The sequence below is a fragment of the Arachis hypogaea genome, chromosome 11, assembly GCF_003086295.3.
Source record: "Arachis hypogaea cultivar Tifrunner chromosome 11, arahy.Tifrunner.gnm2.J5K5, whole genome shotgun sequence".
NCBI lineage: Eukaryota > Viridiplantae > Streptophyta > Magnoliopsida > Fabales > Fabaceae > Arachis > Arachis hypogaea.
In genome coordinates, this window is record NC_092046.1 from 54,901,189 (window position 1) to 54,973,277 (window position 72,089).

The 72,089-nt window shown below is 39.5% G+C and overlaps 1 protein-coding gene, 1 long non-coding RNA gene and 1 other non-coding gene across 3 annotated transcripts; 1 reads left to right on the forward strand and 2 right to left on the reverse strand.

Moving 5' to 3' along the window:
• Positions 1 to 12,086: 12,086 nt before the first annotated feature.
• LOC112724916 (small nucleolar RNA R71) lies at positions 12,087 to 12,194 on the forward strand. The gene has a single exon (XR_003164055.1). It is a non-coding gene; the product is annotated as a small nucleolar RNA R71 (small nucleolar RNA).
• A 14,100-nt stretch (positions 12,195 to 26,294) lies between these two features.
• LOC140176119 (uncharacterized) lies at positions 26,295 to 32,540 on the reverse strand. The gene is made up of 4 exons (XM_072206001.1): positions 32,310 to 32,540; positions 32,087 to 32,130; positions 27,187 to 29,745; positions 26,295 to 27,096 (listed from the first exon to the last, which is right to left on the reverse strand). Exons 1-4 carry the CDS (start codon positions 32,538 to 32,540, stop codon positions 26,295 to 26,297), a joined length of 3,636 nt encoding a protein of 1,211 aa, XP_072062102.1.
• Positions 32,541 to 41,697: 9,157 nt separating this feature from the next.
• Positions 41,698 to 42,403, reverse strand: LOC140176532 (uncharacterized). The gene is made up of 3 exons (XR_011868145.1): positions 42,329 to 42,403; positions 42,194 to 42,248; positions 41,698 to 42,105 (listed from the first exon to the last, which is right to left on the reverse strand). It is a non-coding gene; the product is annotated as an uncharacterized lncRNA (long non-coding RNA).
• Positions 42,404 to 72,089: the final 29,686 nt, after the last annotated feature.

The window sequence follows — 72,089 nt, forward strand, 5'->3', positions numbered from 1 at the left end:
TGACACCTCAGGATTTGTAGACCCCACAGGATCCCCACCAACCTCAACTCACTCTCTCTCTTCTTCACACCTTTTCATAATACTCTTCCCCAAATACCCTTCACCAATTACCTCAATACCTCTTCCCCAAAAATACCTCACCTATCAAATCCTACCCTCTTCTCCATAAACCCTTCACCAATCCACATCCATCCATCATAAACCCCACCTACCTCACCATTCAAATTCAAACCACTTTCCCTCCCAAACCCACCCATACATGGCTGAAACTTACCCTCTCCCCACTCCTATATAAACCCATCTTCACCCTTTCATTTTTACACATCTTAAACACTACTTCTCCCCCTTGGCCAAAACACTAACCCCCTTCCATCTCCTCTATTTCTTCTTCCTCTACTCTCTTCCTTCTTCTTTTGCTAGAGGACGAGCAAACCTTCTAAGTTTGGTATGGTAAAAGCGTTGCTTTTTATTTTTCCATAACCATTTATGGCACCAAAGGCCGGAGAAACCTCTAGAAAGAGGAAAGGGAAGGCAAAAGCTTCCACCTCCGAGTCATGGGAGATGGAGAGATTCATCTCAAAGGTCCATCAAGACCACTTCTATGAAGTTGTGGCCAAGACTCCTCATTGAAGAGGACAAGCCCATCACTAAGAAAAGGATAGAGCAAACAAGATATCCCACTCATGGACAAGAGCATGAGGAAATTCCTCATCATGAAATCCTTGAGATGCCTCAAGGGATGCATTTTCCTTCACAAAACTATTGGGAGCAAATTAACACCTCCCTAGGAGAATTAAGTTCCAATATGGGACAACTAAGGGTGGAGCACCAAGAGCATTCTATCCTCCTCCATGAAATTAGAGAAGACCAAAGAACCATGAGAGAGGAGCAACAAAGGCAAGGAAGAGACATTGAGGAGTTCAAGCACTCCATAAGATCTTCAAGAGGAAGAACAAGCCGCCATCATTAAGGTGGATCCGTTCTTTAATTTCCTTGTTCTTTATTTTCTGTTTTTTGAAAATTATGCCTTATGTCTATTTATGTTTGTGTCTTTATTACATGATAACTAGTGTCTAAGTGTCTATGCCTTAAAGCTATGAAAATGAATCCATCACCTTTCTTAAAATGGAAAATGTTTTTAATTGAAAAAGAAAAAGAAGTACATGAGTTTCGAATTTTAAAACAGTTTAATTATTTTGATGTGGTGGCAATAATTCTTGTCTTCTGAATGAATGCTTGAACAGTGCATATTTTTGAATTTGTTGTTTATGAATGTTAAAATTGTTGGCTCTTGAAAGAATGATGGAAAAAGGAGAAATGTTATTTGATGATCTGAAAAATCATAAAATTGATTCTTGAAGCAAGAAAAAGTAGTGAAAAGCTTGCAGAAAAAAAAATATATATATGCAAAAAAAAAGAAGAAAAAGAAAAAGCAAGCAGAAAAAGCCAATAACCCTTTAAACCAAAAGGCAAGGGTAAAATAAAAAGGATCCAAGGCTTTGAGCATCAGTGGATAGGAGGGCCCAGATGAATAAAATCCTGGCCTAAGCGGCTAAACCAAGCTGTCCCTAACTATGTGCTTGTGGCGTGAAGGTGCCAAGTGAAAACTTGAGACTGAGCGGTTAAAGTCGTGGTCCAAAAGCAAAAAAGAGTGTGCTTAAGAGCTCTGGACACCTCTAATTGGGGACTCTAGCAAAGCTGAGTCACATTCTGAAAAGGTTCACCCAGTTATGTGTATGTGGCATTTATGTATCCGGTGGTAATACTGGAAAACAAAATGCTTTGGGTCACGGCCAAGACTCATAAAGTAGCTGTGTTCAAGAATCAACATACTTAACTAGGAGAATCAATAACACTATCTAAATTCTGAGTTCCTATAGATGCCAATCATTCTGAACTTCAAAGGATAAAGTGAGACGCCAAAACTGTTCAGAAGCAAAAAGCTAAAAGCTCCGCTCATCTAGTTAATACTGATCTTCATAGATGTTTTTGGAATTCATTGTACATTCTATTCTTTTTATCCTATATTATTTTCAGTTGCTTGGAGACAAGCAACAATTTAAGTTTGGTGTTGTGATGAGCGGATAATTTAAACGCTTTTTGGCATTGTTTTTAGTATGTTTTAGTTAGTTTTTATTATGTTTTTATTAGTTTTTATTTAAAAATCACATTTCTGGACTTTACTATGAGTTTGTGTGTTTTTCTATGATTTCAGATATTTTCTGGCTGAAATTGAGGGACCTGAGCAAAAATCTGATTCAGAGGCTGAAAAAGGACTGCAGATGTTGTTGGATTCTGACCTCCCTGCACTCAAAGTGGATTTTCTGGAGCTACAGAAGCCCAATTGGCATGCTCTCAATTGCTTTGGAAAGTAGACATCCTTGGCTTTCCATAAATATATAATAGTCCATACTTTGCCCAAGATTTAATGGCCCAAACTGGCGTTCAAAGTCAGCACAAAAATTCTGGCGTCAAAACGCCAGAACTGGCATAAAAGCTGGAGTTAAACGCCCAAATTGGCACAAAAGCTGGCGTTTAACTCCAAGAAAAATCTCTACACATGAAAGCTTCAATGCTCAGCCCAAGCACACACTAAGTGAGCCCGGAAGAAGATTTCTGCATTAATTACCTATTTCTGTAAACCCTAGGCTACTTGTTCTCTATAAATAGGACCTTTTACTATTGTATTTTTATCTTTGATTAGTCATATACTTTTGATAGACCTTTTCACGCTTTTGGGAGGCTGGCCTCACGGCCATGCCTAGACCTTGTTCTTATGTATTTTCAATGGTGGAGTTTCTACACACCATAGATTAAGGTGTGGAGCTCTGCTGTTCTTCATGAATTAATACAAGTACTATTATTTTTCTATTCAACTCAAGTCTATTTCTTCTCCAAGATATTCATTCGCACCCAAGAACATGATGAATGTGATGATTATGTGACACTCATCACCATTCTAACCTATGAATGCGTGACTGACAACCACTTCCGTTCTACATGCAAACAAGCTTGAATGTGTATCTCTTGGGTTTCAAATCTAAGATTAGAACCTTCGTGGTATAGGCTAGAATTATTGGCGGCCATTCCTGAGATCCAGACAATCTAAACCTTGTCTGTAGTATTCTGAGTAGGATCTGGGAAGGGATGACTGTGACGAGCTTCAAACTCGCGATTGTTGGGCGTGTGATAGACGCAAAAGGATCAATGCATCCTATTCCAACATGATTGAGAACCGACAGATGATTAGCTGTGCGGTGACAGCGTGCGTAGAACATTTTCACTGAGAGGACGGGAAGTAGCCATTGACAACAGTGATGCCCAACATAAAGCTTGCCATGGAAGGGAGTATGAATGATTGAAGAAGGCTATGGGAAAGCAGAGGTTCAGGAGGAACAAAGCATCTTCATACGCTTATCTGAAATTCTCACCAATGAATTACATAAGTATCTCTATCTTTATCTTATTTTATGTTTTATTCATCTTTTAATTATCAATCCTCCATAACCATTTGAATCCGCCTGACTGAGATTTACAAGATGACCATAGCTTGCTTTAAGCCGACAATCTCCGTGGGATCGACCCTTACTCACGTAAGGTATTACTTGGACGACCCAGTGCACTTGCTGGTTAGTTGTGCGGAATTGTGACAAAGTGTGATTCACGTTTGAGAGCTCCAAGTCTTTGGCGCCATTGTTAATGATCACAATTTCGTGCACCAGAGGATGACAAGGTTGGTGTTCCGAGGGTTACCTGAAATTGTAGGCCGATCTTGGACGAGATCTTTTGTGCTGGTCGGCGCTGACGTGTCTGCTGGTCGGCCATGGTAATTAATTCAATGGCCTTGGACTCTCCTTTTGGATTCTCTTCTGTATTGCTTGGGAGAGTACTAGGAGGGATTTCAGTGATCCTTTTACTTAGCTGGCCCACTTGTGCTTCCAAATTTCTAATGGAAGACCTTGTTTCATTCATGAAACTTACAGTGGCCTTGGATAGATCAGAGACTAAGTTTGCCAAATTATAGGTATTTTGTTCAGAGTTCTCTGTCTGTTGCTTAGTGGATGATGGAAAAGGTTTACTATTGTTAAACCTGTTTCTTCCACCATTATTAAAGCCTTGTTGAGGCTTTTGATCCTTCCATGAGAAATTTGGATGATTTCTCCATGATGGATTATAGGTGTTTCCATAAGGTTCACCTAAGTAATTCACCTCTGCTATTGCAGGGTTTTTAAGATCATAAGCTTCTTCTTCATAAGAAGCCTCTTGAGTACTGTTGGATGCAGCTTGCATTCCATTCAGACTCTGAGAAATCATATTGACTTGCTGAGTCAATATTTTGTTCTGAGCCAATATGGCATTCAGATTATCAATTTCAAGAACTCCCTTCTTCATAGGCGTCCCATTACTCACAGGATTCCTCTCAGAAGTGTACATAAACTGGTTATTAGCAACCATGTAAATGAGTTCTTGAGCTTCTGCAGGCGTTTTCTTTAGGTGAATGGATCCACCTGCAAAAGTATCCAATGACATCTTTGATAGCTCAGATAAACCATCATAGAATATATCCAGGATGGTCCATTCTGAAAGCATGTCAGAAGGACACTTTTTGGTCAGCTGCTTGTATCTTTCCCAAGCTTTATAGAGGGATTCACCTTCTTTCTGTCTGAAGGTTTGAACATCAGCTCTAAGCTTGCTCAGCTTTTGAGGAGGAAAGAACTTGGCTAAGAAATCCGTGACCAGCTTATCCCAAGAGTTCAGGCTGTCTTTGGGTTGAGAGTCCAACCATATTCTAGCTCTGTCTCTTACAGCAAAAGGGAAAAGCATGAGTCTGTAGACATCAGAATCTACTCCATTAGTCTTAACAGTATCACAGATCTGCAAGAATTCAGTTAAGAACTGAAAAAGATCTTCAGATGGAAGTCCATGAAACTTGCAGTTCTGCTGCATCAGAGAAACTAGCTGAGGTTTCAGCTCAAAATTGTTTGCTCCAATGGTAGGAATGGAGATGCTTCTTCCATGTAAATTGGAATTAGGTGCAGTAAAGTTACCAAGCATTCTCCTTGCCTTATTGTTGTTGGGTTTGGCTGCCATCTCCTTTACTTGTTCGAAATTTTCAATAAGGTTGTCTCTGGATTGTTGTAATTTAGCTTCTCTTAGCTTTCTCTTCAGAGTCCTTTTAGGTTCTGGATCAACTTCAACAAGAATGCCTTTTTCTTTGTCCCTGCTCATAAGAAAGAGAAGAGAAAAAGAAAAGAAGAGAAATCCTCTATGTCACAGTAAAGAGGTTCCTTATTGTTAGTAGAAGAAGAAAAGGAATAGGGGTGAAGATGAGGAGATGTTAGTAGATGAATAAATAAATAGAAGGAGATGAGAGAAAGGGAGAATTATCGAAAATAATTTTTGAAAAGGAGTTAGTGATTTTCGAAAATAGTTTTTGAAAAAGGTTAGTAGTTTTTTTCGAAAATTAAAATAAAAAATTAAAATAATTAGTAAATTAAAAAGAAATTTTGAAAAAGAGGGGAGATATTTTCGAAAATTAGAGAGAGAGAGCTAGTTAGCTAGTTTTGAAAAAGGTAAGAAACAAACAAAAAGTTAGTTAGTTAGTTGAAACAAATTTTGAAAAGATAAGAAGTTAGGAAGTTAGAAAAGATATTTTGAAATCAAATTTTTGAAAAAGATAAGATAAGAAGATATTTTTTAAATTAGTTTTTGAAAAAGATTTGATTTTTAAAATCACAATTAATGACTTGATTCACAAGAAATCACAAGATATGATTCTAGAACTTAAAGTTTGAATCTTTCTTAACAAGTAAGTAACAAACTTGAAATTTTTGAATCAAAACATTAATTGATGATGTTATTTTCGAAAATATGATGTAAAATTAAGAAAAATATTTTTGAAATTTTTGAAAATAACTAAAAAAATTGAAAAAAGATTTGATTTTTGAAAAAGATTTTGAAAAAGATAAGATTTTTTTTTTAAATTGAAAATTTGATTTGACTCATAAAAACAACTAGATTTTAAAAATTTTGAAAAAGTCAAATCTAATTTTCGAAATTTTAAGAGAGAAAAAGGGAAAGATATTTTTTTTATTTTTGAATTTTTATGATGAGAGAGAAAAACAAGAAAAATGATGCAATGCATGAAAGTTATGGATCAAAATAATGAATGCATGCAAGAATGCTATGAATGTCAAGATGAACACCAAGAACACTATGAAGATCATGATGAACATCAAGAACATATTTTTGAAAATTTTTTTATGCAAAGAAAACATGCAGGACACCAAACTTAGAAATCTTTAATGCTTAGGCACTAAGAATCCAAGAATGCATATGAAAAACACCATACAACACAAAACAAGAAAACATCAAGATCAAACAAGAAGACTTACCAAGAACAACTTGAAGATCATGAAGAACACATGCATGAATGCAATTTTCGAAAAATGCAATATGAATATGCAATTGACACCAAACTTATAACATGACTCATGACTCAAACAAGAAACATGAAAATATTTTTTGATTTTTTTTATGATTTTATGATTTTTTTTTTTGTATTTTCTTTAAATTTTTTTCGAAAATTATTTGAAAAATAAAAATAAGGATTCCAAAAATTTTTAATATGAATTCCAGGAATCTAGCATTCTTAGTCTAAAGCTCCAATCTGAGGGTTAGGCATGGCTTAATAGCCAGCCAAGCTTTAGCATATAACATCAGAGAATATACTGCTCATTACTTTTCAAAGTAACTTGCCTCTATGCTGATGGTTTGGAAGCCTCAGTCCAAAACAATTTAGACATGGCTTTATAGCTAGTCAAGCTTCAACATGCTTCATGAAACACTAGAATTCATTCTTAAAAATTTTGAAGAAAAATATATTTTGAGTGCAGGGAGGTCAGAATCCAATAGCATCAGCAGTCCTTCTTCAACCTCTGAATCTGATTTTTGCTCAAGTCCCTCAATTTCAGCCAGAAAATACCTGAAATCACAGAAAAACACACAAACTCATAGTAAAGTCCAAAAATGTGAATTTAACATAAAAACTAATGAAAACATCCCTAAAAGTAACTAGATCCTACTGAAAACATACTAAAAACAATGCCAAAAAGCATATAAATTATCCGCTCATCACAACACCAAACTTAAATTGTTGCTTGTCCTCAAGCAACTGAAAATCAAATAGGATAAAAAGAAGAGAATATACTATAAATTCCAAACTATCAATGAAACATAGCTCCAATCAAATGAGCGGGACTTATAGCTTTTTGCCTTTTGAATAGTTTTGGCATCTCACTTTATCCATTGAGGTTCAGAATGATTGGCATCTATGGGAACTCAGAGTTCAGATAGTGTTATTGATTCTCCTAGTTCAGTATGATAATTCTTGAATACAGCTATTTTATGAGTCTTGGCCGTGGCCCTAAGCACTTTGTTTTCCAGTATTACCACCGGATACATAAATGCCACAGACACATAATTGGGTGAACCTTTTCAGATTGTGACTCAGCTTTGCTAAAGTCCCCAATTAGAGGTGTCCAGGGTTCTTAAGCACACTCTTTTTTTGCTTTGGACCTTGACTTTAACCGCTCAGTCTCAAGTTTTTACTTGACACCTTCACGCCACAAGCACATGGTTAGGGACAACTTGGTTTAGCCGCTTAGACTAGGATTTTATTCCTTTAGGCCCTCCTATCCACTGATGCTCAAAGCCTTGGGATCCTTTTTATTACCCTTGCCTTTTGGTTTTAAGGGTTATTGGCTTTTTGCTCTTGCCTCTTGGTTTTAAGAGCTTTTGGCTTTTTCTGCTTGCTTTTTCTCTTTCTTTCTATTTTTTTTTCGCTCTTTTTTTTTTCTGCAAGCTTTGTTCTTTGCTGCTTTTTCTTGCTTCAAGAATCATTTTTATGATTTTTTAGATTTTCAAATAACATGTCTCCTAGTCATCATTCTTTCAAGAGCCAACATATTTAACATTCTTAAACAACAACTTCAAAAGACATATGCACTGTTCAGGCATTCATTCAGAAAACAAGAAGCATTGTCACCACATCAATATAATTAAACTAAGTTCAAGGATAAATTCGAAACTCATGTACTTCTTGTTCTTTTGAATTAAAATATTTTTCATTTAAGAGAGGTGATGGATTCATAGGACATTCATAACTTTAAGACAAAGTTACTAAATACTAATGATCATGTAATGAAGACACAAACATAGATAAGCACATAACATAGAAAACGAAAAAAAAAACAGAAGAAATAAGAACAAGGAATCAATCTACCTTAGTGATGGTGGCGTTTCCTTCTTAAGGAACCAATGATGTCCTTGAGCTCTTCTATGTCTCTTCCTTGTCTTTGTTGCTCCTCCCTCATTTCTTTTTGATCTTCTCTTATTTCATGAAGGATGATGGAGTGCTCTTGATGTTCCACCCTTAGTTGTCCCATGTTGGAACTTAATTCTCCTAGGGAGGTGTTGATTTGCTCCCAAAAATTCTGTGGAGGAAAATGCATTTGAGGCATCTCTGGGATCTCATGGTGATGAGCTTCATGCGCCTCTTGAGCTCCATGAATGGTTTCTCTTGCTTGCTCCATCTTTTTCTTAGTGATGGGCTTCTCTTCCTCACTGTGAATGTCTCCTTCTATGAAAGCTCCAGCTGAGTAACATAGATGGCAGATAAGATGAGGAAAAGCTAGCCTTGCCCCAGGAGAGGGCTTTTCGGCTATTTTGTAGAGTTCAAGGGAGATGACTTCATGAACCTCTACTTCTTCTCCAATCATGATACTATGGATCATGATGGCCCGATCCACAGTAACTTCAGATCGGTTGCTAGTGGGGATGATGGAGCGTTGGATGAACTCCAACCATCCTCTAGCCACAGGCTTGAGGTCCAATCTTCTTAGTTGAACCGGCTTGCCTTTGGAGTCAATCTTCCATTGAGCTCCTTCCACACATATGTCCATAAGGACTTGGTCCAACCTTTGATTAAAGTTGACCCTTCTAGTGTAGGGGCGTTCATCTCCTTGCATCATAGGCAAGTTAAACGCCAACCTCACATTTTCCGAACTAAAATCTAAGTATTTCCCCCGAACCATTGTAATATAGTTCTTTGGATCCGGGTTCTTACTTTGATCATGGTTCTTGGTGATCCATGCATTAGCATAGAACTCTTGAACCATGAAGATGCCGACTTGTTGGATGGGGTTTGTTAGAACTTCCCAACCTCTTCTTTGGATTTCATGTCGGATCTCCAGATACTCATTTCTCTTGAGTTTGAAAGGGACCTCGGGGATCACCTTCTTCTTGGCCACAACATCATAGAAGTGGTCTTGATGAGCTTTGGAGATGAACCTTTCCATCTCCCATGACTCGGAGGTGGAAGCTTTTGTCTTCCTATTCCCTTTTCTAGAGGATTCTCCGGTCTTAGGTGCCATCAATGGTAATGGAAAAACAAAAAGCTTATGCTTTTACCACACCAAAATTAGAATTTTGCTCGCCCTCGAGCAAGAAAAGAAAGAATTAGATGAAGAAGAAGAAGAAGATGAAAATATGGAGAAAAGGGGGGGAGGTGTGTTTCGGCCAAGAAGGGAAAGAGAGGGTTGTGTTATGTGAAAATGAGGAAGAATGGAAGGCTTTATATAGGGAAGGGAGGGGGGTAGGTTCGGCCATTTAGGGTGGGTTTGGGTGGGAAATTGATTTTGAATTTTGAAGGTAGGTGGAGTTTATGACTTAGGTTTATGGGGAAGAGTGGATGGATGTGAGTGGTGAAGAGGTGATGGGGAAGAGAGATTGAGGTGATTGGTGAAGGATTTTGGGGAAGAGTGTTTATGGGATTGTGTGAAAGAGGGGTGAGAAGAAGTGAGTGGAGGTAGGTGGGGATCCTGTGGGGTCCACAGATCCTAAGATGATCCTGTGGGGTCCACAGATCCTGAGGTGTTCAAGGATTTACAACCTTGCACTAAATTAGTCATGTAAAATGCCCTTGCACACAACTCTGGGCGTTCAGCGCCAGGTTGGTGCCCATTTTGGGCGTTCAACGCCCATTTGTTGCCCATTTCTGGCGTTGAACGCCAGAACCATGCTTGTTCTGGGCGTTCAACGCCAGCTCCTCTCCAGGGTGCAATTCTGGCGTTCAGCGCCCAGATGCTGCCCATTTTGGGCGTTCAGCGCCCAGATACTGCCCATTTTGGGCGTTCAGCGCCAGAACCATGCTCTGTTCTGGCGTTGAACGCCAGACAAGTGCTTCCTCCAGGGTGTGATTTTTCTTCCATTGTTTTTTATTCTGTTTATAAATTTTTCATTTATTTTGTGACTCCACATGATCATGAACCTAAGAAAACATGAAAAAAAAAATTAGATAAATAAACATTGGGTTGCCTCCCAACAAGCGCTTCTTTAATGTCAATAGCTTGACAGTGGGCTCTCATGGAGCCTCACAGATGTGCAGAGCTTTGTTGAGACCTCCCAACACCAAACTTAGAGTTTGGATATGGGGGTTTGACACCAAACTTAGAGTTTGACTGTGGGGGCTTTGGTTGACTCTGCTTTGAGAGAAGCTTTTTCTGCTTCCTCTCCATGGATGCAGAGAGAGATCCTTGAGTTGTAAACACAAGGTTGTCCTTATTTAATTGAAGGATCAATTCTCCTCTGTCCACATCAATCACAGCTCTTGCTGTGGCTAGGAAAGGTCTTCCTAGGATGATGGATTCATCTTCTTCCTTTCCAGTATCCAGGACTATAAAATCAGCAGGGATGTAAAGGCCTTCAACCTTTACTAACACGTCCTCTACTTGTCCATAAGCCTATTTTCTTGAATTGTCTGCCATCTCTAATGAGATTTTAGCAGCTTTCACCCCATAGATTCCCAGTTTCTCTATTACAGAGAGGGGCATGAGGTTTATTCCTGAACCAAGGTCACACAGAGCCTTAAAGATCATGGTGCCTATGGTACAAGGTATTATGAACTTTCCAGGATCCTGTCTCTTCAGAGGCAATGTCAGTTGATCCAGATCGCTTAGTTCATTAGTGAACAAGGGAGGTTCATCTTCCCAAGTTTTAATACCAAATAATTTGGCATTTAGCTTCATGATTGCACCAAGGAACTTGGCAGCTTGCTCTTCAGTAACATCCTCATTCTCTTCAGAAGAGGAATACTCATCAGAGCTCATGAATGGCATAAGGAGGTTCAATGGAATCTCTATGGTCTCTAGATGAGTCTCAGATTCCATAGGTTCCTCAGAGGGAAGCTCCTTGTTGATCACTGGACGTCCCAGGAGGTCTTCCTCCTTGGGATTCATGTCCTTCTCCTCTCTTGTGGGTTCGGCCATGGTAATTAATTCAATGGCCTTGCACTCTCCTTTTGGATTCTCTTCTGTATTGCTTGGGAGAGTATAAGGAGGGATTTCAGTGATCCTTTTACTTAGCTGGCCTACTTGTGCTTCCAAATTTCTAATGGAAGACCTTGTTTCATTCATGAAACTTACAGTGGCCTTGGACAGATCAGAGACTAAGTTTGCCAAATTAGAGGTATTTTGTTCAGAGTTCTCTGTCTGTTGCTGAGTGGATGATGGAAAAGGTTTACTATTGTTAAACCTATTTCTTCCACCATTATTAAAGCCTTGTTGAGGCTTTTGATCCTTCCATGAGAAATTTGGATGATTTCTCCATGATGGATTATAGGTGTTTCCATAAGGTTCACCTAAGTAATTCACCTCTGCTATTGTAGGGTTTTTAGGATCATAAGCTTCTTCTTCATAAGAAGCCTCTTGAGTACTGTTGGATGCAGTTTGCATTCCATTCAGACTCTGAGAAATCATATTGACTTGCTGAGTTAATATTTTGTTCTGAGCCAATATGGCATTCAGAGTATCAATTTCAAGAACTCCCTTCTTCATAGGCGTCCCATTACTCATAGGATTCCTCTCAGAAGTGTACATAAACTGGTTATTAGCAACCATGTCAATGAGTTCTTGAGCTTCTGCAGGCATTTTCTTTAGGTGAATGGATCCACCTGCAGAAGTATCCAATGACATATTTGATAGCTCAGATAAACCATCATAGAATATATCCAGGATGGTCCATTCTGAAAGCATGTCAGAAGGACACTTTTTGGTCAGCTGCTTGTATCTTTCCCAAGCTTCATAGAGGGATTCACCTTCTTTCTGTCTGAAGGTTTGAACATCAGCTCTAAGCTTGCTCAGCTTTTGAGGAGGAAAGAACTTGGCTAAGAAAGCCATGACCAGCTTATCCCAAGAGTTCAGGCTGTCTTTGGGTTGAGAGTCCAACCATATTCTAGCTCTGTCTCTTACAGCAAAAGGGAAAAGCATGAGCCTGTAGACTTCAGGATCTACTCCATTAGTCTTAACAGTATCACAGATCTGCAAGAATTTAGTTAAGAACTGAAAAATATCTTCAGATGGAAGTCCATGAAACTTGCAGTTCTGCTGCATCAGAGAAACTAGCTGAGGTTTCAGCTCAAAATTGTTTGCTCCAATGGTAGGAATGGAGATGCTTCTTCCATGTAAATTGGAATTAGGTGCAGTAAAGTCACCAAGCATTCTCCTTGCATTATTGTTGTTGGGTTTGGCTGCCATCTCCTTTACTTGTTCGAAATTTTCAATAAGGTTGTCTCTGGATTCTTGTAATTTAGCTTCTCTTAGTTTTCTCTTCAGAGTCCTTTCAGGTTCTGGATCAGCTTCAACAAGAATGCCTTTTTCTTTATCCCTGCTCATAAGAAAGAGAAGAGAAAAAGAAAAGAAGAGGAATCCTCTATGTCACAGTAAAGAGGTTCCTTATTGTTAGTAGAAGAAGAAAAGGAATAGGGGTGAAGATGAGGAGATGTTAGTAGATGAATAAATAAATAGAAGGAAATGAGAGAAAGGGAGAATTTTCGAAAATAATTTTTGAAAAGGAGTTAGTGATTTTCGAAAATAGTTTTTGAAAAAGGTTAGTAGTTTTTTTCGAAAATTAAAATCAAAAATTAAAATAATTAGTAAATTAAAAAGAAATTTTGAAAAAGAGGGGAGATATTTTCGAAAATTAGAGAGAGAGAGAGAGTTAGTTAGGTAGTTTTGAAAAAGGTAAGAAACAAACAAAAAGTTAGTTAGTTAGTTGAAACAAATTTTGAAAAGATAAGAAGTTAGGAAGTTAGAAAAGATATTTTGAAATCAAATTTTTGAAAAAGATAAGATAAGAAGATATTTTTTAAATTAGTTTTTGAAAAAGATTTGATTTTTAAAATCACAATTAATGACTTGATTCACAAGAAATCACAAGATATGATTCTAGAACTTAAAGTTTGAATCTTTCTTAACAAGTAAGTAACAAACTTGAAATTTTTGAATCAAAACATTAATTGATGATGTTATTTTCGAAAATATGATGTAAAATTAAGAAAAATATTTTTGAAATTTTTGAAAATAACTAAAAAAATTGAAAAAAGATTTGATTTTTGAAAAAGATTTTGAAAAAGATAAGATTTTTTTTTTAAATTGAAAATTTGATTTGACTCATAAAAACAACTAGATTTTAAAAATTTTGAAAAAGTCAAATCTAATTTTCGAAATTTTAAGAGAGAAAAAGGGAAAGATATTTTTTTTATTTTTGAATTTTTATGATGAGAGAGAAAAACAAGAAAAATGATGCAATGCATGAAAGTTATGGATCAAAATAATGAATGCATGCAAGAATGCTATGAATGTCAAGATGAACACCAAGAACACTATGAAGATCATGATGAACATCAAGAACATATTTTTGAAAATTTTTTTATGCAAAGAAAACATGCAGGACACCAAACTTAGAAATCTTTAATGCTTAGGCACTAAGAATCCAAGAATGCATATGAAAAATACCATACAACACAAAACAAGAAAACATCAAGATCAAACAAGAAGACTTACCAAGAACAACTTGAAGATCATGAAGAACACATGCATGAATGCAATTTTTGAAAAATGCAATATGAATATGCAATTGACACCAAACTTATAACATGACTCATGACTCAAACAAGAAACATGAAAATATTTTTTGATTTTTTTATGATTTTATGATTTTTTTTTTGTATTTTCTTTAAATTTTTTTCGAAAATTATTTGAAAAACAAAAATAAGGATTCCAAAAATTTTTAATATGAATTCCAGGAATCTAGCATTCTTAGTCTAAAGCTCCAATCTGAGGGTTAGGCATGGCTTAATAGCCAGCCAAGCTTTAGCATATAACATCAGAGAATATACTGCTCATTACTTTTCAAAGTAACTTGCCTCTATGCTGATGGTTTGGAAGCCTCAGTCCAAAAGAATTTAGACATGGCTTTATAGCTAGTCAGGCTTCAACATGCTTCATGAAACACTAGAATTCATTCTTAAAAATTTTGAAGAAAAATATATTTTTGAAAACATTTTTTTTTTGAAAACAAAGGAGAAATTTTTGAAAGATTTTTGAAAAATTTTGGAAAAATTTTTGAAAAGAAAACGAAAAGAAAGTTACCCAATCTGAGCAACAAGATGAACCGTCAGTTGTCCAAACTCGAACAATCCCCGGCAACGGCGCCAAAAACTTGGTATGCGAAATTGTTACTCAGGTTGTGAATTATTGTTCGAAATTGATTCCCTGGCAATGGCACCAAAAACGGATGCATAGAACCATGGTTTAAACATATCTTCACAACTTCGCATAACTAACCAGCAAGTGCACTGGGTCGTCCAAGTAATAAACCTTACGTGAGTAAGGGTCGATCCCACGGAGATTGTTGGTATGAAGCAAGCTATGGTCACCTTGTAAATCTCAGTCAGGCGGATATCAAAAGGTTATGGAGTTTTTGAATATTAATAATAATTAAACAGAAAATAAGGATAGAAACACTTATGTAATTCATTGGTGAGAATTTCAGATAAGCATATAGGGATGCTTTCGTTCCTCTGAATCTCTGCTTTCCTGCTGCCTTCATCCAATCAATCCTACTCCTTTCCATGGCTGGCTTTATGCAAGGGCATCACCATTGTCAGTGGCTACATCCCCTCCTCTTGTGAAAATGGTCCAAGATGCCCTGTCACGGCACGGCTAATCATCTGAGGTTCCCGATCATGCTGGAATAGGATTCACCCTCCTTTTGCGTCTGTCACTACGCCCAGCACTCGCGAGTTTGAAGCTCGTCACAGTCATTCAATCCCAGAATCCTACTCGGAATACCACAGACAAGGTTTAGACTTTCCGGATTCTCATGAATGCCGCCATCAATCTAGCTTACACCACGAAGATTCTGATTAAGAGATCTAAGAGATAATCATTCAATCGAATGTAGAACGGAAGTGGTTGTCAGGCACGCGTTCATAGGGAATGATGATGATTGTCACGTTCATCACATTCAGGTTGAAGTGCGAATGAATATCTTAGAAGCGGAACAAGTTGAATTGAATAGAAAACAGTAGTACTTTGCATTAATCTTTGAGGAACAGCAGAGCTCCACACTTAATCTATGGAGTGTAGAAACTCTACCGTTAAAAATACATAAGTGAAAGGTCCAGGCATGGCCGAATGGTCAACCCCCATGATCTAAGAACTAGGCGTCCAAAGATGATCCAAAGATCTCAAATACAATAGTAAAATGTCCTATTTATAATATACTAGCTACTAGGGTTTACAGAAGTAAGTAATTGATGCATAAATCCACTTCCGGGGCCCACTTGGTGTGTGCTTGGGCTGAGCTTGAAGTCTACACGTGGAGAGGTCATTCTTGGAGTTGAACGCCAGCTTTTGTGCCAGTTTGGGCGTTGAACACCACTTTGCAACTTGTTTCTGGCACTGGACGCCAGAATTGGGCAGAGAGCTGGCGTTGAACGCCAGTTTGCGTCGTCTAAACTTGGGCAAAGTATCGACTATTATATATTTCTGGAAAGCCCTGGATGTCTAATTTTCAACACAATTGGAAGCGCGCCATTTTGAGTTTTGTAGCTCCAGAAAATCCATTTTGAGTGTTGGGAGGTCAGAATCCAACAGCATCAGCAGTCCTTCTTCAACCTCTGAATCTGATTTTTGCTCAAGTCCCTCAATTTCAGCCAGAAAATACCTGAAATCACAGAAAAACACACAAACTCATAGTAAAGTCCAGAAATATGAATTTAAAATAAAAAATAATGAAAACATCCCTAAAAGTAACTAGATCCTACTGAAAACATACTAAAAACAATGCCAAAAAGCGTATAAATTATCCGCTCATTAGTTAGCAAGGGTATTAAGCAGGTTTTTAGTAGAATCAGAGTATGAGTTATACCTGGGTGCCCCAGTGTATTTATAATGGTGTGGAGTGGCCTTTTTAAATAAGATAAGTTAGTTATCTTATCTTATCTTATCTTATCTTTAAGTGAAGTCATCTTATCTTCAAAAGAACCGCACTTATCTCTGTAGGCTTGGGCTGCCTTTGGATTTGGGTCGTGTTCCTGTATTTGGGCTATTATTAGGCCTCTATAGCGATTTGGTCGAGCTCTTGGAGAAGAGGTCGGATGTTCCTGATCTGAAGAGGTCGGTTTGCTTATCGTCTATCATTCCGGGTTGGACATCTCGACCCAGGGTGTGAACAGTGCCCCTACTTGAGCTCGGTCTTTCCTTTGAGATCGTGTCCTTTTGCTAGACTTTGATCTTCTTATTTGAAAAAATCGAGCTCGAGCATTTGTCAAACTTGTTGTAGAGCTTTTATTTGGAAGCCTGAATGCGGAACATTTTCCTCTCTCATCTTTTAATGGTACAGGCGTTTTGTTCTCCGTGCCTTTTCTTGGAAACGTACGAGGGTTTTTAAAGACTCATGTAACTCCTCTTTTGCCGTTCCTTTCGCTTCCCTCTTCGTATCATTTGAATTTTTGAAGCTTCAGCTTTCTCTCTTCGCTTTTTCTGACTTTCGGCGTTTTTACCCTTTCGTTTCTTAAGTTCTTCCGTCTTCGTGCTTCGTGGCTTCTTTGTTGCTTCTTTCATCACCTCCTTCTTCTTTAACAGGTTGGTTTTCTTTTTCTCCTCTTTTACTTTCTATTTCTGAAAGGTTTTGATCTTTGCTTAATTTTGCGTTGGAAAGCTTGAATCTTTTCTGTGTTTTTGTCGTGCCTGGTTGCCTGTAAGATGCGTTCTAAGAGTTTCTTTGATTTTGCATGAACCTTCTCTTGTTTCCTGATAGTTGATGCTTCTAGGGCTTTGAATGCTTTATCTCTGATCTCTGATTGTGTCCTCTGATTTTGAAACATTTGGAAATAATAAGCTGTTTGATTTTTGAAAAAGGTTGCGTTTTTGGTGATTTCCATTTGGCATGCTTTGATGTATGATGGTTCTTTATTGCTACCCCCAAAGGGTGCCTCTGGACTTTGGTGTGAGTCCTGGGGTTTCCCTTTTACTGCTGAGTCTACTGCTTGCTCTTTAATTTTGCTATCCAAGTTATTACCTAATTTTTTCGGGTTGTTTTGGTAGTAATCCCACTTTTTCTTTTTTTTCTTTGTTGTAGGACTAGTTGACCTCATGTATTCTCGTAAAAATATTGTCGAGATATCCTCCCAAGTCCCTGATGGCATGGACAACTGGGTGGATTCTATGGTTCTTCTGTGTATTTTGCTGGTTGATTCTGAATTTTGTGAGCAGCTTAGGAAGTTTCATAGGGTTTGTAGTATTAGTACTAATGAAAAGAATTATGAGCTTGTATCTCCTACTTCTGAAGAGAGAGTTTGCTTTTCTACTCGGGTTGTTGGAGACCATCCTTTTTTCTCTGCGTATGACTTCTTTTTTAGTCAGATGAATATTACTCTTCCTTTCACTCCTTTTGAGACCAACCTGTTATGGTCTTGTAATATAGCTCCATCCCAACTCCACTCCAACTCTTGGGTCTTTATAAAAATCTTTCAATTGCTGTGTCGTGAACTGGGTGTCCATCCTTCCCAATCCCTCTTCTTTTACCTATTTGTTTTAACAAAACCTGGGGTGGTTAAGAAGAAGGCTGCCTGGGTTTCTTTCCGAGCTTCTCAGGGAAAGAAAGTTTTTTCCATGTACGACGAATCTTTCCGTGATTTTAAGAACTAATTTTTCAAGGTCCGGGCTGTTGAATGAGCTCGGCCCTTTTTCCTGGATGAGAATGATGAACCTACCTTTCCTTTAGAGTGGCAAAAGAATGTTGTTGTGTCGAGGTATTCGTGGGAGATGTTGGACGAGGTCGAGCAGGCCTTTGTGAGTGTGTTGGAGGAGAATTGGGGGCAACCTCCTTATCTTGACACTAAGAGGTTTCTAGGGGACCCCTCGCTTCTCCGAACCGAGCTGGGAAGTGGTCGACTTCTTTTTTCTATCTGTTTTTACTTCTTTTCTAATTTGTCTTCTTTTCTGATTTGTAACTTGGCTTTGTTGGTCTTCTGTTTGTTTCAGAGATGGCCAACACTTCAGATTCCATGAAGGCCTTTAAGAAGGCCAAGAAGGCTACCGCAGCTCAGCTTGCTTCGTCTAAGGCTGCTGGCGAGGGATCTTCGCAGGTTCCTCCTAAGAAACCGGTCTCAGTTGCTTCAGGGTCAGGAAGGATAATCCCTACCCCTCCAACTCATTTATTTGATCTTACTCAGTCTTCTGCTACTAACTCTTCTCCTACTGGCGCTCCTCCTCTAAAAAAAAGCAAAAAACAGCCGAGCCTTTTAACCTTGATGCCCCTGATTTCGATGCTGTCGAGTTTGTGGACCAGTAAATCGGTCCTTATGGTACCATCCCTACTGACGATGTTTCTCTTCTTTGCCATCTGGATTTTATTACTCAAAGCAGCATCAAGATGGCACACATGGGGGTGGTCTTATATCAGACTGCCCAAGATCTTCCCCTTCATGCTACAAAGGCCTTCATGGAGGAGGCCAAGTTGGAGTTTGATCGGATGATGGGTTTAAAGGAGGAGCTCGAGGTGAAGGTGACCAAGCTAGAGAAAGAGTTGGAGGGTGAGAAGACTAGTTCTGTTGCCTTGGCAGCTTCTGTGAAGTTGGCTGAAGACACGGCGTTGAGGCACAAGGAGAGTTATGTCACGACTTATAGAGAAATGATGCGTCTCAGGGATGATCTGGAGTATGCCCGAGCTGATTATGCCGAGCTCAGGGTCACTTTGTAGGCAGCGTAAATGCTGCTTATGAGAACCTGAAGGAGCAGGTTCGGGTTCTTGCACCGAGCTCGACCTTACTCTCTTCAGCTTGGACAACGTTGTGAAGGACGGTAAGATTGTCCCTGATGACCCTGATAATGATGATGATGTCGAACCTCCTCCTGTGCCTGCCGCCAAAACTTCTGTTGTGCCGACTTCTTCAATTCCTTCAGCTGAGGCTGGTCATTCCCGGTCGGATCCTGATTACCAAATCTTGAACCGGGATGATGGGACAGTGGATGCGGTGCCTCTTCAGACTCGCCCTCCTTCATCCCGTGCTGATGTAGCTGAGAAGTCTTTAAATCCTCAATGATTATCCTGGATGTTTGTGTATATAGCTCGGCTTGTGGGCTTTGAACTTTTTATATTTTGTAATTGGTTCTGACTTTGTGATACTATTTTAGTTGCTTGTTTAGCAATTTTATTTTGAAAAACAAAGTAGTTTCTCAAGATCTTGGGGGTGACTGTTGGTAGCCTCTTGAGTTTGTTATTATTATAACTTTGTGCTTTGCATAACATGTTTGTCTTGCATCTGTCTGGTACCTTTTTAGGTTTTGTTGGAGCCTTGTTGTCCGACCTCTTGTGATTGCCTTTGTATTTTCATACTTGTGGCTTGATTCTTTTGAGGTTGTGGATGTTTGGGTCCAACTTGTATGTCAAATTCCTTACTTCGGTCTGAAGTTATTTCTAGTAATCCGTTTTGTTAGGACCTTTGTTAGATCTCTTTTAGGGATTACTTTTTATAACTTGTTTGTGGGAGGCCGACTTTATCATGTCGGGCCTTTCGAAGTTATTTTAGTAATCCTCTTTTTGGACTTTGTTCAGGTCTCTTTCAGGGATTACTTTTATAACCTTATGGTCTGGGCTGACTTCATCATGTCGGGCCCTTCTAAATTATTTTAATAATCCTCTTTTTTGGATCTTGTTCAGGTCTCTTTCAGGGATTACTTTTATAACTTTATGTTCTAGGCCGACTTCTTTATGTCGGGCCCTTCTAAGTTATTTTAGTAATCCTCTTTTTTGGACCTTGTTCAGGTCTCTTTCAGGGATTACTTTTATAACTTCATGTTTTGGGCCGACTTCATCATGTCGGGACCTTCAAAGTTATTTTAGTAATCCTCTTTTTTGGACCTTGTTCAGGTCTCTTTCAGGGATTACTTTTATAACTTTATGTTCTGGGCCGACTTCATCATGTCGGGCCCTTCTAAGTTATTTTAGTAATCCTCTTTTTTGGACCTTGTTCAGGTCTCTTTCAGGGATTACTTTTATAACTTTATGTTCGGGGCCGACTTCATCATGTCGGTCCCTTCAAAGTTATTTTAGTAATCCTCTTTTTTGGACCTTGTTCAGGTCTCTTTCAGGGATTACTTTTATAACTTTATGTTCTGGGTTGACTTCATCATGTCGGGCCCTTCTAAGTTATTTTAGTAATACTCTTTTATAGGGTTGGCTAGACCTCTTTCCAGGGATTTAATTTTTATAACTTTGGTTATTGTGGTCGACTGGTCTAACTTCTTTACGTCGGCCGGTCTTTTAAGTTATTTTCAGCAATCCATTTTATTAAGACCTCGCCAGGTCCTTTCTATGGATCACTTTCGATAACTTCTTGCATTATTCTGTTTTCATCTTTCCCGATTTTGTAGAAATTGGGTTTAATCCTCGTTTGGTCGACCTTTTGATGAATTTGGTTTTCATCTTTGTTGGTCTTTATCGTGATCGTGCAGTGAATTTGATTTTCACTTTCTGCCGATCTGTAGCTTTATAATCGGGCGATGAATTTTTAGCGTTTCAGATTAATACATCTTGAGAATTTGTAGAAGATATAAACAATTTTTATTCAAAAGAAAAATGAAGATATATACATGTGGGAGTTTTTTCTAAGTCGGGCAATTTGTAGGTCTTGGCTTGGCACCTCATTAAAAAATATTTTCAGGAAAAAAAGTGCACCTTATCCTAAGATCCTTTATCACCCCTAAATATAGTACCTTCTTAGGTTACAGGCATGCCATGACCTAGGAAGCTCTCGCCCTTCAGGTTCGGACAGTCTGTAGTAGCCCTTTCTAAGTACTTCTATGACTCGGTAGGGTCCTTTCCAATTTGCTACCAGCTTTCCTTCTCCAGGTCGAGTTGTTCCGATATCATTTCAGATTAGGATGAGGTCATTCTCAGAAAAACTTCATGACACTACCTTTTGATTGTATCTCAAAGCCATTCGATGTTTCAATGCCTCTTCCCTGATCCGATCTCTTTCTTGGATTTCTGGAAGTAGGTCGAGTTCTTTCCTTTGAAGTTGGGAGTTGGCTTCTTCATTATAGTGGATCACTCTGGGCGACCCTTCTTCAATCTCTACTGAGATAATTGCCTCCATTCCATAAGCTAATCGGAAGGGTGATTCCTTTGTGGTGGAATGTGGAGTTGTTCGGTATGCCCTTAGGACTTGTGGGAGCTCTTCAGCCCAGGCACCCTTTACGTCCTGTAATCTCCGTTTTAGCCCAGCCAATATGACTTTGTTGGCAGCTTCGGCTTGTCCATTGGCTTGGGGATGTTCTACGGAAGTGAATTGGTGTTTTATGTTTAAGTCGGCCACTAACTTTCTGGAGCCTGCATCTGTGAATTGGGTGCCATTGTCTGTGGTGTGGAGTATTGAATTCCGAACCTTGTGACAATATTTCTATATAGGAATTTTTGACTTCTTTGAGCAGTGGCGTTAGCTAGAGGTTCTGCCTCGATCCATTTTGTGAAGTAGCTACCCCTATTATGAGAAATTTGACTTGCCCTGATCCTTGAGGGAAAGGTCCGAGAAGGTCGAGTCCCCATTTTGCGAATGGCCAGGGTGAGGTTACGCTGATGAGCTCCTCTGGCGGGGTGATATGAAAGTTGGCATGTTTCTGACATGGTGGACATGTCTTTATGAACTCTGTGACTTCTTTTTATAGAGTTGGCCAATAAAATCCAGCCCGGAGTACTTTTTTGGTAAGTGCCTGCGCTCCGAGATGATTGCCACAGATGCCACTGTGTACTTCTTCTAAAACTTCCTTTGTGTTGGAAGTCGGTACACATTTTAACAATGGTATTGAAATTCCTCTTTTGTATAGAGTATTATTTACGCTTTTAAAGCGTGGCGAAAAGTCCTTAAAAGCGTAGCGATAGCTTTTCGCCACGCTTTTTGAGCTACCGGCACGCTTTTGAAAGGGTCACAACTGCAAGGGTGCCGGTTGCTCTATCGCCATGCTTTTCGTGACCTATTGGCACGCTTTTTTTCTTGCCACGCTTTTAAAGACCGGGACGCTTTTAAAGCGTGGCCATATGTGTGAACTATTGCTACGCTTTTAAAATGTGCCAAAAGCAAGATATGGCTACGCTTTTAAAGCGTGCCAATATCAAGCCATATAGCTACGCATTAAAAGCGTGCCAATAGCAAGACATATGGCTACGATTAAAAGCGTGCCAATAGGTGTGAGATACAGCTACGCTTTTAAAGCGTGCCAATAGCAAGACATATGGCTACGCTTTATAAGCGTGCCAATAGGTGTGAGATACAGCTACGCTTTTAAAGCGTGGCTGTTCATGTGCACTGCAACGTATATCGCCACGCTTCCAAAGCGTGGCAACAAGTAGAGATATGGGTACGCTTTAGAAGCGTGCCAATAGATTCTGAACTGAATTACAGCTCGCTTATAAAGCGTGGCTGTTGATTGCTGTTGTGTATGGCCACCCTTTTAAAGCGTGGCTGTAAAATAGTTCAGTACCTATTGGCACTACTTTTTTTATAAACCTTACAAAATCATAGATAATTTCAAAATTTAAAAGATGACTACTAATTTTAAATCAACAAATCCTTGCTTCATAAGCTTGTCACAGAGAAAGTGTTTGATCACATGTTAGTTATACTCTAACAAAATACCAAAAATCAAAGTCTCATCCACTAGCAGTTTCTTAATACATGAATTACAATTCCAACATGAATTACATTATCTACTTCCTTTACACTTCATTACAAAATATAAAACTTCATGATTACTGATCACCATTGTGAGCGAAACTGTTTTCAGCACTTCCCTGCATAATTTTAAATATTGTTGTGTTAGTGCATCTTATACCAAACCAAAAAATGGAGACATATATTATCAACAAATGAATATTATAGTTGTACAATAATTGTAACCAGCAAAGGCTTTTCTTTCATTGAAAGCCAGGATACTTTTTTTGTTCTTAAAGTTTTCAAAAAAGGAAAAAAGGGTACTGCTATAGCTAGGAAGCTAACAATCAAACTGCCCCCCCTCCCCTCCTTTTTTTTTCTGCAACAGTCACATGTTTCTCAACAATGGCATGTATCACCCTAACTCCTAATATATTTCACAACCAAATTAACCATTCTTGTAGCCCTATACTGCACCTGCAGTCACATGCATGCACAATTTATACTAGCAACTGGAAAATCAATACAAATTGCATATGGATCAATTCTATAACCGATCCCCAATAAATAAATCAAGCAAAATGAGATATACCATGAGAGCCATTAATTCCTTCTGGAGTCTGCAAAAATCAAAACAAACAAAAACATTAAAATTCAATTATGGTTTCTTTTCTTTTTCTTTATCCAATTTGATTAGGAAAAAGTGCAAATCTTCAAAGATTTCTCGTGTTTTCCAAAATTGAGATTCAATCCAAAATTGAGATTCAATGCCACACTAGATACAAAATAAAACACTACTAAAAAGTCAACAACTTTGAATTCAGATTCCAATTCAACACCATTAGCACCATTTAGAATCTTTTATCTCACTATCAAATGTCCAAAATCAACAACAACAATAAGTCAACTACTTTAAATGGAAATATATCGAATATCCAAAGATAGTGACTTACATCTTTGGGTGGAATATGAGTTGATTCGGAGGAGCGAGGAGTATTTCTCGGTCTGCTACTTGAGGCATCCAAAGGAGAATTTTGGGCAGCTTGCACTAAGGCTGCTACCTCTTCCTCACTCATTCCAGGGTTGACTTGGTGCACCAATACCTTTAATAAACTACATACACCGTCCATCTTCTTCTCTAATGATTCAACCTTGTTGTTGTATTCAACCTTGACTTGTCGAATCTCCTCATCCTTTTTAAGAGAGCTTTTTGTAATCGAAGCCCCAAAACAACGAACTCGACCTGGTTGGTCCTTTCCTAACACTCCTACAAATGCATCCTCATCATTTTCCCCTGCCTCTATGCGGGTTTGAAGTTCAGCCTGCCGCATTAATTTAGCATACAAACAATATTAATAGAAATCACTATAGAAATCACTATAGAATTAATGTTGTACATTTCCAAATACAAATACAAACAACTCACAATTGTGCTTTGCGTTTTAGCATCAATTTCTTTTCCTTTTTTACTTGTGCGAGTTGCTATGAAAACTTCAACTCTTGATGGTTCTTCACTGTTCTCTTTAGAGTCGCGCTAGAGTACATATAGAAAAATTTACATGAAGCATGCTAACTAGTAAACTACAACCTGAATATAAATGAGAAATCACAAAAAAATAAGTTACATTACCAGTTGCTTGCGCACTATTCCAAAATTTGTGGAACCCATCCGGTGAGGACATGTTTGCTTTGACCTATTTTCAGCATTCTTAGTAGACACAGCCTAAATATAAACATGAAAAAGAGATGTTATTATTCTTAATAAACATGTTTTCTTGTTTTTTCAAAATCACACTACCTTTTTCTAAAACACCAAGTTTAATCACATAAAGAACTAAAAGACAATATTACCTTAACAGTCGGAAGACTCCAATACCGAATTAGTTTGCGAAATTGAACCTCCGGGATCTCTAACGGTCGGTTCTTTATCATTTCTTTCTTTGTCTTGTACTTCAAGAAATGTTCCTTTTTTATTTCGCCTTTGTATTTTTTCCATGCACGACAAAATCCGTTCATTACCCACGGCTTTGAAGTTATTGGAAGAATGAATTTTTGCTAAACAAGACAACAAATTAGAATGTCAAAGGTTAGCATAAATAAAGTAACAAATAAATCTTAACAAAATTATCTATAATTCTTACATACATTGGCATACTCCCACATGTCCTCTTTGAGGTTTTTAGGCACACCATGCCAACTAGTATATAGCAAAGTCACAAAACGAGGATTTCTAACTGTTGTGCCCAAGAGTTGGTTGAGGTTAGATACAACCTCCTTGGTTGGACCTATAGGCTGCCCTCCAAGAAATTCCACCTCCCGTCGATCATTAAAATCAGTGGCATGAAGCTTTTTGCACATAGTCTTTCCACGAGTTTTCTTCTTTATTGTGCCTAAATCCGATTAAAATAACAGAATTTTAAACTCAAATCAACTTAGAAGTAATACAAGCTATATTTTGACAATAAGGTAAAACAAGAAAAGCACCTTCATTACTAGCTTGTCCTCCATTACCCTCATCATTTGCAGCATCATCAAGCTCATCTTCCTCATCTTCCTCATCTTCTTCATCTTCCAAATTTATCCCATGTATCTTAAAATACATGTCAAGACTCATTCCTTTTTTCGTTGAACTTGCAGTTAGCTCGCTTGTATCTTCTCCCTCATCATCAGAACTTAAATCATTTTGTTCCATTGTATCAGCTTCAACAGTCCTCTGATTCCCAGTTTTGGAGGTCTTTTCAGCTTGAGACATTGTCCCGTTCCCATTATGTTCACATTCTTGAAAAAGTGACATTGGTTGCACCTTCTTTTTCTTCTTTGGAGTCCTAGCTTGCTCTTCAATGGCATCTTCCACGATTGTGATGGGTTGGTTTCTTGTTTGATCTTTTGGGTCTTGAGCTTGGAAGCTAGCCTTCTTATTTTCAGCCATGATCTTTTCTCTTTTAATATTGTATTGTTGTAGCAATTCAGCACTTGACCTCACTTGTGTAACCTCAAAGGAATTCTTTTTTTTTGGACTTTTTTCTTTCATTTTTTGTGCTAAGGTACTTATCCGTTTTCTTTTAGCGATCTCTCCTTTCTCCATTCTGCATACACAAAAGAGTTACAATGAAAAAAATGTTATTTTATGAATAATTAAACGAACATAATCAACATAAGCGAGTAATTAAATAAGCAAAATAACTAAAACAAATGAGACATTTAGAATTCTACCAAAACAGCATTACATGAAAACATGTCAAGATGTTTCAGAATCAGAGTCCTCCATGTACTCGTATTCACTCCCCTCATCTTCCTCACCACGTTGTTTGGCAAACATATTTGGAGCCACATCTATAATGGTTGCTCGTAGATCATTCCTCACTAGATCAACTTCGCCATTATCATTTGGGAGACTGGGAATCACTTCAGGTTCACATGGCTCCCTTGCATATATTATGGGGGAATCAGACTCAAGGTCATCACTTATCCTAAATAAATCTCTTGGAATTGTTTTCATAACATAGTGTTTGTCACTCACATATGGGTCTTGCACATAAAAGCATTGGTTTACTTGGGATGCTAGCACAAATGGTTCTTCTTGGTAGCATTTCTTACTGAAATACACATATGAGAGACCAAAGTTGTCTTTTGCAACTGTATACCACTCACACTTAAACAGGACTACCTTAAATTGGCCATAATAATCTAATTCAAACATATCAACTATTCTACCATAGTAGGTTACTTTGGCTTCAATTAGGTTCTTATCTTTCACAGTAGCAAAACTAGGAGTCAATGCCTCCAATGTGACACCACTATTTTGGGTTTTACGTCTCGCATCACGGTGCCTTGTATGAAACCTATACCCATTGATAACATAACCTGAAAATCTTTTTGCAACTCTATTTGGACCCCTAGCCAACCCTTTTGCCCAACCAGGCACATCCTTTTTCATGGCACGAGTTTTAAACCATTCTGAGAACTGTTGACTATGGTCTTTGGCTTTCTCCCACTTTGTTCTTCGTGGATTGTACTCATTTACTGCCTCCTCATGCTCTCTGAAGATCAAATAATCATATTCTTATTTGTTAGTAGGGTAAAATGTTATGATTGAGGTCTACGAAATGACAATGAATCAAACAAAATACCTCATGTAGACTTCGATCTTATCACAATTGTTTAGGATGTATGAATGACCTTGTATTTCTGATTTTTCATCTAACATGAACAAATCTCCCATTTTTCCACCCAAAGGACATCCTTTGCTTGGAAACAAACTCGGAGTTCGCAGCTCATCTGAAACACACTCATCATTGTTTCGAGGGACTCTGTTGAATCTTGTCTGGACATCTTCATGCAAATATCTTGAGCAAAAATTAATACACTCATTCGCCAAATATCCTTCAGCAATGGATCCTTCTGGACGACTTCTGTTACGAACATATGATTTTAGTGTGCACATATATCGTTCAACAGGGTACATCCAACGATATTGAACTGGACCACCTAACCTCACTTCATTTGCCAAATGGATAGGCAAGTGCACCATTATGTCAAAAAAGCTTGGAGGAAAAATCCTCTCCAATTGGCATAATGTCTCAGCAATCTCTGCTTCTAAGTTAACTACCTCATCTATGCTAATTACCTTCTGACATATCCGGCGAAAAAATGAACATAATCGAACTAAAGCGATGGCAACATGGTCAGGAAGTATGCTCTTGATCGGTACTTGCAACAAGTAATGTAACATGAAATGAGCATCATGGGTCTTGTAACCAGAAATCTTCTTTTCCGTTTGCTGCACACATCGAGCGATATTGGAAGCGCTACCGTCTGGTAATTTTGCCCCTTTTAACACACTACAAAAGATTGTTTTCTCTGCTGCAGTCATTGAGAAGCATGCCTTTGCTAACTTAGTTCTTTTACCATCATTCGTATCTCTTGGTTGAAGATTTTTCCTGATACCCATGTCTTTAAGGTCAAAACGCGCAGCTGCATGATCTTTTGTCTTTCCAGAAATATCCAAAAGCGTTCCAATTATGCTATCAACTATATTCTTCTCTATGTGCATGACATCAAGGTTGTGTCTAAACATGTTGAACTTCCAATATGGTAAATCAAAAAAGATTGATCGCTTTTTCCAATTTGAAATGCCATTCTTTGCTTTCCTTTGCTTCTTCCCAAAAGAATTATCTACCCCTTGCAATATATGAAATACAGTTGTTCCATCTAACAACTGCGGTGGAGACCTAAGTTCAGTTTTCCCATTGAAAGATCTTTTATTATGTCTCCATGGATGGTTCATGGGTAAAAACCTTCGATGATCCATATAAACAGTCTTGTGGCTATGTTTCAGATATATAGAAGAAGTCTCATCATTACAACATGGACAAGCCAATTTTCCCTTTGTACTCCACCCAGATAACATAGCATACGCAGGGAAGTCGTTAATTGTCCATAAAAGACATGCTCTCATGTTGAATGTTTTGTTCTCTTTGGAATCATATGTTTCGACACCTAACTCCCACAATTCTTTTAATTCTTCAATTAGTGGTTGAAGAAAGACATCAATATCATTTCCAGGTGATTGTGGGCCAGGAATGAGTAAAGAGAGCATAAAATAATCAGGCTTCATGCTCATCCAAGGGGGTAGATTATACACCATCAGAACAACAGGCCATGTACTATGTGTACTACTCAAAGTTCGAAACGGATTGAATCCGTCGCTTGCTAAGCCAAGTCTCACATTACGAGGCTCCTTTGCAAAATCTTCATGTCGACTGTCAAATGCTTTCCAAGATTCACCATCGGCAGGATGCCTTAACGACCCATCTTTAACACGTTCATTATGATGCCAAGACATAGCTTCAACCGTCCTTGTGCACATAAAAAGCCTTTGAAGTCTGGGAATCAGGGGGAAATGCCTTAGAGTTTTTGCAGCAACTTTACGAGGCTTTTTAGATGAGGTAGCATCGTCCTCTTCTACATGATGCTCAATATAACGGGATGTTCCACAGACATGGCAAGATGAGTCATTCTCATGCCCTTTCCGATACAACATGCAATCATTGGGACATGCATCGATCTTTTGGTAGTCAAGACCCAAATTCTTCACCATATTCTTCGTTTTATCAAAAGAAGTAGGAATATTCAAATGTGGCATTCCTTCTTTCAATAATTCTAAGAGAGAAGTGAACGACGCATTACTCCAACCGTGCAAGCATTTTAACAAGTAAAGACGGATGGTAAAGGATAATCTTGTGAATCCTTTACATCCAGGGTATAGTTCTTGGCTTGCCTCGTCTACCAATTTATAAAATTCTTTTGCACCTTCGTTAGGCCCCATGTTATGTCCATCAACTTGTGTAGTATCTCTAAATCTATCACGTAACAACTCATCAATATTATCATTGCAGTTATATTCCTCATCTGTGTCACTGTCAACATCCATAGCAACAAGTGATTCCCCATGATTAAACCACCGCCTATAACCTTTTACGAATCCATCGCATATTAGATGGTCATACACGACATCTCTCCTTAACCAAAGTCTATTACAACACTTTGCACATGGGCATTGAATTTCATCCCCTTGAGGAATTCCCGGTGATGAAAAAGCAAAGTGTAAAAACTTTTCTACACCGAGTTGATATTCTTTTTCATGACGTGGTGTATCCATCCAATCCTTGGACACATCCATCGAAAACCTATATATTTCAAATAGATAGCTAAGTTTCTAGTTTGAAGTCTTTACTGCTAGTCTCACTAACTGCGAGTCTAGCTTCCTAATTAACTAGGAGACAATTTTCCAAGTCTCCAAAATACTTTGAAGGCATTGGACATAAAATAGCGAAGAAAATTAAATTTTAGCAATTCTTAAAGGTCCTGAAGTGAGTGCCTCAGGAAAGCACTTAAGTTGTCCACATAACATTAATAACAAATTAAGAGATGTATTTAAATTCACATGAACCAACCTTAAATACTGTCGTAATCCGTACAATACCAGCACCAAAGTAGTAGCGCAGCAGAAGCAGAATAGCGGTTCGGCAACAGATAATCAGCACCACAGCAACATCAAAGCAATACCACAGGAGCAGCAGAATAAAAGAAGTGGTAGTAGTGGTGGATAGATAACTATCAAAAGCCTGTTGGAAAGCATAAAATTAAAATGCCCTTGAGAATTAAATTTTTTTCTTAATTTAAAACATAAAAAAAAAACCATAGAAATTTGAAAAATGGGGGAATTTAGAAAGTAGGAATCGAAGAAGTGGCTGGAGAAAACCCCAAAAGGGCAGGTAAACCCTTGGCAACTTTGGAGCATTAGTCTAACTGCTCAGCATGAACTGCTTGAAAATTACATTTGAAATTAAAATAGCATCCATTTACATATATTTAGCACAAATTGTGGGCCATAATCCATTTAAAAAATGCCATATTTATATATATTAATCCAATATATAGCTTGGTCCAGACCTAGGAACTACTATATGAAATATAAATTATATGCATTATAAAAGGAAAAAGGATTATAACCACCCCCATATATTCAATTCAGCATTAGCATCCTTCAATTCTATATATATATATATCTCTACTATTTGAAGATATTATTTGCAGCAACCAACCAGCAATTAACAAATTTCTTGATTATTTTTCGCTGTTATATAAACTGTTTTATGAATTACTAGTACTATTTAAATTTTGACTTAAAACTGGCAAGTATGTCTCAACTTTAATTTCTCTGAGATTAAAGTATATCTAGGCTGTGATTTTCCAATAATCTAATTTTAGGTCTCCTGATAAGTATACTTTAAATACAATCATTCTCAATCCATAAGGTAATCATAATAATAATAAACTTCTACCTAAGAATAACTGTATTAATTAAAGATTACTCCGTCAAATACAAACAGCAAAGCATGAAAAATTATGCAACTCTCTTTTTCTGACCACAGCAATCACCTTCGAAAGACATGAGCAAGCAACTCAGAATCAGAGCGTTAAACCTGTAGTGCTCTTTCTTCACTTTCTTCTACATTCTGCAGTGTAAAAAAGATTTCCAAGTAGAATTCAGAAAATCCAGAATGAAAAGAATAAGAACTCCACAACCCAAACTATCATATGTAATGTCGGTGGCATATGGATGGCAAGAAACTGTTAAAAATAGTTGAAAGTTTAAGAAACCAAAGTATAAACAATGCAGTACCATAGGAGCAGCAGAATAAAATAATTGAAAATAATTTCATACCCTTAGCTTCAGATCCATTTTTATCCATTTCAAACATACAACAACAGATCATATTTATATTTTTGTTAAGAGTTTTCATTCATCAAAATTTAAAAAAAAACTAACTATATATATTTTTTATATATTTTATACACTGGCATAACAACAGCTCAATGAAAGCAACAAAAGAAAACTGCTTAGACAGAAGGCAACTAGAATTCAGAATTGTGAACATGCATAAACCAGAGAGGAATATCAAAGAGGCATATCAGAGAGCACTTGGCGTGCATTAATACTGATAATAACAAATAGCATAAACCAAGCGAACCAAATGCACCAATTCACAAAATTCAATATTAAAAGCACAAACAGTGGCAATCGGCAAGAATTAGTATCCAAATCTAGTAATAATAATCCAATAATTCAAGACAAAGACACCAGTAGCATCAATTCCCAAAGCCTTTACGAAATTCAGAAAACAGGGAAGGAGGAAGAAAAAAGAGGTAATACCATCAGCAGACATAGCAAAAATTAACAAGTTTCTTGGAGTCTTGTGGTGCAAATGGTAGAGCTTTGAAGAAATTGAATTTGTGAGATTGCTCCCTGAATTTGAGAAACAAAAATTTGTTACTATTTATCCAAAGTAAATTACAACATATCAGCATGAAAGCCTTATGCATGGCACATATAATAAATCCTATAGGAAGGAAATAGATTAACCCGTGAGATAGAAATAAAAGAAAGATAAGAGAATTCAGAGAAGTGTGTTTATAAGGAAAAAATCTTAAACCAAAGGATTAATTTTGGAAGTTAATTTTTACCTTGTAGGTACGGTTTGGAAGACAGTCGCAGGATACAGTTGAATCTGCAGTTTGAACAGCACACAATTTCAGGGTAAATCATACAAGAGTATGAAAAATTGCCGTGCATATACAGACGTGAATAAACTAATATTCAGATGTCGAACATAAAATTTGCACCCCAATAATGTAAGATAAGAAATTCTCAGTTGAGTTCAATCTAGACTAGGAAATATGCAGCTACCTGAATATTTACAATGAGAATAGAAGGAACATCCCCAGGTTTGCTGATAGAAGGAACTCCTAAACAGCGTGCAATATGTTCAGGTTTTAGCTGAGACAGAAAGAGGTCTGCTCCAAGGGAATAGAAAGCAGCATTGGTTGGCGCAAATTCTTTCTTCTTGTCCCTGCCAACCAAGTCCAAGCAACAATGAATTCTAGCACTATCAGTAATGAAAAATTTTGTTTTTGTCATGATATCCTCAACATGAGGGTGATCATAACCCAAAGGTTAATCATTAATCCCCCCAAAATGGTGTGTATACAAAAACAAGTATTTTGTACCAACCTAAAGCAGTTTTTCCCTCTGACTTTGAATGAACTTGGCTCAATTAAAGACCAAGAACCAGGGCTTTGTTTCTCTTATCCAACAAAATGGAATTGACAAACCTACTATTGGCTTTAGTTTAGGTGCCTTGGGTGAAACTGAAACAAATGAGACCAGAGTGAGAAACAAGAAAAACTACCAAAAAACAAGGGTAGTAAACATCCAAAAACTAAAAGCAAATAAACTTGGAAACTAAATTTTTATGTTCATTTATTTTAACTTCTTGTCTTAACAGCTGGAGAAATAAAAGAAGCTCAATCATTCACAAGAAACACCATTTTCACACCCATTCTAACTCTTCTACTGACATAAAATAGAAAAATAAACAAAATTAGGAACAAAATAGCTTCCCCTGCATAAATAAAATATAAATCAGCTCTACAACCAACCCTGATTCCAATGCAGAATTTTAAAATCTTTTGGCTGATGGACTTAAAACAAACTCAAATTTTATGTGTTATTTTCCTTTTCAAATTTCAGATGGTCTTATGTATTGGGTTTGAAACCAGTGCCCTTTCTTTTCCAAATGGTGCATTCCTGCTTCATTTCTACTAATAAGTCTGCATCAATCGAACAATATTTTTATAAGAACTGTTGAATCTTGAAAAAGTCACCTACATATCACTCTATGTCCCTTTCTAGTTTATAATAATTATTAAAAATTTTCAATAACAAACAGGTAATAGGTAGAATAAATAATCTTAACCTTTTTTTCTTTTGAAGTTTAGAAGTTCAATCACAGTTGAAAGTAGTCAAAGATACCACGTTTATTTTGAACTGAAATAAATTCTGTTCAGGACTTCCTATTAGAGCCGTGATCATAACAGAAAAAAAAAACAATGAAATAACACCCAATTTATATATTTTATATTTTTTATAAAAACAAACAAAACACGACACCAAAACATGTCAAAATGAAATATGGTTACTACAAACTCCTAAACTCTGGTTTGAGTCCTCTTGTGTCCATCCAAACATGTAAAAAGGGCACCTAAGAAAGGTATAAGTACCAGAAAAAAGAGATTATTAGTTACCTTTAGATTTGAGGACAAAGAGAGCACCTGCATCAACATCTTTTTGGTGCTCATCAACTTGGTTACAATCATCATGCTTCTCTGCTTCATGTGATATAACACCCAATTGAACTCATGTTTGGTGCAGAAACCTAAACTTACACACATGAACATAGGACATGATAGCTCAAATGAACCTATAGTAACCATCACAGAAAACAATTTAAAACAACCAAAATGAAGATACAGTGAGCCAGTAGAAAATCATTATTAAGCTATAGTAATTAATACCCAAATGAGTTAATAAAGTAGAAAAAAAATGCTCTTGACTAATAACTATATGCGTTCAATTCTTATTTAAAGTGACAGCAAGATAATACATCAAACACACTAAAGTTTTGGCATATAAGTAATGAAAGAATAATGCATCATAGTGAAACTAATATATATGTTTAGCTTTTGATAATGGCAAGAGCTTAGCTCTTGGGGCTGTGACACTAAGCTAGACAAGTTTAAGTAACTAAAATAAGGTAGAATCAAGAGTTAATAAGAGTTAGAAGTCTCTAAAACTCAAAATGATCATTTAGAGTCTATTACATTCTTAAAATTTCAGTCAAAAATAGTTTTTATAAAACTTTGAGAAGTCTATTACATTCTTAAAATTTCAGTCAAACAACACCACCAACAAGATAAACACGATGCACTCTTTCTCTCAGAAAATGAAGCTACAACTTCAAAACATTCACCATATACATGTTTAGCTTTCAAGCTTCCCTTTCCTTTTCTGAAACTGAGATCATTTCCAAAAGGTGAAATTGCAAAGAGGAAGTTAAATGCAGTTAGATAGAAAAATAAAGTGATCAGAAGCATCATCTAATTGCCATAAGAGGGAAATATTACCACACTTGAAGCATTACACAAACATTAAACAGGGTAAATGAAACAAAATGGAGATACTTATTTACGCACCTAGGTTCTTGTCAAGGGTCTTGGTGAACTAGTTCAAAGCTGGTGGAGCCTTCAACCTCTGCTTGAGGATCCTCTTCTTCCTCTGCTCCTCTGATCCCGAACTGCTTAGCATTGTTCTCGACTAACGGGTTCCTCACCTTCTCCTGAAGAAATGCATGAGAATCAAAACAATGAACAATAAAAAAAAAGACTGAAAACCTAGAGTCATCCTCATGAATCTGACTGCAGAAAAATAAAAGGAGGAGAAACCTACAACCTTATTCGAAGCTGGAAATGGCGCTTTTCCACCTCGTCAGATGTTAGGGCTTCGACGTTCTTCACGGAAGCGAAGAAGCAGGAAGCGAGCGGCAGCGCGGATGGGAGGGCTTCGTCGTTCTTCACGGAAGCGAAGAACCAGGAAGCGGGCGGCAGCGCGGAAAGGAGGGCTTCGTCGTTCTTCAGGGAGGCGAAGAACCAGGAAGCGAGCGGCAGCGCGGAAGGGAGGGCTTCGTCGTTCTTCACGGAAGCGAAGAAGCAGGAAGCGAGCGGCAGCGCGGAAGGGAGGGCGTCGTCGTTCTTCGTTGGAGTGTTGTCATCGCGGTGAGGGCAGGGGTTAGAGCTTTTGAAGAAGGGTTAAGGCAAAAAAATTGAAGACTGGTTAGCTAGGGCTTTCGGAGGGGGAAGCGGTGAGGCACAAAGAAGGAGGAGATTGGTGGTTGCAATTGCCATTGGGGCTTTCGAAGGAGGAGTTAGGGCAGAAGGAGTTAGCTTCTTTTGTCTAAGTGTTAGAATCACGAAGGAGCTGAGTTAGGAGCGTTTTTGTTAATTCGAGCTTCTTTAATTTTTTTTTCTGAGGGAACCTTTTGGCCACGCTTTTCAAGCGTGCCAAAAGGCTTGTAGGAAACGGCTACGCTTTTAAAACGTTACAATAACAAATTGCTGTTGCTACACTTTAAAAGCGTGCCGAAATCTCTCTATGGCTACGCTTTATAAGCGTGGCAGAAAAAAACGTGGTTAAATCTCACATCAACTGCCACCCTCATAAAAGCGTGGCCATAGAGAGATTTCGGCACGCTTTTAAAGCGTAGCAAAAAAAAGCGTGGCAAAATCTCTATTCAAACGCCACCCACACATAAGCGTGGCCATAGCCTACTTTTGGCCACGCTTTTAAAGCGTAGCAAAAAAAAAGCGTGGCCATAGGCCTTTTTTCTTGTAGTGTTATGATAGTGTAGTACTGTGTCTCCCGTTTTAACACTTTGCCTCCTTTTCATCTGTGGGGAGTATTTCTGTTTTGAGGTAGTTAATTATGGGAGTCATCCATCCTTGATCCAGACCTGTTATGGCTAGGACTTTTTCTTCATCCGAGATTGATGGGTTCTGTAGCATTTCTTGGATAAGGCTTCTATTGTTGCCCCCTGGTTTGGTGCTGGCTAGTTTTGAGAGTGCATCAGCTCGGGCGTTCTGTTCCCAGGGTGTGTGGCGGATCTCATATTCCCTGAGTTGTACGAGCTGTTCCCTGGTTTTGTCCAAGTAGTTTTTCATGGTGGGATCCTTGGCTTGGTAGCTCCCTACTATTTATGAAGTGACCACCTGTGAGTCGCTGAAGATGATGAGCTTTTGAGCTCCAACCTCTTTAGCCAGCTTCAAACCAGCTAGTAATGCCTCATACTCAGCTTGGTTGTTTGAGGTGGGGAACCCGAATTTGAGGGAAAGTTCGATTTTGGTTCCCTGATCGCTTTCAATTATCACACCCGCGTCGCTTCCAGTTTTGTTTGAGGAACCGTCTACATAGAGATTCCATTCTGTAGGGATTTTCGGGGTGTTTGTAAATTTTGCAATGAAGTCAGCCAAATATTGGGATTTGATGGCTGTCCGAGCTTCGTATTGAAGGTGGAATTCAGACAACTCGACTGCCCATTGTAAGATTCTTCCTGTTAAATCTGTTTTCTGCAGAATGTCTTTTATTGGCTGATTGGTTCGATCCCTGATGCTGTGGGCTTGGAAATATGGACGAAGTCGTCAAGATGTTAATATGAGAGCATAGGCGAATTTTTCTATTTTTTGGTAGTTCAGCTCGGATGCTTGTAGTGCCTTGCTAATGAAGTATACGGGTTGTTGCCCACTGTTATTTTTTCAGACCAATGCTGAGGCTACTGCCCGACTTCCTACTTCGAGGTATAATACAAGGGGTTCTCCTTCCCGTGGCCGAGTTAGGATAGGAGGTTGTCCCTGGAATTTTTTGAAATCTTGGAAGGCCTGTTCGCACTCCGTTGTCCATTCGAACCTCTTTCCCTTCCTTAGAGTAGCATAGAAGGGGAGAGATCTTATTGCTGATCCCGCTAGAAATCTAGACAAGGCTGCCAATATTCCATTGAGCTGTTGTACCTCTTTGACGTAAGTCGAGCTCTTCATATCGAGTATGGCCTGGCATTTATCCGGATTTGCCTCGATTCCTCTTTGTGTGAGCATAAAACCCAAGAATTTGCCAACTTCTACTGCGAAGGTGCATTTTGCAGGATTAAGTCGTATGCCATGCCTTCTTATAGTGTCGAATACTTGGGTGAGGTCGAACAGTAACGTCTCTTCACTTTGTGTCTTTATTAACATGTCGTCCACATAGACTTCCATGATTTTTTTGATGTGATCCGTAAAGACTTTATTCATTAATCTTTGGTAAGTAGCTCCTGCGTTTTTAAGTCCAAAAGGCATGATGATGTAGCAGTAGTTTTCCTTTGGGGTTAAGAATGAAGTTTTTTCTTGGTCGGGTGGGTACATCGGGATTTGATTGTATCTCGAATATGCGTCCATAAATGAGAGGTATTTATATCCGGAGGAGGCATCCACTAGAGCGTCGATACTTGGGAGTGGGTAAGGATCCTTTGGGCACGCTTTGTTGAGATCAGTGTAGTCGGTGCACATCCGCCACTTCCCATTTGATTTCTTTACCAAGACGACGTTAGCCAGCCATAGTGGGTACTTGACTTCTCTTATGAATCCTGCCTCCAGTAGTGCTTGTACCTGCTCTTCCATAGCTTGGGATCGTTCTGGTCCGAGCTTTATATGTCTCTATTGTACTGGCCAAGATCCTGGGTAGACTGCTAGCTTGTGGCACATTAACTTGGGGTCTATGCCTGGTATGTCTGCAGCCTTCCATGCAAAGAGGTCGACGTTATCTCATAAGAACTGTACGAGTGATTCTTTTGTGTCTCCTTTTAGGATTGTACCGATATTGGTTGTTTTGTCCGGGATATCTCTGATCTGGACCTTTTCTACTTCACCTTCGGGTTGTGGGCGGAGTTTTTCCCGCCTCTGAACTCCACCAAGTTCGATGGTGTAGAATTCTTCTCCTCTGCCTCTGAGACTTAGACTTTCATTGTAACAGCGACGCGCCGTCTTCTGGTCTGCTTTTATTGCAGCTATCCCTTCTGTAGTTGGGAACTTCATGCATAGATGTGGAGTCGAGACTACTGCGCCGAGCTGATTTAATGTTGTCCGACCTATTAAGGCATTGTAGGCTGAACTCACGTTGACCATGATGTAGTCTATCTTGAGTGTTCTTGACTGGTTTTCTTTTCCGAAGGTCGTGTGTAGTGAGATGTATCCAAGTGGCGGAACTGGAGTGTCTCCCAGTCTGAACAGGCTGTTCGGATATGTTCTGAGTTCCTTTTCTTCCAGGCCAAGTTTGTCGAAGGCAGTTTTGAACAAGATGTCGATGGAGCTTCCTTGGTCTACCAGTGTGCGGTGAAGATTTGCGTTTGCCAGTATGATAGTGATGACCATGGATCGTCGTGTCCTGAGATGATGCCGATGCATCCTGTTCATACTCTGGGTCGAGCTGTCCGACCCGAGATGTTTTACGACAAGTCGACCGACCTCTTCAGGTAAGACTATCCGACCTCTTAGAAGGCTGGCCCATGTCTGACCTCTTAGAAGGTTGGCCCATGTCCGACCTCTTAGAAGGTTGGCCCATGTCTGACCTCTTTACAAAGAGCTCGGACAAATTGCCATAAGAGGCCCAAGCAGGCCCAAACGAAGGGACACAGCCCAAACTAAAGGCAGCCAAAGCCTAGAAAGATAAAGGCAGTTCGCCAGAAGATAAGATGACCTCACTCAAAGATAAGATAAGATAAGATAAGATAACTAACTTATCTTATCTAAGAAGGTCACTCTACACCATTATAAATACACTGGAGCACCCAGGTATAACTCATACTCTGATTCTACTAAAAACCTGTTTAATACCCATGCTAACTTAGGCATCGGAGTCTCTTGCAGGTACTCCCCACCCTTCGGTAACGAAGGATCAGCAGTGCAACCAGTCCCACAAGTCGGACACGACAGCTCTGGCCGCCGCCCACCAGTCGGACACGTCATCTCTGACCAGCACAGAAGATCTCGTCTGAGATCAACCTACAGTTTCAGGTAACCCTCGGAACATTGGCGTCGTTGCCGGGGAACCTAGAAGTCACCCCATCACCATGGCAGACGACCATGACAACGATCACAACTCTGGTTTAGTGGGCAGAACGCCAAACAAAGACACGGACGCCACCTCTAAAGACACACCTCAAAACGGGGGAGATAAGCAACCCCAAACACAGAAATTTTGGAAGCTATCCGTAAGCAACAGAACCGCCTTAACCAGCTGGAATAAGAAGCTGAGAGAAACCTCTGGAGAGAAACTAGGCGACGATGAGAGCTAGAGGACAAGCTCCTAAAGCTCGAGGCTGATCTCAAAGCCAAAACCATTCAACCCAGTCACGATGATGACTCCCACAAGGACAAAGATCCATTCACCAAGGAGATCATGAAAGGTAAAGTCCCAAAGGACTTCAAAGCTCCCGACATGACCCCGTACAACGGCACATCGAATCCAAGCCATCATCTCAGCAATTTCAGAAGCATAATGTATCTCACTGATGCCTCGGACGCCATTCGATGCAAAGCCTTCCCGACTACCTTAACGAAGACAGCAATAAAGTGGTTCGACAGTTTGCCTCCAAGATCCATCACAAGTTTTGACGACCTTGCTAAAAAAGTTCATCGCCAAGTTCTCCATCCAGAAGGATAAAACCAAGCACGCCCCGAGCTTACTAGAGATTAAGCAAGGAGATCGGAAAAGCCTTTGCAACTACATGGAAAGATTCAACAAAGCATGTCTGGACATACAAAGTCTTCCAACAGAAGCGGCCATCATGGGACTCATCAATGGCCTTAGAGAAGGACCTTTCAACCACTTAATATCCAAGAAGTACCCAAAATCTCTAAACAAGGTCCGACAAAGGACGGAAAAATATATCAATATGGAGGAGAACTCCCGATTGGGAGATAGCTCAAAAACTGGATTCTCCTAATGTAACACCCTACCACACTAAGCTTTACGCTTAAGTCGTAGAACGAAGGTGGTGTGATATTACGACCTCTAAAATAAAATGAGTACATATAATAGCAGAAGAATTATAATATGCTAGGAGCCTTGAAAAATAGGGGAAATAAAATTTTCAAGATAAAAGCGCAACGCTCAAGGAATGAGTTAACTTGCGAGCTAAGAAAACCATAACTATTAAACATAAGATAACAGAAGTGGGAATAGAATGCCAAAGATACAAAATAACAAGCTCCTAACTCAGCCTGCGAAGTCAAGACTGGCCGGAGAATATTTACACATATATACATACATATCCAAAACCCAAAAGAACACATACACAATCCTGCCTCTCCATAAACCTCTAAGAGGATCAAAAAGAATAAGTCATGCGGAGAGAAAGCTAAGTACATATATATACATCATAGCATAACAAAATATCCCAGTAATCACTCCGCTTCAAGAGTCCAAACGCCTAACGAGATGCCTTTCGACCTGCATCTGAAAAACAACAACATAGTATGGAATGAGAACCGGAGGTTCTCAGTATAGTAAAGGTGCCACACACATAATATATAAGGTCCTGGGAATGCCAGAGGCAATCCTAGAACGCCGACACTCAGATTATAGAGCTTAAAGTATTAAACAGAAGCCATAAAAGGTGGTTTCCTAAAAATATTTAATCCTAACTTAACTTAACCTTAAATCTAAGTCCTATACTGCCATTCCTCCATACCTCAAACTCCATCATGCATTTTCACAAACAAATAGACAGATAAAGGCAAACACAAGAAGATTACAACTACTGCAGGTAACAGATACACATTTAGCATGGCAAATACAGTTAGGCATACCCAATTAGAGCACAAGCAAGTAATTCAAGTAATATGCATATGATGCATGCCTGTCCTATGGCTGATGAGGCTCATCTGTCGGTTATCCAGCCAACCCGACAAGTCTGAATTGTACTTAGACTGTCCCCCGACGTGCATCCCCAAGAGTCTATGCATAGTTTTTCAAATAATCAATAATACTCAATGGGGGTAACATTCCCGGGAATTTATATAGTACCCGGTCACACACTTACGTCGTAGGGTCAACAGAGTATCGAGTTTTCAACCTGGTACACGTGGTGGCAAGCCACGGCACTTAATCTAGGGAATCTCGTATCTCAGATTATTCAAATTCATAAGACATATAAATAATTCAATTATAATTCATCAACATCCACATCATTCTCAATCGCATCTCATTCATCATCATACATCAATCATATTCAATCCTTATCCTTCATTATCACACCTCCCATTCCGTCCGTCAATAGTTCCAATTCAAAACATAATTCATTCTTTTCTAAATGAATCAAACTTAAAACATGCTCATTTTCTTAATAACTCTAAATCAAACCATATAACCTTTGAATCTAAATCTTTTTAAATAATCATATAAACAAAATCTCTAGTCTCTAATTTTTATAAAATTTCGGCAGCATCTCCTCTAAAACTCGGACTTTGCCACCCTGTTCGGGTCCAAACCTGCATTCTTTTCAATTCAACATTCCCTTCCTCATTATCATAACAATCTCCACAAAAAATCTACCTCAGATCAACAATTAAACTCATACAATATTCAAATCCAACAACCAAAATTCAACTAAGAGTCATAGTTCACAAATCCTAGGCTTTTAACACAAAATACCTCAAATCAATAATTCACCGAATCATTAATTAATCAACAAGCACCAAACCAACCATGTTCATCAACAATAACATTCAACCATAATTCTCTCTAAATTAACATAACAACATTCACCATCTAAAATTAATAACTAATTATCCAATAAACTTCAACCAAATATATATTCATCGATAAATTACTAAACATTAAACATACACCTGCATTCCAACTTATCCTATGGTCATCTAGCCTAAGTTTTCACAGAACATTATATATTAAATGCAAGAAACCTAAACCATACCTTGGCCGATTTCCACATAACGACCAAAGCTATTTATTCAAAACCAAGACAGCCCCTCAAAACTCAACTAATCCGCTTCCTCCAAGTTCCAGTATTCACAATTTCAAGCTCCAATTATTTATTCACAACCTAGTACACATTCATAACACATATATATCCAATTTAATACTCAAAGCTCAAATTCAATGAAAATAAAATAGAATTATCGTATCCTCACCTTACCCAAGCTTCACATAAGCAAGAGTGAACGTTTTTCTCAAGCTAATTGGATCCTAAAACATCAAAAATCAAAGAAATTCAATAAACTCGAAAATTGGGGGAAATGAAGGCTGAGTGTAAAATAACGAGTTACCTATGAAATTGTTCTGGTAGAAATGTAGAGCTCAACGCGGTGAACGTGTGGCCGCAAACGGTGCGGCGATTGGAGCTCGAACGGGAAAGTTACGGGAAATTGAATTCACCGTAAACGAATTTCTCTTCTTCTCTTCCCTGGGAGGCTTGCTACGTCGTTGAGGGAAATGAAGAAAAACAAAAGCCCGTGGCTCTTTTTAATTGTTGGACTAATTGGGCCCACAACCCGGTTTGGACCCGGTTTAATCGGTTCGGCCCGTTCGGTCCAATTTTGGACCGTTTTCTTCGAAATTGGTGTTAAAATTCTCGTTTCGATGAGCTCTATCCTAATTTGATATAATATTCACATTTCTAATTCCCCTTATTAAAAACTATTTTATTGACTAATTATCTACTAATTTAACCAGGGTTTACACCTAACCCACCACGGGATAAGGATAAAGAGTCCAAGAAAAAAGAAGATCAACCTGGTGAGAAGCCTATAAAATACCACAATTACACCCCTCTTCGGGTGTCTCTTGTGGATGTTTACTGAGAAATATGCAACACTGAGAAGATCCCACCACCTCGCCTAATCAAAAACAAAAGAGGTCGGACGAGTTGAAGGTCCACCTCAAACCAAAGAGGTCGGACGAGTTGAAGGTCCACCTCACACCAAAGAGATCAGACAAATTGAAGGTCCACCTCACACCAAAGAGGTCGGGCGAGTTGAACGTCCACTTCACACCGAAGAGGTCGGACGAGTCGAAGCTCCACCTCACACCAAAGAGGTCGGACGATTAAAAGGTCCATCTCACACCAAAGAGGTCGGATGAGTTGAAGGTCCACCTCACACCAAAGAGGTCGGACAAGTTGAAGGACCACCTCACACCAAAGAGGTCGGGCGAGTTGAATGTCCACCTCACACCGAAGAGGTCGGGCGAGTGGAACATCCACCTCACACCAAAGAGGTTGGGCGAGTTGAAGATCCACCTCACACCGAAGAGGTCGGGCGAGTTGAACGTCCACCTCACACCGAAGAGGTCGGACAAGTTGAACGTCCACCTCACACCCCTGAGAGACATGTTCATATGATAAATGGAGGATTCGCAGGAGGAGGCATCTCTAAATCATCTTGCAAAAGACACCTCAAAGAGGTATATTAAGGAAGGGATAGAGGTTTGAAAAGGACAACGGAGTGCGAATAAGCCTTCCGAGATTTCAAAAATTCTTGGGGCAACCACCCATTCTTACCAGACCACAGGAAAGTGAAGAACTCATATTATACCTCGCAGTAGTAAGTCGGACAATAGCCTCAGCACTAGTCATAGAAGACGAAAGTGGGCAACAACCTGTCTACTTCATCAGCAAAGCTCTACAAGGGGCTGAACTAAACTATCAAAAGATAGAAAAAGTTCGCCTACACCCTCGTACTCACCTCTCAACGACTCCACCCATACTTTCAAGCTCACACTATCAGAGTTCAGACCACCCAGTCCATAAAAGGCATCCTACAGAAAACAAACTTAGCTAGAAGAATCCTATAGTGGCCAGTCGAGTTATCCCAATTCGACCTTTAATACGAAGCTCGGACAACCATCAAATCACAGTATCTAACCGACTTCATTACAGAGTACACTGACACCCCGGAAACTCCTACAAAAGGGAATCTCTATGTGGACGACTCTTCAAACAAAACCGGGAGTGGTGCAGGTGTAATTATAGAAAGCGATCAGGGAAGCCAAATCAAGCTAAATAACCAAGCTGAATACGAGGCACTATTGGCTGGTTTAAGGCTGGCTAAGAAGGTAGGAGCTTACCGTGTCCAGTGATTCACAAGTAGTCACCTCACAATAGAATGGAGCAACCAAGCTAAGGATCCCACCATGAAAAAATACCTCGGGTAATTCGGGGGACCCTGGACAAAACCAGAGAACAGCTCGGACAATTCGGGGGACCTTGGACAAAAATAGAAAACAGCTTGGACATTTCGGGGAACATGAAGTCTAACACATACCTCAGGAGCAGAATGCCCGAGCTGATGCACTTTCAAAACTAGCCAACACCAAACCAGGGGGCAATAACAGAAGCCTCATCCAGACTACATTACAAGACCACAACAAGTCGATCTCGAAGGTGATATAAGGGATGGTAATATTCAACTGACTAAAAAAGTAGTCATAAAGCATAGAAAAATGGTCGTTCTCCCGGAGTCAAGGAAGGAAAACAAACCCTCTCCTCAGGGTCCGGCGACACCAACTCATAATTCTTCTATTCATCCTTATCCCTACAAAATTCTACGGAACCTCCTAAGTCGCACACAGTACTCAGGGTCAGCCACAGTAAAATATCAAGTGACAGATGTGGCAATAAAGGGAAACCCCAGGACTCACACGAAAGTCCAAGGGCACCCTTTGGAGGCAACAACAGGGCAAGAACACAGAGAAGAGAAGTCGACAATCTATACCCAAACAGTCCGAACACCTCTCAAACAAAAGGTCAAAACAAAAGCTAGAACTTTTGTACAAAAAGAGTCAGGCAACGATGAAAAGAAACAGGAACAGCAACCAAACCCTAAGTAAAGCACACATTCTTCTCAAAAGCGAACGACAAAAGAAAAGTCATAATAAACGATCAAAGATGCAAACTTTTTGCAAAAAGAACCAAAGTTCTTCAGAGCAAAAACCCAAATACAAAGTCAAAGCTTTACATCAAAAGTATGCCAACTTCCCTATAGCCCCACCAAAAGAGCTCCCACAAGTCCTCTGAGCATATCGGACAACTCCACACTTCACCACGAGGGAATCATTCTTCAGATTGGCTTACGGAATGGAGGCAATGATCCCAGTAGAGATCGAAGAAGGATCCCCCAGAATGATCCTCTACAATGAAGAGGTCAACTCCCAAATCCAAAGGGAAGAACTCGACCAACTTCCAGAAGTCCGAGAAAGAGCTCGGATCAGGGAGAAAGCATTAAAGCGTCAAATGGCCTCAAGATATAATCAGAAGGTAATCCAATGAAGCTTTGCCAACAACGACCTCATCCTAATCCGAAATAATATCGGAACAAGTCGACCGGGAAAGGGGAAGCTAGCAGCTAACTGGAAAGGACCCTACCAAGTCACAGAGGTACTGAGAAAAGGTCACCACAAAGTGTCTGACCTCGAGGGGCGAAAGCTACCAAGGTCATGGCATGCCTGCAATCTAAGAAGGGCGCCAGGCCAAGATCTAAGAGATTGACCGACCTAGAAGGGTAAGTACAAACATGTACACACTCTTATCTTCATTCTATTATTTAAAAGATTGCAGATTCCCTAAAAAGTTTCCTACCAAGACGCCCGATCATGACAAAGTCGGCAAGATGAAAACCAAATTCATCGTCTGATTACAAAGTGACAGGTCGGCAAGGTGAAAACCAACTTCACCGCCCGACCACGACGAAAACCAACTTCACCGCCCGACCACGATGAAAACCGACTTCATCGTTTGATTTTAACAAAAGTTGACAAAGTGAAAACCAAATTCACTGCTCGATCAAGACATATTAATCTGAGTGCAAAATTTCACGGCCTGATCACGACAAGGTTGGCGGGGTGAAAACCAAAATTCACCGCCCGATCACGATAAAAGTCGGCAAAGATGAAAGCAGAATTCATTGTCCGATTTCGACAAGGTCGGCAAAAAAGTGAAAGCAGAATTCATCGCCCGATTATAAAGCTACAGATCAGCAGAAAGTAAAAATCAGATTCACTGCTCGATCACGATAAAGACCAACGAAGATGAAAACCAAATTCATCAAAAGGTCGACCAAACGGGGATCAAACCCAATTTCTACAAAATCGGTAAAGATAAAAATAGAATAATGCAAGAAGTTATCGAAAGTGATCCATAAAAAGGACCTGACGAGGTCTTAATAAAATGGGTTGCTAAATAACAACTTAAAGACTGGCCGACGTAAAGAAGTCGGACCCGTCGCAATAACCAAAGTTATAAGTGAATCCCTGGAAAGAGGTCTGGCCAGCTCTATAAAAGTGGATTACTATAACTTAGAAGGGCCTGACATGATGAAGTCGGCCCAAAACAGAAAAGTTATAAAAGTAATCCTTGAAAGAGACCTGAACAAGGTCCAAGAAAGAGGATTACAAAAATAACTTAGAAGGGCCTGACATGATGAAGTCGGCCCAAAACATAAAAGTTATAAAAGTACTCCCTGAAAGAGACCTGAACAAGGTCCAAGAAAGAGGATTACAAAAATAACTTAGAAGGGCCTGACATGATGAAGTCGGCCCAAAACATAAAAGTTATAAAAGTATTCCCTGAAAGAGACCTGAACAAGGTCCAAGAAAGAGGATTACAAAAATAACTTAGAAGGGCCCGACATGATGAAGTTGGCCTAAAACATAAAAGTTATAAAAAGTAATCCCTGAAAGAGACCTGACAAAAGTCCAAAAAAGAGGATTACTAAAAATAACTTAGAAGGGATCGACATGATAAAGTTGGCCCAACAAAATCACAAAGTTATAAAAAGTAATCCATAAAAAGAGACCTGACAAGGCCCAAACAAAATGGATTGCTAGAAATAACTTAGAAGGGACCAACATGACGAAGTCGGCCCAACCAAGCTACAAAAAGTTATAAAAAATAATCCATAAAAAGAGACCTGACAAAGGTCCAAATAAGATGGATTACTAGAAATAACTTAGAAGCGACCAACATGAAGAAGTCGGCCCAAAGCTACAGCTTGGACCGACAAGAAAAAGTCAGACCAACGAAAGCTACAGCTTAGACCGACAAGAAGAAGTCGGACCAACGAAAGCTACAGCTTGGACCGACAGGAAGAAGTCGTACCAACGAAAGCTACAGCTCGGATCGACATGAGAAATTGGACCAACGAAAAGCTTGCGCTGAAAGGGACATAGCTCCGCCCAAAAAGCCACGGCTTCACGACAAGGCTATCAAAATTGTTCAGACTAACTAAAAAGATTCTACCAAGAACACTAAAAAGTTGTCAGACAAGTTAGCCCCAAAGGTCATCCCGCCTAAACAGAAGACAGACTAAAAAAGATCTAATCAAAAAGAGGTTGGACAGCAAAGTACTAACACTCTATAAACATCTCACAAAGGCCAAGGAAAGGTCAAAAGACCAAAGCCAGAAGTGCTTTGCTGAAAAGTACGAAGTCTTGGAAAAAGACACTACTTAAAAAGCGAAAAGCACGGCCTCAAAGACAGAGCTAAAAAGTCATTCAAACAAACTATAAAAAGGTTCCCCATCGGAACACTACCTAAAAAGTTATTGGATTATGACTAAAAAGCCCAAGCAGTAAAGACAAAACAAGTCGGAAGAAGGCTGAAAAGACCTCTCAACAAACTAAAAAGGGGCAATACCAAAATCACACAAGGAGAAACTACTCAAGCTCGACCAAAGTCAGGATGCTTGAGCACGACTTCCCCAAAGAGATCGAAGCTCTAAAAGCACGATCTCACGAAAAGGTCCGAACTCAAGCAGGGGCACTGTTCATACCCTGGGTCGAGCTGTCCGACCCGAGATGTTTTACGACAAGTCAACCGACCTCTTCATGTCAAAATATCCGACCTCTTAGAAGGTTGGCCCATGTCCGACCTCTTTACAAAGAACTCAGACGAATCGCCATAAGAGGCCCAAGCAGGCCCAAACGAAGGGACACAGCCCAAACTAAAGGCAGCCAAAGCCTAGAAAGATAAAGGCGGTTCCCCAGAAGATAAGATGACCTCACTCAAAGATAAGATAAGATAAGATAAGATAAGATAAGATAACTAACATATCTTATCTAAGAAGGTCACTCTACACCATTATAAATACACTAAAGCACCCAGGTATAACTCATACTCTGATTCTACTAAAAACCTGTTTAATACCCATGCTAACTTAAGCATCGGAGTCTCTTGCAGGTACCCCCACCCTTCGGTAACGAAGGATCAGCAGTGCAGCCAGTCCCACAAGTCGGACACGACAGCTCCGGCCGCCACCCACCAGCCGAACACGTCATCTCCGACCAGCACAGAAGATCTCATCCGAGATCGACCTACAGTTTCAGGTAACCCTCGGAACACATCCTCTTTGGTAAAAGTAATTGTGGCGATGTCGGGTGCTTCCTTTTTTCCCTCGACATGATATACTTCTTTAAGATATCTTTTGCAAGATGATTTGGAGATTCCTTCTCCCGCAAATCCTCCGTGTATCATGTGGACGTGTCTCTCTGGTGTATGAGGTGATCGCTCAGTTCGTCTGACATCTTCGTCCCTTCTTCTTTTTCTTTGCTCATCGACTCGGTTGGCTAGGTACCGATCTAATTTCCCTTCTCTTACCAGTTTTTCTATGACATTTTTTAAGTCAAAACATTCGTTGGTGGAGTGTCCACGGATTCAATGGTATTCACAATATTCAGTCCAATTTCTTCCCCCTTTCTTGCTTTTGAGTGGTCGAGCTAGGGGTATTTTTTCAGTATGGCAAACTTCTCTATGGACATCCACAAGGGACACCCGAAGAGGGGTGTAATTGGGGTATTTTTTAATTTTTTCCCATGTTGATCTTCTTTCTTTTTGGACTCTTTATCCTTATCTCGGGAGGAGTAGGAAAATCTGGATTTTGAGGTCTCTCCTAGTCGAGAGTTTTCCTCCGTGTTAATATACTTCTCTGCTCGTTCTTGCACTTCGTTCAAAGATGTAGGATGTTTTTTCGATATAGATTGGCTAAAAGGTCCCTCTCGCAAGCCATTGATGAGACCCATAATGGCGGCCTCTGTTGGTAGGCTTTGTATGTCCAGACATGCTTTGTTGAATCTTTCCATGTAGCTGCGAAGACTTTCCCGATCTCCTTGTTTGATTCCTAATAGACTTGGGGCGTGCTTAGCTTTGTCTTTCTGGATGGAGAATCTGGCCAGAAACTTTTTGGCTAAGTCGTTGAAGCTTGGGATGGACCTAGGGGGTAGATTGTCGAACCATTTATTGCTGTCTTTGTTAAAGTAGTCGGGAAGGCTTTATAGCGAACTGCATCTGAGGCGTCAGTGAGGTACATTCTACTTCTGAAATTACTGAGATGATGGCCGAGATGTGCTGTGCCATCGTATAAAGTCATGTCGGGAAGTTTGAAGTCCTTTGGGATTTTGGTCCTCATGATCTCTTTGGTGAATGGGTCTTGGTCTTTACGGGAGTCGTCTTCGTGATTATTTTTGGCCTTGAGATCTGTTTCGAGTTTTAAGAATTTGTCCTCTAACTCGCGGCGTAGCCTCACTTCCCTTTGTAGGTCTCTCTCAGCTTCTTGTTGATGCTCCACCTCTTTTTCGAGTTGTTTTAGGCGGTTTTGAAGTTCCTCCATGGCTTCCGCGCTTGGCAAATTTTTGTCTTTGTTAGGTTGAGGAGTATCTTTTGGAGTAGCATCCGCGTTTTGTGCGGTGTCCTGTTTTCTAGATCAGAGTCGTGGTCGTTGTCAAGGTTGTCCGCCATGGTGAAGGGATGACTTCCAGGTTCCCCGACAACGGCGCCGATGTTCCGAGGGTTACCTGAAACTGTAGGCCAATCTCGGACGAGATCTTTTGTGCTGGTCGGTGCTGACGTGTCCGGCTGGTGAGTGGCGGTCGGAGCTGTCGCGTCTAATTTGTTAGACTGGCTGTACTGCTGATCCTTCGTCACCGGAGGGTGGTGGTACCTGCAAGGGACTTCGATGCTTAAATTAGCAAGGGTATTAAGCAGGTTTTTAGTAAAATCAGAGTATGAGTTATACCTGGGTGCTTCAGTGTATTTATAATGGTGTGGAGTGACCTTTTTAGATAAGATAAGTTAGTTATCTTATCTTATCTTATCTTTGAGTGAGGTCATCTTATCTTCAAGGGAACCGCCCTTATCTCTGTAGGCTTGGGCTACCTTTGGATTTGGGTCGTGTTCTTCTATTTGGGCCCTTATTGGGCCTCTGTAGCGATTTGGCCGAGCTCTTAGAGAAGAGGTCGGATGTTCCTGACCTGAAGAGGTTGGTTTGCTTATCGTCGATCATCCCGAGTCGGACATCTCGACCCAGGGTGTGAACAGTTGGCAGTAAGAAGAAAGTGGCAATTGAAGAAAAGAACCAAGAAGAGCTTAAGGAGAAGGAAGAAGAACCACAAACTTCAATGAAGGGGAAGCAAGTTATTGAGGAACATTCACAAGAACAGAGGAAAGAAGTGAAGCCTTACACTCCTCCTCTGCCATACCCTCAAATATTGCAAAAGGAGCTAAAGGATCAACAATGCCCCAAGTTTTTAGAAGTTTTTAAGAAGCTAGAGATTAACATTCCACTTGCTGAAGCATTGGAGCAGATGCCTCTATATGCTAAGTTCCTCAAAGAGCTCATCAACAAAAAGAGAAGCTAGAATGAAAAGGAAACAGTGTTCTTAAGCCAAGAGTGCAGTGTAGTAATCCAAAAAGGCCTCCCACCAAAACTCAAAAATCTTGGGAGTTTCTTTCTGCCTAGCACCATTGGGAATATATTCATTGATAAGGCATTGTATGATTTAGGATCAAGTATCAATCTAATGCCCTTATCTATGATGAGAAATTTGTCCATAGAAGAAGTGAAACCTATAAGGATGACCTTGCAACTTGCTGACAGATCTATGGTAACCCCCAATGGAGTAGTCGAGAATCTCTTGGTCAAGGTAGATAAGTTCATATTCTCAGCAGATTTTGTAATCTTAGATCTAGATGAAGAGGGAGGCGATTCTATCATATTGGGAAGACCTTTCCTAGCCACAGCAAGGGCCATCATTGATGTGGAAAAAGGAGAAATGACTCTGAGAGCACATGATGAGAAGATCATTCTGAATGTCTTTAAGGAAATACAGCATACTATTGAAGAGAAAAGCTGCATGAGAGTTGAAGAGGAAGATTTGAACTGGAAGGAAAGGCCCAAGGAGGTACTCATCAACTCACCTTTGAAGCAAAAGACAAACAGTGGAGAAGAACAAAAGACTGAGAAGGGACTGCAGGAAGAGGTTAAGAATTTGATCACTGGGAAGAAAGCCCATGACATAAAGCCTACCGCCAAGAAAGAAGGGCCACCAAAGAAAGGAAAGAAGAGCAAGAAAAAGGTTCCAAAAGGGTGGAGAAACAAAAAAATCCCAACTGAAGGATTCTCAAAAGGGGACAAAGTGAAACTGATATACCAACAGTTGGAGACATGCTCACAAAGTGATGATTATTACACTGACAACAAAATACTCTCACTAGAACACATAGAGATTGTTCACCAAAGTATAGGAAAAAGGATCACAGTGAGAGGGGACAAGCTGAGGCACCATCATCATCAACCACCTTAACAAGGAACCAATGTCAAGCTAGTGACAATAAAAGAGCGCTCCATGGGAGGCGGCCCATGATTTAATATTCTTGTTTTCATTTTAATTTCAATAATTGATGGTCTTTCTAGCATAAATTTGAACCCTCATGGGCAAATTTGATGGCTGCATATATCGTTTTGAAGCATATGTCTGATTCCTAAGTTTGGTGTGCCTAAAGGCACTCTAAAATGGCTTTTCAAGCATGATAATCATATACCCATCTTAGGATATATACTCATTTACTGTATTGAGGTATAGAGCCAAATATTAAGTTTGGTGTTCCACATATGCTTTGAATTTCAAGAAAGTCACTTTTGCTCAAAGACTCAAATTCATGAAAGAGATAAACCACATCTTGCATCATTTTATGAATTTATTGTATTAAAGAAGAAAATAAAATGTTCCTTGTAATGAATATACTAACTATGACAGACATTAAGTGGGTTTCATATGAACAACTTGGCAGAAAACAAGTTTGGTGTTCATCAAAATTTTGTGCAATTTCAAAGGGGCATAGTTGGATATTCATAAATAAGGATGATGCCAGGGCATTTTGGCCAATTTCACTGACCTTTTCTTTACTGTTTTAGGGTAGTTTCATGCATTTTCTTAGGAAATAAGCAAGTTTTGGGTAGAATTTCACTTACATCTTGATTCAAGCAAACATTGTGCACTTTACATGATTTCATGAGAATTACGCAAGAATTGAATGACAAATTGGATGATGCATGTCTCATGATTTGGATTAGAACTTTGATGCACTCTAGATTTCAGGACAAAGGAAGCAAGGAAGAACCACGTTAGCAGCCACATTAGCCTAACTAACGTAACCACTAACGTGGAATGGGAGCTAGCTTGCAACGTTAATGAGAAAAGTAATCGCCAATAACGTCCTCGTAGCCATCATAGCCCACGTTAAGAGTCACGTTTACTAAGTTAACGTGAACTCTAACGTGAAAGAAGAAAATGAAGCCAACATTAGTAACACTCACCTTTGTCACTAACGTTGGACCAAGCTCATATTGGCCACGTTAAGAGCCACGTTAACTCAGTTAACATGGACTCTAACGTGGGGAAGCAAAAGAATGGCCAACGTTAGTGACACTCACCTTTGTCACTAACGTTGGACTAAGCCACTTTGAGCCACGTTAGTTGCCACGTTAACTTAGTTAACGTGGAAGCTAACGTGGAGGGAGCAAGAATCGCCAACGTTAGTGACACTCACCTTTGTCACTAACGTTGGAATGAGCCACTATAAGCAACGTTAACTTAGTTAACATGGAAGCAAACATGGATGAAAGAATGATGAGCCAACGTTAGTGACACTCACCTTTGTCACTAACGTTGGAGATGGCTATCACCACAACGTTAGAAGCCACGTTAACCTAGTTAACGTGAACTCTAATGTGGGAAGTAGGGACATTTTGAAACGCTAGTGACAAAGATAAGTGTCACTAATGTTTTCGAAGAATTGGCAAGCCTACGTTAAAGGTCACGTTAGCCACACTAACGTGAACTCTAACGTAGGGGGAAGGGAGGATTCTCAACGTTATTGGAAAAGGTAAGCCCCAATAACGTGTGCGAAGGACCAAGAGGCGACGCTAGTGGTCACGTTGGTGCCACTAACGTTGAAGTTAACGTGGATCATCCTTGGGTTAGGAACGTTAGTGAAAAAGGTGACTGCCACTAACGTTCTCGAACCCACACTTTCACTTAACGTTAACGCCACTAACGTCCTAAGCCAAAAGCCCCTGCCTACTTCACACTTTCTCTCTGCAAGTAAAGCTAAGCCCACTGAAGAGGATAATTGCTTCAAACTCAAGATCCAAAGGCCCATATCCAAGATTTGAAGAACCAACTAGAAGATCAGAAGAGTAGTATATATAGGGGTAGTTTTGAATAAAAAAGGGGGTTGGAAATTTGAGAACTACTCTCTGTAGTTTACTTTCTCTGCAACTTTTAGTTTAATTCTCAGAATGTACTCTCCATCTATGCTTTTCATTCCCAGAGCTATGAACAACTAAACCCCTTTCATTGGGTTAGGGAGCTCTGTTGTAATTTGATGGATCAATATTAGTTTTCATTATTCTTCTTCTATCGTTTCTCTTGATTTTACTAGAAAGCTTTCAATCTTCATTCAATTGAGTAGTTATCTTGGAAAAGAAGCTATTCATACTTGGATCTCTTCAGAACTTTGGAAGAGGAATGAAGAGATCATGCTAGAAATGCTTTCTCATGTTGGACGAAATTGGGGTTTGGATGGATATAGTGACATATAATCCTACCAACACTTTGATTTGGAAATACATGTGGTATAATCAGTGACCAAACTTCATCTTTTCTCATGAGCAATTGACCAAGGAATTGGCTATTGATCAAGATTTGAGAGATTGAATTACCAAGAAATTGGAATTCGATCACTTAAGATTGCCAAGGAGATCAATGAATGCATTGATTGAGGAAGAGATGAAAATGAACTTGATCCGAAGAATGCAACATCTCCTAAGCCCAATGAATTCCCCATTTCTGATCTTACCCATTCTCTTTAAATTCTGCAATCTACTTTTATGAGCATCTTCCCCATTCCCATTTAAGATTTTGCAATTTACTTTCCGCTATTTACATTCAGCTCTTTATTTCCAGCATTTACATTTTGTGCTATTTACTTTCCCGCCATTTAATTTTCTGCAAATCTCAAATCTAATTCTGCTTAGTTCAACTAGAACATTCCTCTAATTAAAGTTGCTTGACCAATCAATCCCTGTGGGATTCGACCTCACTCTATTGTGAGTTTTTACTTGACGACAATTCAGTATACTTGCCGAAGGAAAATTGTTGAGAGACAAGTTTCCGTGCATCAAGTTTACGGCGCCGTTGCCGGGGATTGATTTTGTATCAACAATGATTAAATTGGAGGATAACTAGATTGAGCATTTTTCTTTTGTTTGATTTAAAATTCTATTTGAGTAATTTACTTTCAGTTTTAGTTATTTTCTCCCCTTTCCCCTACTTTTTTTTTAGTTGTTTACAATTCAGTCCACTAACCCACTAACTGTTTGATATATTGCATCACTCACACTAACAGCAATTCTAACAGAAATACTTTCTGCATCTATTTCCTTGATTGTGCCTTGTTGGTTGTATGACAGGGAGAAGAAGCGGGGCTTCAACTTCCTTTGATTCTGAACCTGAGAGGACCTTCCTTAGATTAAGGAGGGAAGCAAGAGGAAAACGAGTAGTTGGTGCGGAGGAAGAAGAGGAGTATTTTGAACCAAACATGAATGAAAATATGGAGAACCATCATGAAGAAGAAGCTCACAACCATGGCAGAGAAGGTCTAGCAAATCATGTTGTGTAGGAGAGAAGAGTTTTAGGCTCTTATATCAACCCAAACCCAGGAAACTGTGGGAGTAGCATTCAAAAGCCAACCATACATGCCAACAACTTTGAACTAAAACCACAGCTCATCACCCTTGTTCAGAACAACTGTTAGTTCGGAGGAGGTGTCCAAGAAGACCCTAACCAACATTTAACCACCTTTCTGAGGATATGTGATACTGTGAAGTCTAACGGTGTTCATCCTGACACCTATAGACTACTCTTATTTCCATTCTCACTCAAGGACAAGGCATCTAAATGGCTAGAGTCCCGAAGGAGAGCTTAACAACCTGGGAAGATGTGGTGAACAAATTCTTGGCAAGATTCTATCCTCCTCAAAGAATCAACAGCTTGAGAGCTGAGGTTCAAACTTTCAGACAACAAGATAGTGAGACTCTTTACGAAGTATGGGAGAGGTTTAAGGACCTGACAAGAAGGTATCCACCAGATATGTTCAATGAACGGGTGCAGCTACACATTTTCTATGAAGGCCTCTCCAATGAATCAAAGAAGGCAGTAGACCACTCATCCGGGGGATCTCTGAACAAAAAGAAGACCATTGAGGAGGCCATAGATGTCATTGAGACTGTAGCAGAGAATGACTACTTCTATGCTTCTGAAAGAGGCAACGCTAGAGGAGTGATGGAGCTAAACAATATGGATACACTGCTGGCCCAAAACAAGCTTATTACCAAGCAGCTGGCTGACCTCACCAAGAAGATGAAGAGGAACCAAGTAGCAGCAATCACCACCTCATCAACAACCCAAGAGGGGGTGAATACAGAGGCAGAAGGTGAGCATGAACAAGCCAACTACATTGGAAACTCACCCAGGCAGACCCATGATCCATATTCCAAGACCTACAACCCTGGTTGGAGGAATCACCCAAACTTTGGGTGGGAAAATCAACAAGATCAAGGCCAAGATCAGAGACGTCACAACCCCAACAACCATGCAGCTCACCAACATTCCACACAGAGATCATACCAACACCACCCTAACAACACCTCTCCACATCCATACCAAAACCAAAATAACCCTTCTCATCCATCCAATCCCAACCCACCATCATCTGATGACAGACACTCAAGGATTGAGACTCTACTTGAAGGCATATGCAAGGAGATTCAAGATAACAAGGTGTTCAAGGAGGAGGTGCGAGCCAATATCAAGAATCAGGGAGACACCATCAAGAGGCTAGAATTTCAAGTGGGATACCTCTTCGAGCAGATTCCCAAACCTACGGACAGCTTCCCAAGTGACACAGAGAAAAACCCGAGAGATGAAGCAAAGAAAGTAAGATGGGAAGATTGCAAGATGGTCACTATAAGTGATAAGGAGACCAAGGACGAACCGAACAAACTATTAGAACAACCTGGAGATACATCAGCAGAGAAACAGGAAGAGGAGAACCAAGCACCCAAAATTTCACAGAAGGAGCTGATAAGACTCTATGCACCTTTTCCCCAATTACTCAATGGTGGTGTAGAGAAGAGAATATACTCAAGGTTTTTTGACATATTTGCATCTCTCCATGTAAACATACCATTCATCAAGGCCCTCCAACAAATGCCCTCATACATTAAGTATATGAAGGAGCTGCTGACCAGGAAAGGCTCACTCAAAGGAGGACAAACAATAGTGATGAATAAGGAGTGCAGTGCTCTCATTCAACGAGAGTTACCGACAAAAAGGAAGGACCCCGGGAGTTTCACATCCCCTGTGCCATAGGAGGAACAATGATTGACAAAGGACTCTGTGATCTGGGAGCAAGCATCAACTTAATGCCTTTATCCCTTATGAAGAGGCTGCAAATCAATGAGCTGATGCCCACAGACGTAGTCATCAGGCTGGCGGACAAAACTCAAAAACAAGCAATTGGAGTGGTTGAAAACGTGCTGGTGAAGGTTGGAAAATACTTCCTGCCCACAGATTTTGTCATATTGGACATGGAAGAGAGTCACCTCCACTCAATCATATTGGGAAGACCATTCCTAGCTACAGCCAGAGCACTTATAGATGTGGAGCAAGGGGAGCTAATTTTGAGGATCCATGATGAACAACTCACTTTCAATGTTTTTAAGCCCTCACAAGAAACAGATCAAGAGAACAAAGAACCAAGGAAAGATCACAGTGAGATACTGAAGGAAGAAACAAGCACTGAAGCACAACCAGCACATCTGGGAATCCCCTTGGTTGATGAACAAGGCAATCAGCAGTTGTCACAGCTCAAGGAAAATCAAGTGGAGCCAAAACCACCAGAATCATATAAGATCAGCAACAAAATCTCCCTAGGAAAAGAGACCACAAAGAGCAAGGTAACAGCAAAAGAAACAAAGAAGAAAGTACCAAGGAGATGGAGGAATAAAAAGATCCCTACAGAAGATTTCTCTCCAGGGGATAAAGTGATCTCAGCTTACTTCCTAGATATCCCACCTTATCTCCCCACCATCCCATCTCAGTTACCTAAGGTTTTCACCATCAACAAAGTTCTCTCCCTAGAACATGTAGAGATCATTCATGAAGCCAATGGATATAGGTTTACTGCAAGAGGGGAAGATTTGAAGCATTACCAACCACCCTGACAAAGGAAGAACGTCAAGCTAGTGACGCTAAAGAAGCACTTCATGGGAGGCAACCCATGTTTTACATGCTTTTAAAGTAGTTAATAAAGCAAATTTCATGGATCGCAAATCAACTTTGACATATCCCTGAATAAATCCTTTTATGCAACATATAGTGAAGAACAAGTTTGGTGTTCAAGGCACACTAAGAGGACATGAATGCAACTCATAGCATGTCACTCTTAGCACCTTGAACAAATCATCTTACACCACATTGCCACAAACTAAGTTTGGTGTTACCAAGGTTGCATATATGGAAATGTAATTAGTCAGTTAGTTTGCATTTGTGAATAGCACTTAGTAGTTAACAACAAAAATTTTTAAAAAAGTAGTTACTCTTTCTTGTCTTTTAAATCTTGCCACCACTTCCCACAATTTTATTTTTTCTTTTATTTTGTAGGAGGATTGGTGGGACAATTGACAAGTCTCGGCCACTTCATGAAGGGGGAGTACACACTTGTCTTCAAGGGGAATACATTGGAAAATGTGGCCATGTAACATTGGAAGAAGGATACCTTGGAGACCGAACCAATTCCTTCATAAAGTTGATGATCCTTGTGCTCATTCCATGCAAAACCCCAACCGTCCATCAAACAACCACTCCATCAATCCACACCTTTCATTCACTCACCACTTCTCTATATAAGTGACCCTTGTTCCGTACCCCACCTTCACATTCCACTCTCACTCTTCACATCTATCATTTTCGGAACCCAACACCTTCACATAGCCAAAATCACTCATGGCTTCATCAAGCTATAAGAGAAGAAAGGGAAAGGAGCCTATGGAGCAACGCCCTTTCGATGAAAAGAAATTTAGAACCTTTCACCATGCATTGCAGTACGGATGGATGGTTGATAAGGACATCATTTATGAGTTGGGCTTTCAAGTCAGGAAAAATGAGTGCCCCGAAATCACAAAAAAGGTGGAAAAGAGAAGATGGGAGCTCCTCACTGACCCGGTCCTTAGGGTAAATGCAAATCTTGTAAGAGAGTTCTATGCAAATGCAGTCCGATATGATAAGGCAGATGAGTCCTATATAAGTTTTGTAAGAGGAAAGACCGTGGATTTCAGTCCCATGAGTGTCATGAGGGTATTAAAGCTACGTTCTATACAATTTGTAGAAGAGAGCTATCATTCAAGAATTGATAACAGCCCTAATTATGACCAGATTGTGCAAGATATTTGTGTACCAGGAGCTGACTGGGTATGAGATTCTGAAAGGAAACCCAAGTTCATTAAGAGAGGAGACCTCACTCCTGAAGCAAAGGGGTGGTTCGAAATCGTAAGGAGATCCATCCTCCCCACCGGGAACAACTCAGAGGTGAATCTCAAGAGAGCCACAATGGTGCACTGCATACTCAAAGGAGGAGAGATCAAGGTTCATGAACTCATAGCCGAAGGAATTAGGAAGAGAGCCGAGAAAAGCGATTCTAGAGGAAAGTTAGGCTACCCTAGCATTATTTTCCGACTATGTGACAAAGCTGGAGTGGTATTTGAAGATGAGGACCCCAAGTAGATAAAAGAGGGCATTCCAATTATAGTTTGACGGATGCATGCTGTTGTATCTCCCCTACCTCAACGGAAGCCAAGGAAGAGGCCAGCTCATCAAGTAGTAGAAGGACAAGACCTAGAGGAGCAAGCTCCAGCCACTTTGGATATGCACCAACTATAGGAAGCCATTGATGGTTTATCTAGACAATACTTGGAAAGCCAAGGAGCACAGAAGGAGCTTCAACTGCAAATGATGGAGCAGCAATTGGAACAAGGAAAACAATGGGGTGAATCCTTCCACAGGATAGAACAAAGGCAAAATGAACAACAAGAATCTATCCAGAAGCTAATCAACATCCAAGCACATCAAGGTGCACACATACATGAGATGCATCGAAAACAAATAGAACAAGCAGAACTATTTGACAAGCACAGGGCATTCTCTAAAGGGGTTTACATGAGTGAAAGTGGAAATCATGTAAACATGCTAGCCAGGCTTGAATACTTAGTCGGACAGCTACCTATAGTACATCCGGGAATCACAAAATATGACGAAGTGAAGGATGAGTTAGCTAATGCCAAGGCATCTTAGGCTAGTTTCACTAGTATTTTTCTGTTAGTTTTAGTGGTTTTATGCATTTTCTTGAGCTTAAAGTAACCAAGAATGGGTAAAAGAATAACAAAGCAATGAACCATCCAAACAATATGATTTTGATGCAAATTCCATGAGTTTTAGTTATATTACTTGAATGCTATGAATGGAAGATTTCTCATGAAATTTTGCAAGACTTTGATGCAATTGTTTGGATGATTTCAGGGAAGAAGAGGCTAGGCAAGGAAGCAACAAAATCAATAAAGGAAGCTTGAATATCACATGTGGAGTTTAAGTTCCAGTTTAAGCCTAAACTGGAGCTTAAACGCCAGAATCATGAAGGCTAAGAAATGCTGAAACTGAAGTTTAACCTCCAGTTTAACCTTAAACTGGAGGTTAAACGCCAGAGTGGAAGTCTCACCAAAGAAGCATTTCCACGTTTAACCTCCAGTTTGACCTTAAACTGGAGGTTAAACGCCAGAATGAGAATGCCAATCAGGAAGCATTTCCACGTTTAACCTCCAGTTTAACCTTAAACTGGAGGTTAAACGCCAGAAATGGGAAGTGCACCAGGGAGCCATTTCCACGTTTAAGCTCCAGTTTAACCTTAAACTGGAGCTTAAACGTGTTCGACCAAGTTTTCTCCTCCAGGGTTGCTTTCTCCATTTCCACGTTTAAGCTCCAGTTTAACCTTAAACTGGAGCTTAAACGTGTTCGACACCTCCAGGGCTACCTTTCTCAGCTTCCACGTTTAAGCTCCAGTTTAACCTTAAACTGGAGCTTAAACGTGTTCGACCTCCAGGATGCCTTCTTCCATTTCCACGTTTAAACTCCAGTTTAACCTTAAACTGGAGCTTAAACGTGTTCGACCTCCAGGGCTGCCTTTTCTATCTCCACGTTTAAGCTTCAGTTTAACCTTAAACTGAAGCTTAAACGTGTTCGACTAAGTTACCCTCCAGGGCTGCCTTCTTCCATTTCCACGTTTAAGCTTCAGTTTAACCTTAAACTGAAGCTTAAACGTGCTTCCACAAAAGGCATCACTGGAAGTGTCTGGCGTTTAAGCTACAGTTTAAGCTTAAACTGCAACTTAAACGCCACTCTTGGAAAAGGTTTCTGGGCCAACATTATTGCGGTTTAAGTTAGTATTTGAGCACAAACATTAACTTAAACTTACTCTGGTATGAAACCCAATTGAATATCATGGTTTATGGGATTGGGCCTGAAGGATTGATGAGTCTGAAATTTCAATTTATTGAGTCATGTGTCATTATTTGATTATCACTAAGTTGGCTCAATGAATGTTACAGATTTTGGATCAACAGCCTCATCAAGATTATGGATCATAAACCCAAGGCAAAAGGAAAGCAGGGAGAGGCCTCAAAGCCCAAGAAACACAACAGAAGCTCAATATAGAAAGTGTATAAATAGGATAGAATTTAAGTTAGGGAAACGGGGGAACTTTCACTTTTAGCTAGTTTTCATATCTTTGTAATTGAATTCAGAGCTATGACTCACTAAACCCCCTTTCATTGGGTTAGGGAGCTCTATTGTAATTCAATGAATCAATAATAGTTTTATCTTCTTCTTCAATCTTTTCTCTTGAATTTTGTTAGAAAGCTTCTCGATCTAATTCCATTGGGTAGTTGTCTTGGGAAAGAAACTACCCATAATTGGAATCCTTCGGAACCTTGGGAAAGGAATGGAGGATTCATGCTAGAGAAGCTTTCTCACAGTGAATTGGATTGGGGTTTGGATGGATATTGTGACATGTAATCCTACCAAATTGTGGTTCATGAAACTGTGTGGTATAATAAGTGATCGAGCATCATCTCTTCTTATGAACATTTAAACCAAGGGATTGGGAATTTGTTTATTTTTAGAGAGAATTGGTGAGCCAAGGGATTGGGATCCAATCATATAAGATTGCCAAGCAAAATTCAATGAACGCATTGCTTGAGGAAGAGATAAACATGTTTTGATTCGGAGATCTCAATATCTCCTATAACCCAATGAATTCCCCATTTCTGATTTCCACTTTCTCTTTACATTCTGCAATTACATTCATGCAATCACCCCCATTCCCTTTTAATTTCAGCAATCTAGCTTCTGCTCTTTAATTCATGCAATTTAAGATTCCGCCATTTAAATTTCTTGTCATTTACGTTTCCCGCCAATTTTACATTCCGCAATTCTCATCTAAATCTTGATTTCGCTCAACTAGAACAAACTTCTAATCCGAATTGCTCACTCAACCAATCCTTGTGGGATTCGACCTCACTCTATTGTGAGTTTTTACTTGACGATAACCGGTGCACTTGCCGGAAGGAATTTTGCCGATCGTGCAATTTCCTAAATCGTAGCATAACTAGTTTATGCGCATCATTAGCACGAGAAGAAAGAGAAAGGGTGGAGAAGAGTCATGAATCAGTAAGGAAGGCACTTGAAGATTGGAAAAGAGCCAGACTAGCACGGATACAAGGAAGCACAAGTGGATGCAAAGAGGACAAGCAAGAGGGAGAGCATGGGCAACCCCATGATTAAAAGGTGGTGGAGTTCCCTCATTGTTCCATCTTTCTTTTTCAAGTCTTTTAAATAAGAAAAATCATGTATGAAATAGAACATGCTTCCATAGTAGCTTAGGAATTTTCAATTCTATCTTTAAATTTGCTTTTGCCTAGGTCTATGATTGCTAGTCAAATTGCCTGTTTTCAATTTCATCTTGCTTATTGTATGCTTGTCCTTTTTAAGCCAAATAAAAAGAGAATGTGTGTGATGAAAAAAAAACAGAGTGGAGTTCATATTGTGGAGTAAGTTCCTAAGTTTGTGGTATGGTAATAGATTAGCTAAGTTGGTTCACCAATAAGGTAGGAAGGCAACTATCTGTCCTGAATCATATGCTTGAAACACACCCCATGAGACTAGCTAAATAACAAGATCCTAATAAGAAAAAGGAGAAAAGAAAAATGAAAGTTGAAAAATAAAAGAAAAAGAGTAAGAAATAAGGCTAGGCACCAAGGGTTTGAATCTTGAGGCAAGTGTCTGTGGTGTTCCTGTGTAAGGGATTTACTTGGATGAATAAGCTCTTAGGGGTGCCTTATCACTTGGTAACTTGGGTTAACTAATCCGGGATTATCAGCTGAAAGTCCACTATCAAGAGTAACATTTGCTACAGAACACTTAGTAACCCAAAGAGGTGCTGGACACCAAGGTCTCAAGAAAAGAAAATAACAAACCATGTGCCTGTGGTGTGTATGTATGGGGGAAAGAGACTTGAGGGAGTAAGTCCTTAGGGGTGTCTTAACACCTAGCACCTTGAACCAACTGGTTCGAGAGTGCTGGATGAAAGCTTATCTTAAAGAGTCGCCCCCTCACAGAGCACTTAGCCTAAGAGCACAATCAAACCCTGAAAACAACAAAAGGATCAATGAATAAAAGTCTCATAGGGTGCAATCAAGTGAGTATTCCAGGACATGATAAAGGTCTGAAAGCTAGTGAAGGAATGAACATAAGTTGCTATGCATGAAACCACCATAAAACCAAGGGCATGACTTCCAAAATAATGACTCAGTTCTCTTGACATTTCATTCATCATTCTCTTGTTCTAGTACTTGCTTAGGGACAAGCAAGCTTTAAATTTGGTGTTGTGATGCCAGGGCATTTTGGCCGATTTCACTGACCTTTTCTTTACTGTTTTAGGGTAGTTTCATGTATTTTCTTAGGAAATAAGCAAGTTTTGGGTAGAATTTCACTTACATCTTGATTCAAGCAAACATTGTGCACTTTACATGATTTCATGAGAATTACGCAAGAATTGAATGACAAATTGGATGATGCATGTCTCATAATTTGGATTAGAACTTTGATGCACTCTATTGCTTGATTTCAGGACAAAGGAAGCAAGGAAGAACCACGTTAGCAGCCACGTTAGTCTAACTAACGTAACCAGTAACGTGGAATGGGAGCTAGCTTGCAACGTTAATGAGAAAAGTAATCGCCAATAACATCCTCGAAGCCATCATAGCCCACGTTAAGAGTCACGTTAACTAAGTTAACGTGAACTCTAACGTGGAAGAAGAAAATGAAGCCAACGTTAGTGACACTCACCTTTGTCACTAACGTTGGACCAAGCTCATATTGGCCACGTTAAGAGCCACGTTAACTCAGTTAACGTGGACTCTAACGTGGGGAAGCAAAAGAATGGCCAACGTTAGTGACACTCACCTTTGTCACTAACGTTGGACTAAGCCACTTTGAGCCACGTTAGTTGCCACGTTAACTTAGTTAACGTGGAAGCTAACGTGGAGGGAGCAAGAATTGCCAACGTTAGTGACACTCACCTTTGTCACTAACGTTGGAATGAGCCACTATGAGCAATGTTAACTCCCACGTTAACTTAGTTAATGTGGAAGCAAATGTGGATGAAAGAATGATGAGCCAACGTTAGTGACACTCACCTTTGTCACTAACGTTGGAGATGGCTATCACCACAACGTTAGAAGCCACGTTAACCTAGTTAACGTGAACTCTAACGTGGGAAGTAGGGGCGTTTTGAAACGTTAGTGACAAAGGTAAGTGTCACTAACGTTTTCGAAGAATTGGCAAGCCTACGTTAAAGGTCACGTTAGCCACACTAACGTGAACTCTAACGTAGGGGGAAGGGAGGATTCTCAATGTTATTGGAAAAGGTAAGCCCCAATAACGTGTGCGAAGGACCAAGAGGCGACGTTAGTGGTCACGTTGGTGCCACTAACGTTGAAGTTAACGTGGATCATTCTTGGGTTAAGAACGTTAGTGAAAAAGGTGACTGCCACTAACGTTCTCGAACCCACACTTTCACTTACCGTTAACGCCACTAACATCCTAAGCTAAAAGTCCCTGCCTACTTCACACTTTCTCTCTGGAAGTAAAGCTAAGTCCACTGAAGAGGATAACTGCTTCAAACTCAAGATCCAAAGGCCCATATCCAAGATTTGAAGAACCAACTAGAAGATCAGAAGAGTAGTGTATATATAGGGGTAGTTTTGAATCAAAAAGGGGGTTGGAAATTTGAGAACTACTCTTTGTATTTTACTTTCTCTGCAACTTTTAGTTTAATTCTCAGAATGTACTCTCCATCTATGCTTTTCATTCCCAGAGATATGAACAACTAAACCCCTTTCATTGGGTTAGGGAGCTCTGTTGTAATTTGATGGATCAATATTAGTTTTCATTATTCTTCTTCTATCTTTTCTCTTGATTTTACTAGAAAGCTTTCAATCTTCATTCAATTGGGTAGTTATCTTGGAAAAGAAGCTATTCATACTTGGATCTCTTCGGAACTTTGGAAGAGGAATGAAGAGATCATGCTAGAAATTCTTTCTCATGTTGGACGAAATTGGGGTTTGGATGGATATAGTGACATATAATCCTACCAACACTTTGATTTGAAAATACATGTGGTATAATCAGTGACCATACTTCATCTCTTCTCATGAGCAATTGACCAAGGAATTGGCTATTGATCAAGATTTGAGAGATTGAATTACCAAGAAATTGGAATTCGATCACTTAAGATTGCCAAGGAGATCAATGAATGCATTGATTAAGGAAGAGATGAAAATGAACTTGATCCGGAGAATGCAACATCTCCTAAGCCCAATGAATTCCACATTTCTGATCTTACCCATTCTCTTTAAATTTTGCAATCTACTTTTATGAGCATCTTCCTCATTCCTATTTAAGATTCTACAATTTACTTTCCGCTATTTACATTCAGCTCTTTATTTCCAGCATTTACGTTTTCTGCTATTTACTTTCCCGCCATTTAATTTTCTGCAAATCTCAAATCTAATTATGCTTAGTTCAACTAGAACATTCCTCTAATTAAAGTTGCTTGACCAATCAATCCCTGTAGGATTCGATCTCACTCTATTGTGAGTTTTTACTTGACGACAATTCGGTATACTTGCCGAAGAAAAATTATTGAGAGACAAGTTTCCGTGCATCAAAGGAACATATAGAAAATTTTATTTTTGCTTTTCTATATTTTTCACTTGCTGACCACCACTATGCTAAGTTCAAATTTTGTTGCTCATTGTTGTATTGATTTAAATGGATAGGTATGAAGAAAACTGAAGAAAGGACAACACCATGCCATGTACGGTTGTCCCAAGGAGAAAAAGTAGGTCACATGTGCATGGTTAGAAAGCACAAATATGCAAAAATCAATACCTTGGAGACCGAGCCTTATGTCCAATGAAGAGATGATCTTTGTCCTCATCCATCTCTACATGCACATCGTTCATTTCCACTCTCTCAACAACACCTTCATCAATTCTTCATCAATCCTCACCCTTCATTTGAAAGTGACCGAACCACCATTGTCTTTAGCTTGATTCAACAAGCCATATCCTTGCTATAAATTGGCTAGTAACACTTCCTGAGCTTACACATCTTTGCCTTGTTAATATAATCTTTTTATGCAATATCTTCTAATCAAGAACATCACACTGTGCTCACTTCCATTCTTCTTCATCCTAAGCCGTGCTATATCCAAAATCTTCTTCTCACACTCCATTGCACCCCCATTTAAATGTCCTCATCAAGCTCCAGAAGAAAAAAAGGAAAATAACCAGTCGAAGCTGAACCACCTACCTATGATGATAAGAGATTTAAGTCTCAATTTCATGAGTCACGATATCATAGGTTGATGGAAGCAAAAGAAGTCATCCCAGAAATTGGCTTCAGATTAAAAGAAGGAGAATACCCCATCATAAGAAGGATAATCGAACAGAGAAGATGGAAACTCCTGTGTGAGCCCCTTACAGACATAAGTGCAACCATGATACATGAGTTTTATGCAAATATTGTAAGGCCAAGCAAAACCAGCCCTCCCTACAAGAGCTATGTTAGGGGAGTTGATGTGGATTTCAGCCTATCATCTATCATGAGGGTCTTACAAATAAGAGTGATACCCTTTGGAGAACCCAGTTTTGATGAAAGAATGAAGGGTGAGAATGATCCTGATGAGCTACTAAATGGTTTATGCTTGGAAGGCAAAGACTGGAAAAGGGATTCAGATGGGGATCCAAGCTACTTGAAGAGGATTGATCTCATACCTGAGGCCAAAGGTTGGTACGAGATAGTAAGAAGATCCATACTCCCCACTGGAAATACATCAGAGGTCACAATAAAGAGAGCAATTTTGACATACTGCATACTCAAAGGAGGAGAAATCAATATCCCACAGCTCATAGCAGATAGCATCCAAGAGATGGCTGAGGATAACGGAAAATCAAGCAGACTTGGTCACCCAAGTACCATTTTGAGGTTGTACAATAGAGCAGGGGTACTATTTGAGGATGCAGATACAGATCGGGTAAAGGGAGGCAGAAGAATCACCAAGCAAAGAATAGAAGGTGCCACTGACACTAACGCTCAGCAAGAGAGAAGACCCCAAGGAAGAAGAAGAAGAAGACCACAAATGGAGGAGGGACAAGCTTCTGGTGCAATGGACTTAAGCGAAATGCAAAGAGCCATAGAAGAAATGTCTCAGCAATATATGAGAGCACAAGAGCAACAACAAGAGCAATACTTGAGGCAACAAGAGCAATATTGAAGGCTCAGGAATAGCAAGAGAACTGGCAGTTGAAGATGATGGAGCAACAAGAAAACTTTCAGCTGAAGATGATGGACCAGCAGAGAGAATTCCAAGCAAGAATTCTGGAGCAGCAAAGGGAACAATCTGGTCACTTTCAAGAATCATTTGACAAATTATTTCAACAACAAGCTGAACAGGAGAAGTACCTCCAGAATCTTCATCAATGGAAGAATATATCACACAGTTGGAGAAGCTCAGCACTTAGACAGGATTGATTATGATATAGAGACTCGAGCAAAGCTGAACTACCTAGTCTGCGGCATGCCAGTGGTAAGTAGAGAGATCAAACCATTCATCGAGTGCCAGGAATTGGTAAACAAGCAAAGAGCAAGAGCCTGTGGGAATATAGAAAGAATGGAACAAAGGCTGAAGAATGCTGGATTCTGGGATCATGTAGATCAGTCTTGGCCTCAGAGACGCCCTGCTGAAGAGCCATAAGAAACAAACAAGAAGAGGAAGCAGGAGCCAAAGAAGAAAGGAGAGTCTAGCAAAGGAAAAGAGCATAAAAAGTAGAGGTGGTGGAGTTCCTTCATAATATTAATAAATGAGGGAGATGCATATCTGCAAATTGATATGCCTTCCAAGTTATGCAGCTTTTATGATTAAGATTTTATGTTTTGCATGTCTATGTTTTGAATAAATTCTGTATTTTGTCTTCTGTCTTTTCTTTTATTATTCAATTAAGTGATCTAGCTAGAATGTTTGCATCATTTCATCCACTTAAATATATGTCTTGTTCCCCCTACATAAATAAGAGAAAATATTGAAACAGGAAGTAATTGTCCAATGTGGTAGGAGTAAAAATAAAGTTTAGTGGTGGTAATTGCTTGATTAGATTATAAGCTCAATAATAAAAGCTACAGGATAGAATGTCTCTTGTAGTGTGAACTCAATTGCTATTGTAAAGCCTTCAATTAATAAGTATCCCTGGAAAAAGAGTAAAAGTAAGAAGGAAAAAGAAAGAGAAGCCAAGAATTGACAACAAAAATATGAAAGAAACAAATAATAAGGCTAGACACCAATAGCTTGGACCTTAGGACATATGCCTGTGGTGCTTTTTGTACTAGGATCTGCTTGGATAATTAGGTTCTGAGGAGTCTTTTAAAACTTGGCAACTTGGATTAACTAATCCGGGAGTACCAACCGAAAGTCCATTATCAAGAGCAACCTAGTTACAAAGCATTTAGCAACCCAAAGAGGTGCTGGGCATCAATGTTCCTAAGAAGAATTTTGAGCCAAGTGTATGTAGTGAAGATGTGTTGAGAAAAATTAAGCCAAAAGAGCTGCTACAACACTTGACACTGAGCTACCATTGAGAAATAAGTTTCTGAAGAAAAAGAAAGAAGGAAAAATCTAACAGAGATCAATAAAAGAACAAGGCATTATAGCAACAACTCTAGTTAATCCTCAAAGAGACATTTCGCATTTGGAAGCTGATAATAATTGAGCTGCATTCTGTCTGCATAAAATCCCATGAACCAAATTCAATTATCTGCTGAATAAGGACATACATGCTTTTTTGTTTTCTTTTCTTCTCATGTTTTAGTGCTTTCTTGGGGACAAGCAAGATTTAAGTTTGGTGTTGTGATGACAAGTCATCTTATGCTAGTTTCACAAGCATTTTTCATTTGTTTCATTAGGTTTTATGCACTTTCTTGCATAGTAAGTAAGTGGTTAGAGTGGAATTTCATGATTATTTTGATTCAATCAAATATCATTTATTATATACAAAATCATGAGATTTATGTAAGAATTAAGTGATCATTATTAATGATGCAAAAACCTTGTGATTTTGGTGAGACTTTGATTGCTTGTTTGGTTGATTTTAGGTGAGAAAATGAAGAGAAGGAGAAGCATGGCAGAATAACGTTGCGTTCAAATGAAGAATGCCATACTCACTTGTGACGCGCATGCGTACGGGATGCTTACGCATCAGGGATGAATCTTTGAAGACCCACGCATACGCATGCATGACGCGTACGCGTGGATGTGGTTGGCACTCATTTTTTAAGAGAGCGCTACGTTCAGTAAGCGAGCATTTTTTGGCAGATCCAAATTTGGAGGCAAAGTTTTGCAAACGACGCGCACGCATCGATGGGTCACCTGGGATGAAGCACGCTTACGCATGGATGGCGCTGAAGTCTGGATTAGATTTTTGCTACCCACGCGCATGCGCAGAAGACGCGCACGCGTGGGCAGCGTTCATTAAGCAAACGTAGCACTCGATAAGAGAACGCTATCAACGACACGTACGCGTGAGTATGGCACGCAAGCATGGCTGGAGCTGGAGTTGATAGTGACGTGCACGCATATGTGATGCGTACACGTCGATGAGCAGAAATGCAAAAAGACGCGCACGCTTGGGTGAATGAACGCTGCGCTCACTTTGAGAACGCAACGTTCCCTTGGAAGCTGCAAAAAAAGTGCCATTCTAATCCACTTCATAAAAGGCCGAAAAGCCCACTCCAAGTACGGGAAGCCAGAATTGGAAAGTGTATAAATAGATAGGAATTTGATTTCATTGGGGAGCTCTCTTCTTTTAATTTCGTTTTAGAATTTTAGAATTGAGATTAGATCTGAGTTTTTCCTTCTGTTTTGTTTTCTTCCTTCTGCAACTTTTACTTTTCTGTTTTGGGTCTTAGACTTCGGATTGAAGAATTCTTTTGAATTCCTTCATCATGGAGTTTTCTTTTATTTCTCCTTTGATAGTTTTATGAGTTGGACATCTGATCATAGTTTACTTTCTGTTTTTCTTTCTTCTGCAATTTCTTCTTTTCTGTTTTGTTAAGAGAGCAATTGAGATCTAAATTTTCTTTCTATTTTTGTTATTCTTCTGCAATTGTCAATTTCTCTTTTAGGATTTTAAAGTTGATCTAAGTTTTCATTTTGTTTTGATTCTTCTGCAATTTCACATTTCTGTTTTGGTACTGAAATCCTGATTTGAATTTCTTCATCTGAGAGTTCTCTAGTTTACTGCACTTTACATTTTCTAGTTCTGTTCTGATTCCCAGCACCCAAATCCCTTTATTCTTCATGCAATTTAAGTTTCCTGTCAATTTAGATTCAGCAATTTAACTTTCTTGCACTTTAAGTTTCAGTTATTTACCTTTCTTGCAATTTAAGTTTTAGCTCTTTTAATTTCTTGCACTTTAAGTTTCTGCAATTTATTTCTTCTGCAATTTAAGATTCTGCTAATTTACTTTCTGCATTTTATTTTCATGCAATTTATTGTCTGTTAATCAAAATTTCACCAAATCCATCAAATATTCGCTTAACTAAATTCATCACCATACTAAAGTTGCTCAATCCATCAATTCCTGTGGGATCGACCTCACTCATGTGAGTTATTACTACTTGATGCGACCCGGTACACTTGCCGGTGAGTTTGTATAGAATCATTTTTCCCTCATCACACTCTTATCATGAACCTTTCCTCCCAAGTAATGAGCCCTCGTATCCACCTCAATCTTCAATGCATGACACTCTTGGTGTTCTTCTTCAAGGGTAAAGAGAGATGAAAAGGGAAGTACTAGAATTCACAGTTGCCTTGACTGAGGTAGTAAATCGATTAGCTTCCCAACATCTGGGCACTCAAGAAACTCCCATGGATACATGTGGAGAATCAATAGAAGAGCGTAACATGAAGGAGACACTAGAAACTCCGGTGGACAATGAGGAACGTGATTTTGTATTAGAACAAGTAGAGGAAGCCATAATAGTTGAAGAGGAGAAAGTGGTTGAAGACTTAGGAGATGCAGAACCTCCATGGGAAACTCAAGTCATAGAACCTCCTTCCAAGACGTTTGAATTTGATGTTGAGGAGGGTGTACAACCTCTAAGGCATGTCATGGTTGAAAACTTGGAGGAGGTTGATCAAGAGATAGATTTAAGAATCAATGAATTTCTATCCACAATTGAATCCTCTCCCATTGAACTTGAAGACGAGGTTAATGTTGAAAAAGCTTGTCAAGAGGTGGAGATCATTAAAGAGGAGCACAAGGGAGTGGACCTTGCTTTGTCAAAGTGTGGGGAGGTCTCCCTTCCTAAGTCACCATCATCCTTTACACTATTCAAGTGGGTAAATCTCTTATCTCTAGGCTTTCTAATTCCACTTCAGTATGGGTTGCTTGGAACGGATGGTCAACTTAGAGCTCTTTGCGGATTGAAGAGTAAGGGAGAATTGTGTAGTGGTTAGAAACATCACTCTAGGTTCATGATGGTTACACGCTCAAGGTCTGATAACAATGGTTGGTATAGAACCAAAGTGAATGGGTCCAGGAGAATGTTTAGGTGCTTACATGAGAATTCCAAGGCTAAACCACCCAGATGGAATCATGATGATCAACTTGAAGACGGGTGTAGAAACAAGATTTGGGATCCCGGCATACAAGAGGATCAATTTTGGGAGCTCAAAGCTTGTGAAGAACTTCCTCAAGGCTTGGGGAATTTACTTGGAATCGATAGAGCTTATTGGAAGTCCAAGCGTTGGTGGAAGTTTCAAGATGAGTTCAAGCACAAGCCACCCCATGCGTACGCGTGCAACACGTGTACGCGTCTGACGTTAGGATTTTTGCCAGTAAAGAATGTCATAAAAACAGTCGCGTTGTAGATATAATCTCTAAACCGACAAAAATCCCTTCGTACAAACATATTGGTTGTCACAAGTAACAAACCCCTTTGAAATTGATAACCGAGTATTCAAACCTCGG

Excerpts from the sequence above, each read along its gene's own strand:
- LOC140176119 (XM_072206001.1), bottom strand. The coding sequence starts at position 32,540 with ATGACAAAAACAAAATTTTTCATTACTGATAGTGCTAGAATTCATTGT. Across the intron at positions 32,131-32,309 it reads TTCTCATTGTAAATATTCAG|ATTCAACTGTATCCTGCGAC; the intron begins GTAGCTGCATAT and ends TTCAAACTGCAG. Across the intron at positions 29,746-32,086 it reads TTCCAAACCGTACCTACAAG|GTTTTCGATGGATGTGTCCA; the intron begins GTAAAAATTAAC and ends TGAAATATATAG.